The sequence below is a fragment of the Nicotiana tabacum genome, chromosome 4, assembly GCF_000715075.1.
Source record: "Nicotiana tabacum cultivar K326 chromosome 4, ASM71507v2, whole genome shotgun sequence".
Lineage (NCBI taxonomy): Eukaryota > Viridiplantae > Streptophyta > Magnoliopsida > Solanales > Solanaceae > Nicotiana > Nicotiana tabacum.
Window position 1 is genome coordinate 134,211,530 of NC_134083.1, and position 72,089 is coordinate 134,283,618.

At 36.6% G+C, this 72,089-nt stretch overlaps 5 protein-coding genes across 6 annotated transcripts; all 5 read left to right on the forward strand.

The window, feature by feature from the left end:
• Positions 1-8,139: 8,139 nt before the first annotated feature.
• LOC142180132 (uncharacterized) lies at positions 8,140-8,934 on the forward strand. Its single transcript, XM_075251059.1, has 2 exons — positions 8,140-8,716; positions 8,852-8,934. Exons 1-2 carry the CDS (start codon positions 8,140-8,142, stop codon positions 8,932-8,934), a joined length of 660 nt encoding a protein of 219 aa, XP_075107160.1.
• A 17-nt stretch (positions 8,935-8,951) lies between these two features.
• LOC142180133 (uncharacterized) lies at positions 8,952-9,389 on the forward strand. The gene has a single exon (XM_075251060.1). It carries the CDS (start codon positions 8,952-8,954, stop codon positions 9,387-9,389), a length of 438 nt encoding a protein of 145 aa, XP_075107161.1.
• Positions 9,390-23,180: 13,791 nt separating this feature from the next.
• Positions 23,181-24,074, forward strand: LOC142180134 (secreted RxLR effector protein 161-like). The gene is made up of 2 exons (XM_075251061.1): positions 23,181-23,895; positions 23,995-24,074. Exons 1-2 carry the CDS (start codon positions 23,181-23,183, stop codon positions 24,072-24,074), a joined length of 795 nt encoding a protein of 264 aa, XP_075107162.1.
• Positions 24,075-25,220: 1,146 nt separating this feature from the next.
• Positions 25,221-31,859, forward strand: LOC107791996 (putative polygalacturonase At3g15720). Of its 2 annotated transcripts, none has more exons than XM_075252460.1 (3): positions 25,221-28,647; positions 29,946-30,277; positions 31,082-31,859. In XM_075252460.1, exons 1-3 carry the CDS (start codon positions 28,052-28,054, stop codon positions 31,567-31,569), a joined length of 1,416 nt encoding a protein of 471 aa, XP_075108561.1. In that variant the 5' UTR covers positions 25,221-28,051; the 3' UTR covers positions 31,570-31,859. The 2 variants fall into 2 exon arrangements, with proteins under 2 accessions (XP_075108561.1, XP_016469652.1); XM_016614166.2 differs by having other exon boundaries at positions 25,240-25,950.
• Positions 31,860-32,111: 252 nt separating this feature from the next.
• On the forward strand, positions 32,112-40,212 carry LOC107791993 (putative pentatricopeptide repeat-containing protein At3g13770, mitochondrial). The gene is made up of 3 exons (XM_075252459.1): positions 32,112-32,723; positions 33,344-35,109; positions 39,599-40,212. Exons 1-2 carry the CDS (start codon positions 32,210-32,212, stop codon positions 34,486-34,488), a joined length of 1,659 nt encoding a protein of 552 aa, XP_075108560.1. The 5' UTR covers positions 32,112-32,209; the 3' UTR covers positions 34,489-35,109; positions 39,599-40,212.
• Positions 40,213-72,089: the final 31,877 nt, after the last annotated feature.

The window sequence follows — 72,089 nt, forward strand, 5'->3', positions numbered from 1 at the left end:
CCTTAGAGGGACCACCAGCTTCATGAGAAGAAACGTTGGGCAATGGTTCCGGAGTTGAAGGAGGGGGAGTCAGTTTCGGTAGGTTGGACCTCATATGCGGAACCACCAAAACCAACAGCAAACAAGGCTTCAACCGACTCGAAGGATGCATCGTTGGTATGCTCTTCTAAATTCCCTCCCTCATCATCCTCCAACATGAAGATAGGGAGGGGCATCATAGGAGGTGAAATTGAGTATCAGAGGGACTAGCTCAGGGAATGCTCCGGCTATCCTCCGATCCTTTAGTTTTCTTCTTGCTCGATCTAGTTCTCTTCTTGAGAGGACTAACGGGATCATGTGCCAGCACGAAACTTGATGATTCCTTGATGTTTCGCTTCTAAGCGGCCACTCTCCAAATTCATTCTTGACCTTCGTTGGCTGCATGCTTATCAATCGAATCACTAGATTGAGCTCTCCGTGACCCAAGTCCTATAATAGCGGATATTACATACAAAATTGTATACGAGAAAGCATACACCCATATCTCGAAAACTCATCGTGACTTTTAGCTTTCTATCCAAAAACGTCATCGATGTATTTCCAAGTCCTTTGCTCCAATTACAACTTTAACATTAGTTTGGTAGAACTAGTGTCGGTTATGAGGAATATTAAGGAAGTTAGGTTCCCAAAACCAATCTGATTGGATCCTAGCCAAAGAGATCTTAATCTATGGTGTGAGTTCCATGGAACTCACTGTCACGGGACTGGGGATTGTCGACATCTTCATGAAGGAGTAGCAACATTATTGAAGAATGGTCATCTTAAGTGATCGGGCCAAGAACAACTATGGGAAAAACTGAGATGTTGCAGAACCATCAAAACCGGCTGCAGGGTCACCTTATATGACGATAAACATGATCTTCAGTGGAGACGAAGTAAATAGGGTGAAATTTTTGGCAGGAAAGAAGACGAAGATATCGGTAACTCATGGCAAGAGGATCCGAGAATTCTCAAAAGATGACATCACATTTATAGAAGAGGATGTTGATGGACTTTTTCTACCACACAACGACGCTTTGGTATTTTCTCCAGTCTTTTTCTGTGTACAGTGACTTCAGATAATTGGCAATCTCCATCGACCTGAAAAGTATATGTCGCTCATTCAAAACTGTAAGGATGACGTTTCTTTTTCCATAAGGGTCTTGAGTGGGTGCCGAGTAAGTATTTCCTAAATTTTCATGGTCGGGTGGCCGTGGGGAAGGAACATCTTCCATTTGTTTGGATTGCGCTGGTGGAGAGGTAGCAACTGGTGTAGAAGGAGAGGCAGTTGTTATCGGCTCAGAAGTTGGTGGTGGAGGAAGATCAGGAATTGAACTCCTTTGACCGGAGGCGTCGCTAGGAGTCAAAAAATGAGAATCGATATTTTCAACCAAATCCATTTCGATAAAGAGCCTTTGAACTTCCCATGGTAGTGGTATTCAAAGCTCTCCCGCTAAGCATCTGGTTGAACTGATGAAGATCTTTTTCTTCTTTGAAGAGGATCCACTTCATCATCATTTCCTTCATCAACAAAGACCACTGTGGCAAGTCCGGTTGGTGTTTCTTTCACATTCTTCTCATGAGTCCCAGCCGATGAGGTACGTTTCCTCTTTGGTTTCTTGTTTTTGGGCTGGGGACTACGGGATGAGGTACCTTCACCAGAAGTGAGAGTAGATTCACGAGCTCTCCTCCGGTTAAGGGTATTTTGCAATACTCGTTCGACTTCCACTAGGTCACCGAGAGCCTCGATATCGGGGCAAACAACGAATCCCTTCGGAAGTCCTATGTTGTACAAAAAGATAGTTAATAAATAGATTCTAAGTTATGTTGAAAGATTGAAAGAAGGGAGGAAGAATATTTGTTTACCATGGTTTTTGGCTTTCCACCCATATTTGGGGGCCATTTCTTTTCACATTCGTGCTTCCGGTGTAGTAATATCCAGAATTTTTTGTACCCATTGTGCCAGATCCTGAACCCCTCGTGGTTCCCAATAAGTAGCTCGAATAAGAAAAGTGCAAGGTTAATAAAGCTGGAAAATCTTTTTAAATATGGAAAGGAAAAGATATCAGATGACTTACAAAGAAGATTCTATGATTTAGGAAAAGCAGGTGATGTAGTTGGGAGGATGTCTCCGGTAGTAATAACAACGAACTGTTTCATCCATCCACGGTCGTTGTCATCATCAACGCTAGTAAGGAGAGCATCATAACCGCATTTGTTAAGTTTTAGCACACCCCCCACGGAAGATATTTGAGGAGTAGAGATTCATCATGTGAGCAAGAGTTAGGGTTTCCCCGGTCTTAGAGCATAATTGGCAGAGGCAAGCCACCATACGCCATACTGATGGGCATGCTTGTGCGAAACAACTTTGGTACCGGTGACAAAATTTCAAAATTATTAGGTCGATTTCTTTAGCCACTCCTAAAGTTAAGGGGTATGTATAAATATACATGACCCTGGTTTGGAGAAGGTGAACCTTTCTATGTCACTAGGAGCGAAGATTTCAATATTATTCCATTCGCAGTCTTCCTTCACAACAGGGATGTTGGAAAGACGAATGGAAGAACGGTACCTACGAACGGGCCAGTGTCTGTCACTTTTGGGGTAAATGAGATCTTTTTTGTTCTTGAAGATCAGATTTGGTGTTAAGTTGAAGGGGTATGATGGAGTTCATGCTGGGAGGTTCAGACTCGACATCGACCTCTTTTGTTTTGTTCTTCTTTAGGCCTCCAACGAAGAGAAGGCCAGAATTTCCAAGGGCATCAGTGTTAGAAGACATAATGGTAAGAAATTTGTGAAGAAAGATTTTATTGAGAGAATTGAATTTTGCAAGTAGGGTTCTAAGGTAAATCGGAGAAGAGGAAGGAGTTGTAAAGGTGGAAAGTAAAAATTATGAGTGATGAAGAAGATTATAGACGACAAAAATCATGGTCATAATTACCTCAAAAAGTGAAAAAAATATTTGCCAAATCGTGGGATAACATCGTTAAATGCGAAGAGACGTGCGTCCTTACAAGTGTCAGAAACTATTCAGAAATTTGCCCGCTAAGGAAAGAGGTTTTCTCTACATTCCGGTAACACTAAAGGATTGTCACCAAAAAGTAGGGGGCGTGTTATATACGGTGAAATTGTTTTGTGACAGTTAGATGAATGAGGAGATGACACGTGGAGCTGAAGACATGTAAGATGTAAGTTAGAAAATAGTTGATAGCGGTTGCAAGCATGTGACTGATGCTGGATGAATTTCGAAGACAGGGTAACCGATAATAAAAATTTGAAGAATTTATATCGGATAGTATTCAATGAGCAGCCATTACAGAGAATATCTGCATTTATAGCCACCCATTATGCATCCATCAATGACTTTTTTATTCTCATTAAAGAGTAGCATGATTGGGGAGATCTTGTCTCCTTAAATACATTTATAAATAAGAGAATTTGTATCCATTGTTGGACACAACATTCTGTACACAAAAGCTTGAATTAGCTCTCATTCTACAACTAGTACCTTATTCTTAATATTGTTCATACTTCTATTACCGGAGAGACTAAGTTCATAGCCAGGCTTGTATTTGCTTAAAGTTTATTTTATAATCTTATTTCAGTTCTTATTTATTTTATAATTCTGGATCAAATTAATTCACGTGTCTATAAACCGCGTTATAAATTCAACTGTATCGTTTTACAGGCAAATACGTGTTTCAGGCATTAAATAGAAACGGTGCATGCCATTTTACTTCTGGAACACGTCACTGAGATTCTGGAACAAGGTTTCAGACACGCTTCTATTTCCCGCCAAAACTTCTTATCACTTCCCGAATAGTCATTAGTGATTATTGAAAAGTTTGGGGGAGAGGTAAAAATTGCATGGGGTGCCCTATTTGGTCGCCCCCATTTAACTTATACCCATATTTTTAAAATTATTTAACCTATACCCTAATTTTGACAACTTCAGATCCTGTGACCTATGTCCAAGAAAATCGGGTATTCAACTTCATTCATGCCAGAACCAGACGTGCAAGTTTCCCCGCATGCGCTCATTTTTTCCTCCTCTTCTTTTCCTCTTCTTTTTCTTTTCTCTCTCAAACATGTTATCTTGTAAGTTACACATGTTATCGTTTCTGAAAATTGGACAAAGAGACAAATCAAGAAGAAAGAAAGACTCGCCACTGCCTTTCAAACATTAATACATCCCAACACAAAGTACGTAAATAATAAAACAAGAATTTATTGTCAAAACTCAAAAAAGTATCAACTGAAGTTTGGGACTGCAGGGACAAACTTCAGATATTACCGGATTAAATTTTGTCTGAAGTTTACAACTATCATGTCAAGAAAAATTATCTGAAGTTCAAATATAATAAGCTGATTTTGTTTGAAGTTTGCACTACAAACTGAAGAACTTCAAACTAATTTGTCTGAAGTTTGCACTACAAACTGAAGAACTTCAAACTAATTTGTCTAAAGTTTGCACCCCAACACAAAGTACGTAAATAATAAAACAAGAGTTTATTGTCAAAACACGAAGAAGTATCAATTGAAGTTTGGGACTGCATGGCCAAATGTCAGACATTACCAAGTTAAATATTGTCTGAAGTTTGCAACTATCATGCCAGGAAAAATTATCTGAAGTTCAAATATGATAAGCTGATTTTGTCTGAAGTTTGCACTACAAACTGAAGTTTTTTTGATTGATTTTGCAAGTCAGGCCAAACTTCAGATGAAAATTTCTGAAGTTTTACTTTTGATAAGGTCACACTTCAGGTAAAAAATTTTGAAGTTCAAACTTCAGACATAAATTCGTGCTACTTCAGGTCCAGTATGTCTGAAGTTACTCGAAAAGTGGGTACGCTTGCAACTTTTTTTGCAAAGCGGGTTTAAGTTAAATCGTGACCCAAAAACTGGGTATAGATGCAAATCCCCCGGGGAGAGGGGACTATCTATATTTGTAAAAAGTGGGCCTACTACGTGGATAAATAAATCATTGGCACATGATGTACGATGCTAAATCGCATGCACGAAAATGACCAATAGGTTGGAAGGTTACTTGAAGAACGAATTCGAGATCAGTTGAAGTCAAAATTATTGATACCAGGTTCATTGATATTGATTCCGGTAAAGAGTCATATGTACGAAAAGAAATAAAAAAATACTCAATCCCAAATAAGAAGGGATTCGACATTAATTACGGAGCAATTACAAATTCTTTAAGCGTAATATGCGAAAACTGTGGAGTAATGAGGATAACAGGCAGACGAGATATCATGGAACGGTTATGAAAAATCTTATTATTTAAACTTGCACCTTTCTCACTTTGTAATCCATCGGAAGACTCTTGTACTTTCTATAATCATTATATTAAATTGTTACTAAGCTAGCCACATATCTTCGAGCAGAAGCAGGATCAATAAGAATTATCCTTTTCTTTTATTCACTTTTAATATTGTTCTTTAATTTTTGGTTAAAGATTAAAAGTTTATTAGCCAAAGTATCAATATACACAACCTGCTCATTAGCCAAAGTCAGGCTCTTTCAAAAATAATCAAAGAAAAACGACTATGAATTCCTATTGCCACACGGCTAGTTACTGTGCTTCACACCTTCTAGGAAGGGTCTAAGCATAGCAGCTGCCTCCAAAGCTAGATCATTCAGCAAGGATAACTATTTAGTCTTTCTAATGTGTGTTTGCTATTTGTGCAGTCATTGCCCTACACTGTGTAACTGTAGTGCTATTTCCTTGAGCCTATCACAGCTCTCGCTTGGTTTGCTGGAATCTCCTATTATTTCTTTCTACCCATATGTGATATACGACTGTTGTAAATAAGAACCTCAGTACTGCACCAGTGGAGCTTCTGTTTTTGACATTCTGATATAGCCGAGCTACTTCATTGTCCTATTGATTGTTCTATCTAGTAATGCTCATACTTCCTTAGAATATGAGCACTGGAAAAATAGGTAGCTATGAGTCTCATCAATACCAGAGTAGCCTTTTTCTCCTCAATTAGTTGTGGATTAAAGTCAAGGCGGACCTACCTTAGGGTTAGGGGGCCACCGGAATCCGTTAGCCTCGGAAAAAATACTGTAAATATATTTTATATATATTTATATATACACTGGGGACCACTTAAATAATTTATCAGGCCCCCTAAATAAACAAAAGCAAGTCAGACACGTTGGTTTTGTAGCTTGTTTATACACTTTAGTTACTTGAAGGTTCCAAGTTTGAAACTTGACTTCTGTACTTCTTCTGTTTTTTACTTTTTTTTTTTAATTCTTTAATACGTGTACTGTTGCACACAAATACACAATAGTCACCCTAAAGTCTTAACTTTTATCATTTTCCAAACTAAAGAACAAAACCTACCTCTCTTCTCCAAACAGACCGTTCCACCCTTTTGCTAAAAAACAAAACCTTTTTTTCAATTAACCCTATAACCTAAAGTCTTAACCTTTATGCTTTTCCAAACTAAAGAACAAAACCCACATCTCTTCTCGAAACAAACCGCTATACCCTTCTGTTAAAAAACAAAACCCTTTTTTTAATTAACCCTATTTAGCTTCTGCTCAAGCTCGAATCCGATAATCGGCAGTCCGAATCGGCGACGACTACTGGGTGTGAGGCTCTTCTTCAACTGAAATAGTAAGTTTATTTGAGTAAAATCTTGATTTTATTTGAGTAAAATCTTGATTTTATTGAGTAAGTTTTGTTTTCATTTGAAAATATTAACTTAGCAAAATAATTTGGTATCAAAAATTTACTTTCTGCAAAGAGTCTTAGAGCCAAAAAGTAAATGCCAAATTAATTTTGTAGGCATTTGAATATTGTGTGCTAATGTTATTTTGAAATATTCTTTCAGTGAAGTGTTTCTTTTCAAAAAAAAACTTTGAATTAGGGCTTTTTTTTTTATAGACTAGAGTGAAATTTCGAACTTGTTTAATTTAATTAATACTTGTTCTCATAGTAGTTATACTAAGCAGTAAGCCTTTATTATAACTTGAATATGGGAAATGTTTTATTCACAAAGTGTCGTAGTATAACTTTAATATTTTTGCAGGGTTTGCCGTTTGCATATTACAAGACAAGATCAATTATATTATATTTTGCTGAACTAAAAGCCTCTTTACTTCAAGGATAAAAAATTTCACAAATTGGTAAGTGTTCCTATTTTAAAGGGTGTAATTTCTCTATTTTAAATGTTGTGTTTTCTTTTTTCTTGATAGAAGGGGTGTGATTGAGTAATTCCCCTGTTATATTCTCTTAGTGTTGTTCTTGATAGAAGAGGTGCGATTCCACTATTGAAAGTTTGCTTTTATTCTTGATGGACACTTAAATTGAATTGAACCATTGTTTTGTAGGAAGTTCTTGTTCTTGTAACTTGATATGGACGTATTTTTTTACGTGGTTTAATTCTTCTCAACCAAGTTCTAGTTTTAGAGAGAATTCCTTCCGTCTAGTCGATGAATTTGATGTGGAATCACTAAATCCCGACCCCGGAGAGAGAATACCCATTGATAAATATAGCCTTAGAATATGAGATGAAGTGAGAAAATACTATATTAAACAAGGGCCTTGCCAACCGGTTGATTACAAATTCCCTAAAACTTTATTCGGAAAGAAAATGCGTTAATTTAGTCCGGGTTGGTTTAAAGATTCAAACTCTAGATGGTTGGAGTATAGTGTGAAGAAAGATACGGCATTTTTTTATGTTGCTATTTATTCAAGAATGATTATGTCCATGGAAGCACAGGTGACTCTTTCACAAAAACTGGCTTTAGGGCTTGGAATAAATCTTCGGAAAGACTTACTTTACATGTTGGTGAAGTAAATAATCTCCACCATAAGTATTTCAATAAGATGCTAGACTTGTCTAATCAATCTTAGTCAATTCAAGTTGTTTTTAACAAGCAATCCGAGAAACAAAGAAGTGATCACTGAATTCGTTTAAATACCTCAATTAATGTTGCAAGGTTCCTCTTGGAATTTGGATTGTCTTTTCGAGGTCACGATGAAAGTGAATCTTCCAAAAATAAAGCCTTTTTCTAGGGCTATTGGAATGGCTTGCAAAGAGGCTTCCGGATGTGGATAGAGTTATATTAAAACATGCTCCAAAAAATGATATGATGACTTCACCAAAAATTCAAAAGGATATTGTTAGCCCTTATGCACAAGAAACTGTGAAAGCTATAATTGATGACTTGGGAGGGGATTATTTTGGGATATTAGTTGATGAGTTCAAGAATATTTCATACCATGAACAAATGGCCCTTGCTTTGCGGTATGTTGACAAAAAAGGCCAAGTGAATGAGCCATTTATTGGTCTTGTTCGTGTTGGTGATACATCTGTAAAGTCATTGAGGGAAGCAATATATTCTTTACTGTTGAAACACTCATTAAGTCTATCTAAAATATGTGGACAAGGATATGATGGAGCTAGTAACATGCAAGGAAAGGTGAATGGTCTTAAAGCTTTAATTTTAGAACAAACTCCATCGGCATATTGTATTCATTATTTTGCGCATCAATTGCAATTGACACTTGTAGCTGTGGCTAAAAAATATAAGAAGGTGGAAACTTTCTTTGTTATAATTGCTAACGTGTTGAATGTAGTTGGAGAATCTTTTAAGCGTAGAGATCAACTTCGTGATCATCAAGCAGAATTGTTGGAGAAATTGCTAGAGAGTGGTGAACTTCAAAGTGGTAAATGATTAAATCAAGAGCGAGGGCTTCAAAGGCTAGGTGACACTCATTGGGGATCACATTGTAGAACGTTGGATAACTTTGTTGTTTTATTTTCATCTATTATTCATGTGCTTGAGGTGGTTGAATGTGAAGGTTCTGAGGCTGATGATAGATTACAAGCAGAAGCGTTTTTGAGTAAAATCAATGCATTTGACTTGTTTTCTTGCTTCACTTGATGTTGAAAGTGTTGATGATGTCGAACGAGTTGAGTAAAGCTTTGCTGAAGAAAGAGCAAGATATTGTTAATGCCATGGTATTTCTTGACCTCACAAAGGAAAGGTTGCAAGTAATGAGAGAAGATGGATGGGTGTCATTGATGGATGACGTTTCTTCATTTTGTGCTAAACATGATATTGTGGTACCCAATATGGAAGAATTCTATATTCCTGGAAAGTCAAAGCATAGACCTTCTACTGTTACGTATTCACATCACTTATGTGTTGATCTTTTTTATTCTGTGATTGATTTGCAGTTTCAGGAGCTTAACAGTCATTTTGATGTTGTGAGTAGTAACTTTCTTCTTGGTATGGCTAACTTGAATCCGGTTAATTCATTTGCTAATTTTGATAAGGAAAAAATAATGACATTGGCCAAGTATTATCCAGATGAGTTTGGCGAATTGAAGCTTTGAGATCTTAGTCACTAACTTGACACTTTCATATTGCACATGCGACGTGGTGACCTTAGGTTTTCTGATTTGAAAGGAATTGGTGATTTGGCAAAAGCCTTGGTTGAGGCAAATCTTGCAGAGAGTTATTCACTTATTTATTTACTTGTAAAGTTAACTCTAATTTTGCCTATCGCGACTGCAACGGTGGAAAGAGTATTTTTATCCATGAAGTACATCAAAGATGAATTACGTAGTAGTATTAGTGATACATTTTTAAATGATTATTTAGTTTGTTACTTTGAGAAGGAAGTATTTACAAATGTAAGTAATGATGCTATTATTGACCGTTTTCAAAATATGAAAGCGCGTCGAGTTCAAGTATGAACAAACGATATACTTTTGTTATATTAGTATCACATTGATGATATTCGATAATATTAAAGTTTGTATTTTGCTGATAAGTTATCATATATGTTTTCATATAGTTGCGCCGAACTTTATCACTAGTAATTGGCATGTTTAAGACAATGGTGCCCCCGTCCTGCTCAAATCTTAAGTCCGCCTCTGATTAAAGTAGTCTTCATTCAATGTTTCCTGGGTGTTTTTCAACTGCTCCCTTAACTTTTTCAGCTTAAGTTCTATAGAAGACATTGCTTTGTACATATCTCTGGTGGATTCCTCCACTAGCTTCAACTTCCTCCACATAGTATACATAGTGTTATCCCCGAATGTCATGCTCCCAAGTATTGTTTACTGCTTCCCTATAACCTTCTTGTTTTAGCAATACATTGAGGAGTCTATATGGTCGTTTTCCCTTTGTCTTTTTACCTATGTATTAAGGAGGATAGATGTCACGATCCAAACTGATGGGCCGCGACGAATACCCGATACCTTACTCAACTGGGTACCAACGCAACGTATCTTTCGTATCATACTATCATAGGTAATTGAGTCGGAGAGGCTGTCGTGAGATAAGTAGAACAAAACATGAGAAAATACTCAATATAGGGTTACCCAACTTGATATTCCGACTTATACATATTACGTACTGGCCTATAAGGCCATACCAGTATCCGTATATATGACATCTGTCTACAAGCCTCTAAGAGTACATAAATATCATAAAGGTCCGGACAGAGCCATGTCATACCAAACAATACATATTCAAATCATACTGACCAAATAGGCAACTTTGGAGCAAGTGTAGTGCACAAACACCTTCTGCTGAGTTGATAGCCTACTAAGAGAACTCTCAACCTATTTATCGGGACCTGCGGGCATGAAATACAGCGTCCCCAGGTAAAAGGGACGTCAGTAAAAATTAGGTACCGAGTATATAAGGCATGACAGTAGTATATAAAAGATATGAAAGAAACATGGAGTAAAGAACTCAACTTGTACTTCTGAATAGCTCTGTGAATCATGAAAAATTATAATGTCATGCATGTGTGTATAAATGCCATACCATACATAGGTATATGCGTACATAATATCATCAAGCCTCTGAGGGCATCCCATCATATCATCTCAGCCACTGTGGGCAAAATCATCAACGTATACCAGCTGATCAGGTGGTGGTGCGTATATAACGCCTTAACTTTTTTCCATATCCCATATACATATAATATATGCGTATATAACGCCTTCTGGTCATGGGTCAATGTACATATATAAATGCATGAAATGCATAAGAAATACGTTAATAAGATTTCTCGAATATCATAAAATTAATATTCCTTTCGGACAAACTTTATCAAATACATATTTTTCTGGGACCCATGAACAGATGATATAATAATAATTCACATGGGGAATCAAGAATATATACACCCCTAGTATTTCTATGAATAGAGTCATTTATGAAAGTTGAGTATTTTGCTCGTTTCGTTTGTATCATTTGGATCATGCCAAAAGAAAGAAGAGATAGCCTTAATATACCTGGAGTAGGGAAAAATTAGTATGATGTTCTAGAAAAAGGTTGCACCGTACTCCTTTAGAACCGCAAAATTTTACGTTGCTATTACGTAGTATAACTTTGTATGAAATCTCACGTTTTTGAATTCTTGAAGATCCATGAAATCTCACGTTACTGAATTATTTTGAAAGCTCACGTTACTGAATATGAAGCTCACGTCCAAAGCCTTGGAGTTCAAAATGAATTCTTTCAAGTTTCAAATGAGTTCTTTCAATGTCTTGCTTGGTAGGCCCCACTTGACTTTAATGCTTAGTAAGACCACTTATTTCAAAGTGTGACACCAATGTATAATACTTATTAGTCATACCAACCTTTAGTTGTCATGGTCCCACATGGACAAGACAATTATTACTCCTACCCACTTTTGCCACTTTCCTTAGTTCTAATTCACGTTTCTTGTGAATTGGACTTGAAGATTGTGAATTAATCATTCTTGTATGAAATTAGTTGAATTTAAGAAGTCTTTCTTTAGTGGGTGTGGGCCCCACTAGGTGATGACTTAGCTAGGAACCCCTCCAAAATTTGCCACTTTTTTTTGTGCGAGTTAATACTCATCATCAAGGCCCCTTTGGGCAGCCACGTTAAGGGGGGTTAGACTTATCCAAATATTGTAATTAATTAGCTAATCTCCCACCAAAAATTATTAATTAACTAGGTAATATCCCATTAATCAATAATTAACTAATTACTTACATAACTAAGAATTATCTCCACTTACTTAAAATACTACTCACTTTTAACATACCTTATACACTTTACTATCATGGCCATGTGGTACCTTGTATAGTACTAGTCCATAAATATCGGGTATTTTAGCTCGGCCGTATTTTATCCCAAAATGTCAAATTTCTACGAAATTTATTTTCTTCGATTTGCTTACCCTCTCACCTTTACGAATTTACTCATGACTTGTTTGAAATAGCATAAAATGCTTATAATCTTAAAATAATCCCATACCCGAACTTACGTCGATTAACTTACGATGAAACTTTAACGTACGAAAAATGCGAGATGTAATATCTCATTTTTGAGCTTTCATCAATTTACTTATGGAGTACTTTCACGTAGGAAAACATGGGGTGTAACATTATTCCCCCCTTTGGAACATTCGTCCTCGAATGTTGACTGGTGCACTTATTATTTTTATGTCTTCCGAATACTTTAGTACTCTCCTTGCCATCTAGGCAATTGTTCTGTGAATAAATCCAAGGTCCAGGGTATTCCCACCTGTAGGTCTCTTTCTCACACCACGACCTGTGGTTGGAATTCTTCTAATCTCGTAACTCTACCTTCTGTCATGTAGCATGTACGACTTTTTTCTTACATGTGCGCCTATGTGACTCTTCTCCCCCTTTTCCTCCAGTTTTTGGCCAATCTCTAGGCTTCACTTTGTAAACATATACAGAGTTTGACAGGATGTCCCTCTAGGCATCTATGGGTATACTGAAGTTCTTCCTTCAGTACTTTGTTGAACTCACGAATATTGCTATACCTTATTTTGTTAACTGAGGTCTGTTGCCAAAATCCTAGTTACCTTCGTTGCTTATCTCATATGTATAAATCCATGTCCTTTACTGTTTCCACATTACTGTTCATCTTAAGAATGACGGCCTAATCTCATCTCATACTTTATAACTTTTATCCATCCATTGTTGATTATATTGATCTATAATCTACCTCTGATAACTTAACCTTTTATGTAACATTGTCGCTAGGGTTCACGTTTCATCGGGGAACATCTGAAATGATTAGACTAATCCACCTGAGGCGATACCATGCTTTCATAACGGTATCTCATAGCATCCCAATGTGATTCACCTTACATGGGTATTTTAATCCTGTCCAATTCATGGGATCCCTTTCTTTTCTCCGTCAGATAATTACTCAATCGAAGGCCCAAACGTCATCATTTATCTATCACAATTACACCCTCATTCTATTACCAGGGTAGCATTCCATCTCTTCTAAATGCTATTAGTCTTAGACTCCTTTGAGTTCATTCAGGTTATAGTGAGCTATGTATAACTTTGAGAAACCATCTGCTCTTCTTGTTTTCATGGGCTTAATCCCGAGGACTTATCCATTCTCGTCACCTCCTCACTCACCCTTTCTTATCATTACTCCTGTCTTCCTAAAACCTTGTCGTTTTACCATACTTTAGCTTGCGACCTACACATATCTATTTATATTACTCGTAACCTTCCTTCAGCTTGCTTGCACCACAGATTTCCTTATGTGATTTTGGAACATCAAGCGAGACATCACATCGTCTCTAACTCTTCTTTACTCTCTTAACTAGATCTCTCGGTACCTAGAAATCATAGGCTGGAAAATATGCCACTGACGACGCCGTTATCATTCCTGGATATTGAATCCCCGCACTTCTAGACATCTATCCAAAGTATGGACTATTCACAATCTTCTGCATTTGAGTATCTCGTACATTGTCCACCTTTACCTTACTTGCATTAAAGTCTCGCATCACATCTTCTATCTCTTTCATGACCTCCCTTCCATATAGGTATAATTTACATCCACAACTTGAAGCTCTATTATAATACTTGCACCTCTGGTGCATACACAATCCGGTGGGAGCTTCATATTGACTTCTTATGAGGCTAGTACTCTTCTAACTGGCTTTATCGTAGAGCCGTTATAGAATATGGCTATTGTACTATCTCTCTTATACCTCTGATATTAAGAGTGATTTTTCACTGTTCTCAATCATAATGTCTATAGATTTCTGGGTCCAATAATCAGACTTCTGATTTACTCAGTTAATGTAACTCTTTAGTTTCCTCTTCCTTCTGATCAGCCTTTATGTAGGCTTGAGCTATCTTCCGATCTACGGCTCATGATATTAGTTATTACTTTAGCCTTCCATGGGTGCTATATAATATCTATGATACAATCTTCTAACAATGCAATCCTTTGTTTATACCCTAGGCTCAATTCTTTCTTTTAACTTATACCGGAGTCTTTCTACGGCTGTATGAATGTCAGTATATACGCTGCATGGATAATACTCTGAGCTCTTAAGTGCGTTCATAATGTAACTAACTCTGGATCATTGATCGAATAATTTTTTTTGTTCCTTTTCAACTTTCTTTAAATGTAAGCAATTACTTTTCGTGGTCGTTCTGCCACTTGTTGCATGAAGGCTTGGCTTATCTTAGTGCCCACACATATTGGAATTTCGTACAATCCATATGATCTTTAATATCACCTTTTGATTTTGATTTTTTTTCTTCCTGTTCATAGCCACGATAGGTGCCACTTTCTTATGGAGTGCATACAATGTTATTGTGAGACTGTTGTTATATGAGCATTTCCTCTTTAGGTCACTGTGCTTAGGTTGAAGCCTTCTTCCTTACTTCCTCAGCTAGTTTTTTCATTGTAGTACTTAGGGAGGACCCTCTGATTCTTGCAAGGCTGCGAGCTTATTACATCTTATACTCGATGGAATTTTTGATGTCCTTCCTCGCCTATAATTATCCGTAGTTACTTACCTTCACGCTCTTGTGCTCTTAGGATTGCTTCTGGACTGAAATTTTTGACTATTTTCCAGTGGCATTCTCTTTTATTTCCGTAATACTCATACGGTACCTTTAACTACCCCAACTCCTATCTGAATATTTCTCAAATGTTACAATGTCATTACTGCGAGGCTGAATTTGCCATATTGGGTTTTATTATGTTTATCTTGCACGATCTGCTGACTCGTCTGTAACCTCCTGTCTAGCTATAACTAGGCTCTTTCAGAATCAACTACCAACTACTCGTTGGCCCATTATCATATTAATGTTCCGCGTAATCTTTCTTGGGTTATTTCTTTTGTCTTAACTTACGTCTTGCTTTGGCTCCTTATCTATCAATAACATCCCAGGCCGGAACTCTTACTTCCTCTCCTTGCCGTCGTGCTAGCGTAATGTTCTAGAATCGTAGCATACCTGTAGGCTTTGAATAAGTGTTATCTTATCCTTTTCTCATTCTTATCGCATTCTTCTTTTATCATTCCATAGTTACTAGAACCATTTATTTCTGACTTAATGCTACATCACTCCATATTCCCCCCTTTAGGGGAGTACTAAGATTTAATGCTACGATGATCTACGTATAGATGATTTACCTTCTCATCTTTGGTATCTTTTCACATCATCGATGGTCCTTACTCGCCTCGCGGTAATCTTTCTGTACCAAGGATAACGAAATTCCTCACTCGCGAGGGTGACACTTAGTGTAACTGGCACATACAGTCCCTTAAACTTAACTTTGCTCACATTGCTTGCTTTAGGAAAGCGTCTTCCTAAATGACCATTCTCTGAATTTCTTATGAATCTTTTTCGGTTGTCCATTCTATTATCGCCGGAACGTAATCTGAAATTCTCATGATGTCGACCATTATCAAATCACTCAGTCCCTAATTCATGTTTAGTTTATCTTGTTCACTAGTCCATACTGATTTTTATTACTCTGGGGTCTAACTTTTCCTTCTGGTAGTCGCGTTGGAGCCATGAACTTACTTCTCGAAATGAGGATATGGCTTTATGGCCTATACTCTTTTGTTGTCTCAAGGCATGTCACCTCTCGTCTTTTCCTTCCCTTTACTATAGACTCTGTAATGCTGTCATCTTTTTGATCTACCGTTGTCATCCATGTATCACATCTTACTTATAATGCTTCATTAACTCTCTTTTTATTTCCCGCAAACATTTGTGTCTATCACTTTATTCTGAAAACTCGAACAGGATATTCTTTTGCTTTTAGCTCCCCTTGCTTCATCCCCTGGCTCTTCGGGTTGCCTAACATGCTCGCTCTACTAGGGACGGGAGCCACACTAAGATAATATTTATCCTTTCAGGGCTTCCAGTGCCTATCTTTGTAGTACTCATATCTAGCTGTACTATTTTAGAGTGCACCATCTGGGTATCTTACAAAGAGATCTATTGGCACATTTGTAATATCCTTCAGAAAGGTAAACTAACGCAAACAATCTATTTACCATTTTGGGTTACTCTAATCCCAACCGGATCCTAATATCATGTCCTTTTCTTAAACTACACATGATAGCCCCCAATAGGGGTATAACTGAGATGAGTGTGGCCAATTCTACATACATCTGTTACTGTTAAAGGTAAGTCACAATGCTTATACTTTTCTGCCTGAGTTGAAAATACCGATAATCTTCATTAACTGGGTACCTCGTACCCTTCTCATCTTGCTCCTTTTACTTGTTGAAGCTTGTATCTATCTTCTGAATCTCTCATTGCCTTTCACCATAGAGGTGGATAGATATTCTTACCTTAAGGCTCCTTATCAAGAAGCTTACACGTAAGGTACGTACATGTTCTGCTGAAGACCTCACATTTATCCATCTAGGAATGATGCAAATTCGAGTTCCTCTAACTTAACTCTTCCACAGCCACATTCAATATCTTACCAATTGTCTTTCTGGATATAGATGTCGTTGTATAACGAATAAAATAGAATTTAGGAATTTGAATTTTTCACAACTGAGCTCTACCACACGATCTAGAGTAAGAAGAAAGAGTGACAGTCCTAAATGCCCTGTAGCCTCCTGTTTATAAGTGTGGTGCACAACACACCCATAAACAAGACTCTACTAGACACGTCTTGTAGACTCCCTAGGACAGAGTTGCACAGTTCCAAAACCAAACGCCATAGGTATATTTTATTAGGGTTGTCTTCCACTTCTGGCGATCAAGTTCCTCTGAGTTGAGCTTCATAATTTTGATCCCGTCCCTAATTATTTCAACTGTATGCCTTGGTGTTGAGCTCGATCGATTTCGTGCTTCCTCCAGATAGAGTAGAGTATGTCAGTTTCCTTGCTGTTGTGGCAACCATAATCAATCTCTGGTCGCTTCACTGGTTCTCCCGTTGGTGGGTTTTGAAGTATTGTAGGCACACTTCCCACAATGTGATAATTGTATAAGGGGTAATTATTGAGTCACCCCTGTTTTTGGTGTTACCATTCTGCTATTAGTTCAACTGCGTGGTTATTTATCGGTAGTGGATCCTCTTGCCATTTTCGACATTGGCGAGTCATGGTGTATGTTAGCTATCGAGAGCTTTCGCCTAGTTTTGTAACATTATATTTCTTCTTTATCTTTTACAGTTAATTTCTTTGTTTATATTCTAGTTCTACAAAGTTTGCTTGAGGCCTCGATATATAAAGTTAATTGATTTGGCTTACAAACCACATTTTAGGTTAAACAATATTTTCTTTATTTTCCTATAAATTATGCAAAAAGATTATGTGAAAAGTCTGGATAGACTATGTGAAAAGTTTGTCTTTTTCTCACTTTCATGTTATTATAGGGCAAAATACAAAATTGACCGGTCGACTGAAACTAATTGCATTCCTTAGTTGAAAAATATATAAGATATGTATATTTATTATATATATCATACATATATATATATATATATATATATATATATATATAGAAAATATACATTTTATTGACTATTATTTTTTGGAGCGACAAAAAATATACATTTTCCATTATTATATTCCTTTTGGATATATAAAGTACTCGTTAATAGAACTTTGTTTTGAACAATATATCAATTATTTAAAGTTATCTTTATCCCTAGATATGAAGTAACTGTCATTTCTCAAAATATGAAAAATAAATAAATTTAATTACTATCTTCGTAATCGTGTTCAAACAAAACATAACACCTAATTCCGGAGAATAGATAGTCAAATAATAGCTAATCTTATCCATGAAAAATATAATTTTTTTAAAAGACAAAAATATTAAGTCCATTACTCAAATGACCATTCAACTATTCGAAATTACCTAGTACAATCATATTTCTTTTGTTTGTAACAAAAAAACTACTACTAAATTATGTCTATAACACTCATAAAATCACTCGACCAGATTTCTCAAGCTTCCGATAGCTAAATGCTATTTTACCCTATAAATTATCAAGCTTATTTTTTTAATATTCTAATATTTTTTCTCTTTTAATTTATATAATAAACTTACTTATAAAACAACTAAATTTTATTTATAAATTAAAAAATAATAAATAATTTTCAACCATATATAATATTAGAATACATTAAAATAAATGAGTACAATATAAAATTTAATTAAAATAGTTTGTGTGTAATTAATTTTAATAATAACAACAAAAACTCAAAATTTGTTTATAATTGAGAATGAAAGAGGACAAGAGCTTTTAATGTAAGATTTTTCTATGTTTATTGGTGGCCCAATAAGTTTAAGGCCCATAATAAATATTTAATTAATGAGCAAATCTCATCCGTCCGATCGGTTACTTGATGAACGTACCGGATTAAGTGAGAACCTCTATAAATTGGTTCTCTCCCCACCCATTAGGATTACCGTATTTTATTTTCTCTCTTCCATCACTAAAGTCGGCAATAACGAAAGCTAGGGCAAGGGGCGAGAAACCAATTTGAATTAACACTTCCGCTTCACGATGATGGCTTACGATTCAGGTATGTTTTTTGTACGATTTTGTGTAAGATTATCATGTTCAAGATTCTGGTATGCAATAAAGTTTATGCTAACATGTGGTATCAAAGCCTGGATTGTTTGAACTGATGATCTTCGATTATAAAAATATTAATTCATGACGTATGTGATGCACCATCAAACTGCATAAAGTTTTATGCTTACAGTATATATAAATTCTCTAATAAGGAATGTTATTTTCTAGAACCAGATTTTATAAAATTACATGGTCGTTGCGTCTTTGAGATTGCTCTTAAAAGAGCAAGTGACAATAGGGACATTTGTGCCTATGTGGTCAGTTTACTGACTTTGATCAACCCAAATAGATAGTATTAGCAGAAAATCCTCGACGGCTTGATTCTGTTAGGGTTGTTTATGATTATTTATTTAATAAATTAAATAAATAAACAATCAATGAAGAATGAATACATTAAATATACGTCGCTTTATATTCCTGTTTTATAAACGCCGCTGCATCTGGGATTGAAATATTAGGTATTGATGTTGTTACTAAGTTATCCCATTATGTCCCTTTTTTTATAATTGTGGTCATGGAATTATGTTTGTTTCTTTAGGCTCCTTTTTTAATATTCGGGCTATTGATTATTTATGTGTGTGTTTAAAGTTACATAGTTTGTTAGTTACCAAAGTGATCAAACTAGATTGTTTAAAGTATTCACATGCATAAAATCTTCAGATATTTATTTTATGTGTGCAATTATATTTATATAGTTTGTTAGTCACCAAAGTGGCCAAACTAGTATGTTCATGAAAATATGCATACATAAAATTATAATTTATCCATAAAATTAATAAAATGCCAATAATTAAAAATTAGTGGATAAATTAATTTTCACTATTGCTAGAACTTAAGGATTTACTCAAAGGCGAATCAATTATTCTATGAATAGTGAATATGAAGTGAATATGATGAGGTAAAATTAATATTCTTCAGTCAAATATATATTGTCTGTCCAAAGATGGCATATATATTTGGTTAAAAATATTTAATTACCCATTAAAGACTAAATGGTACTTAAATTATGATAGTGTGTCGTAGTATTTACCCAAAGGAGAATTGTGATATGCTTTAACTGTTTTGTTGAATCCATATTGATTTGTGAGCATGTATTATCTATTTTGTAGCTATTCCTTTTCATTCGCTTGCTTCGTCTGTTACTATTTTCAACGGATTGAACTTCTCTAAATGGCGTGAACAAGTCCAGTTCCACTTAGGTGTGATGGATCTTGACTTGGCTCTGCTGAATGATAAGCCCGCTGCCATTACTGATTCGAGCAGTGCGGATGAGAAGTCTTTCCATAAAGCATGGGAACGCTCTAACATGCTAAGCCTTATGTTTATGCGAATGAATATTGCTAACAACATTAAGAGTACTATTCCACAAACAGAAAGTGTCAGGGAATACCTGAAGTTTGTGGAAGAACAGTTTCGTTCTGCAGATAAGTCTCTCGCTGGTACACTAATGGCTGAACTCACGACCATGAAGTTTGATGGGTCGCGTAGTATACAAAACCATATCATCGAGATGACTAACATTGCAGCAAGACTTCAGACCTTGGGGATGAAAGTGGATGATGCCTTCTTGGTTCAGTTTATTCTGAACTCGTTACTTCCTGAGTATGGACCTTTTCAAATTAACTATAACACTATTAAGAATAAGTAAAATATTAGTGAATTGTCTAGTATGCTTACTCAGGAGGAGTCAAGACTTAAGAAATAATGGAGTCATTCAATTAACCTCATGGGTCAAGGAGCTGGTAAATGACTTAAAGTGAAGCCCAACAAGTTCAAGAAGAAGAAAGTACCTGCTAAAGCTCCACAGGATGCTAAGAAGGAACATAAGGTAGATACGTGTTGTTTCTGTAACAAGGAAGGACACTATCAGAAAGATTGCCTGAAACGTAAAGCTTGGTTCGAAAAGAAAGGTACAATTAGTGCTTTTGTATGTTTCGAATCAAATTTAATAGAAGTTACTAATAATACTTGGTGGCTTGATTCTGGTGCAACTGCTCATGTATCTACTACGTTGCAGGGATTCCTTACGATCCAAACTACAAATCCAAATAAGAATTTCTTGTTCATGAAAAATTGTATGAAGTCTCCAATTGAAGGCATATGGACTTATCGTTTGATCATGGAGACTAGACGTCACCTTGATCTATTACAAACTCTTTATGTACCTTCAGTTTCTAGGAATTTGATGTCTCTTTCAAGACTTGATGTTTCTGGATTTGATTTAAAGTTTGAAAATTGATGTTTTAATTTATATAAGAATGCTATTTTTTATGGTTCTGGTTTTCTTAGTGATGATTTATATAAATTGAAACTCGATATTGGTTTTTCTGAATCCCTTCTTAATGTTCAACATAATGTTGGAATTAAACGTAGTTCACTAGATGAAAGTTCTGCTTACTTGTGACATAAATGTTTGGGTCATATATCCAAAGAAAGGTTAGAAAGATCAGTAAAGAATGAGATTCTTCCGAATCTAAATTTTACTGATCTTACTATATGTTTGGATTGCATTAAGGGAAAGCAAACCAAGCATAGTAAGAAAGGTGCCACAAGAAGCACCAAACTTCTTGAAATTATACACATTGATATTTGTGGACCCTTTCATGTTCCATCTTTTGGTGGAGAGAAATATTTTATCACTTTTATCGATGATTTTTCACATTATGGATACATCTATTTGCTTAAAGAAAAATCTCAAGCAACAGATGCTCTCAAGGTGTTTGTTAATGAGGTTGAAAGGCAATTAGATAAAAAGGTAAAAATTATTAGGTCAAATAGAGGTGATGAATATTATGGAAAATATAATGAATCGGGACAATGTCCAGGTCCATTTGCAAAGTTCCTCGAGGAACATAGCATATATGCATAGTATACTATGCCGGGAATAACTCAACAAAATGGTGTTGCAGAAAGGCGTAATCGAACACTTATGGATATGGTTAGGAGCATGATGAGTAATTCCTCATTACATAAATCATTGTGGATGTATGCTCTTAAAATCGATGTATATTTATTAAACAGGGTTCCTTGTAAGGCAGTTCCAAAGACCCCTTTTGAACTGTGGACAGGAAGGAAACCTAGTTTAAGGCACCTGCATGTTTGGAGTTGCCCAACGGAAGCTAGATTTTATAATCTACAAGAAAAGAAATTAGATTCTTGAACAATAAGTGGTTACTTTATTTGTTACCCAGAAAAATCTAAAGGGTACGTGTTTTACTGTCCAAACCATAGTTCGAGAATTGTCGAAACCGGTAATGCAAGATTCATTTAGAATGGTGAAGTTAGTGGGAGTGTTGAAAAGCAAAGTGTGGAAATAAAAGAGATGAGGGTCAATATTCTATTACCCACGAATGTGCCTACTTCCACACAAATACCAAATATTGTTCCAGATATTGAAGAACACTTTGACAACACCGAGCAACATTTGGATGAAACACTTCATGAAAAAACTAACTCACAAATATCTGACACAAATGAACCACAAGAAATGCCATTAAGAAAATCTCAAAGAGTTAGAAAATCGGCTATTTCGGATGATTACGTGGTTTATTTGCAAGAGTCAGATTTAGACATTGGTCTTAATAAGGATCCGGTTTCATTTTCACAAGCCATAGAAAGTAATGAGTCTGACAAATGGAATGATGCCATGAATGAAGAGCTAAAATCCATGGAATGCAATAAAGTCTGGGATCTCGTTAAGACCAATCCATGGAATACAATTGCCAGAAAGTTCTAAAAGATTCGGGTGTAGATGGGTCTTTAAGACCAAACACGATTCAAACGGCAATATTGAATGATACAAAGCCAGACTTATTGCCAAAGGTTATACTCAGAATGGAGGCATTGATTATAAAGAGACATTTTCACCGGTCTCAAAGAAAGACTCGTTAAGAATTATTATGGCTTTGGTGGCTCATTATGATTTAGAGTTACACTAAATGGATGTGAAAACTGCCTTTCTTAATGGAAACATCGAGGAGGAAGTTTATATGGACTAATCAGAGGGTTTTGAAACTAAAGAAAAAGGTCAAATAGTGTGTAAACTGAAGAAGTCAATATATGGACTTAAACAAGCCTCACGACAATGGTATATAAAGTTTAATGATACCATAACATCTTTTGGATTTGTGAAAAATAGCGTTGATCGGTGTATATACCAAAAGATCTGTGGGAGCAAGTTTATATTTTTAGTCCAATATGTTGATGATATTCTACTTGTTGCTAATGATTTAGGCATATTGCGTGAGACTAAAGATTTTCTCTCTAAGAATTTTGAAATGAAAGATATGGGTGATGCATCCTATGTGATAGGAATAGAAATATTCTGTGATAGATCACAAGGATTATTGAGATTGTCTCAGAAAGGCTATATCGAAAGAATTCTAGAGAGATTTAATATGAACAATTATTCAGCAGGAATTGTTCCAATTCAAAAAAGGGACAAATTTAGTCTCATGCAATGCCCTAAAAATGATGTAGAAGGAAAGAAAATGGAATCAATTCATTACTCTTCAATTATTGGTAGTCTGATGTATGCTCAGACTTGCACAAGATCGGATATTAGTTTTGCGATCGGAATGCTAGGAAGATATCAGAGTAACCCAGGAATTGATCACCAGAAAGATGCAAAGAAAGTTTTGAGGTACTTGAAAGAAACGAAGGATTACATGCTCATGTATAGGAGATCTAAGCATTTGGAAGTTGTTGGATACTCAGATTCAGATTTCGCTGGATGTATTGACACTAGAAAGTCCACGTTTGGTTATTTGTTCCAATTGGCTGAAGGAGCAATATCATGGAAGAGTGCCAAACAATCTGTCATTGTTACATCCACGATGGAAGCAGAATTTGTGGCTTGTTTTGAAGCCACAATTCATGCATTATGGCTGCGAAACTTTATTTCAGGGCTTGGGGTTGTTGACACCATTACTAGGCCGCTAAAAATTTACTGTGATAATTCTGCAACAGTATTCTTCTCCAAGAACGATAAGTACTCCAAAGGTGCCAAGCATATGGAATAAAAATACTTTACCATAAAGAAAAAAGTTCAGAAATAAAGAGTGTCTCTTGAGCATATTAAAACTGATCTCATGATTGCAGATCCGTTAACGAAAGGTTTACAGCCAAAGACATTTAAGGAACATGTACATAGAATGGGTCTTGGCTGTATTTATGATTGATGTATTTATGATTTTTGACACTCTGAGCTCATTTACGTATTTTTGATATATATTAATGATTTCCTGTTTCTCATAATGGTGTACACATTATTGTTTTGAGATGTTGCAGGATAAGTCTCAATGAGACATTATTATGGACCATAATATTTTATAGCTTATGGACCTGGTACGATGAGCTGCTAATGTTGTAGTATATGGAAGGGAGTATGTAGACAAATTATATATAACCGCCATAACTCAAATTTAGTAGTTTATCGTGTTATGGAATTTATGATGGACATTATAGAAGAGATTTGTTTATGCGCAACTAATGTTTATATGATTAAATATTAATGTTATGTGATTATTGGGCCAAGTGGGAGAATGTAGGATTTTTCTACATTTATTGGTGGCCCAATAAGTTTAAGGCCCATAATTAATATTTAATTAATGAGCAAATCTCATCCGTCCGATCGGTTACTTGATGGACGTACCAGATTAAGTGAGAACCTCTATAAATTGGTCCTCTCCCCACCCATTAGGATTACCGTATTTTATTTTCTCTCTTCCATCACTAAAGTCGGCGGTAACGAAAACTAGGGCAAGGGACGAGAAACCAATTTGAATTAACGCTTCCGCTTCACGATGATGGCTTATGATTCAGGTATGTTTTCTGTACGATTTTGTGTAAGGTTATCATGTTCAAGATCCTAGTATGCAATAAAGTTTATGCTAACATTTAAAACACATTGCATACTTGTAAGGTTGTAGCACAAAAAAATAGTTTTTTAAAGTAGAGATGTATTTTTAATTACATTATATACGATCATCCTTTTATTATTAAAACATTGTATATGTTTGAAAATTATTTTTTTACTTTTTAAATTTGTAATAAAGATTTATATCTTCAATAGGGCATATGCAAGTCATTCCCACATATGAGAATATACTAAATATGTTGTTGTATAGGACATAAGCAAGTCCATAATATAGATTAAAAGGAGAAAAAAATATTATCATATTGAAAAAGTAAAAAATAATAAATATTGATAATTAGAGGGTAAAGTAAATATTTGCCATAAAATATATTGCAAAATCTGGTTGAATGGCATTTTAAGTGCTATAGTTATAATTAAATGACTTTTTTACATAAACAAAAAAACCATAACTTTATTCAATAATTTTATATAATTGTATAATTTGAATATTGAACTCAAAATACATATCGTAGTCAATCACTCCACTTTTTTATTCCATTTTCAGATCAAATCATTTCATTTTCATTCTCCGATAAACACAAAATGTTTCAACTTCAATTACTCCTCTCACTACTCACTTTATCTTTCAGTACCCAGTCATATTCTTCCACGTCAGGACTCTCCATCCTCCCATCAAAACCCAACTCCCTATCCATCTCCGTCACCAAATTCGGCGCCGCCGGCGACGGCATACACTACGACACCGTTCCAATCCAGAAAGCCATAAACGCATGCTCAGAAGCCGTTTCCAAAAACCGGCGTCAATGCCACGTTATCTTCCCGTCGGGGAAGTACTTAACGGCGACTATATTCCTGAAAACCGGCGTCTTACTGGATATTCACCGGAATGCGACAATTTTAGGAGGACCGAGATTAGAGGATTACCCGAAGGAGCGGAACAGGTGGTATGTAGTGCTGGCGGAGGATGCGGCGGATGTAGGGATTACCGGAGGTGGAGAAATCAACGGACAGGGATTGAAGTTTGTGCAGAGATTTGATGAGAAGAAAAATGTAATGGTGAGCTGGAACCACACCGGAGCTTGCCTTGGGGATGAGTGCAGGCCGAGGTTGGTAGGGTTCATAGGCTGCCGGAATATCGAAATCTCCGATGTCAGACTCATCGAGCCTGCTCTTTGGTGGTGCGTGCCTTTTACTTTCTTTCTTTCGTAGTACAGCGACTCATTAGTTTTTTGAAAGGGAACTTTTCCTTCTTTGCATCAATAATTGTTATAGCTTTCTAAGTGCTCAATTTTTTGTAGATTACAATCAACACTCCACTAATTTGTAGATACCTCATTATATTTTAAAACCAAATACTTACATTATCTTTATTATGAAAATCTCAAACAATATTAGTTTGAATGTGATTTTCATTTTATTAGAATGTTAAATGTTTGTTTTTGAAAAATATATGAATATCCATAACTATTAACTATTAAGTACTTCCTCCATTCTAATTTATGTGAACCTGTTTGAGTGGATACGGAGTTTAAGAAATAAATGAAGACTTTGGGAATTTGTGATCCTAAACAAGTTAAAAAGGGGCCCAGAGTATTTATGTGATTATAAAAGTTTTTCATTAAGGGTAGAATTGTAAATTTAAGCTTAATTGTTTTCAAATTTAGAAAGGGATCATTCTTTTTGAAATAGATCAAAAAGGAAATAGGTTCACATAAATTGCAACGGGATAGTATAAAAGTCGCAGTACTGATTTTTTAGGCTTACTCTATAGGTGGGAAGTGCATGGACAAATAATGGACATAAAATTACGGGAGGAGAGGATATTATGCACGGTTGAGTTTTTTTCCGGAACACATATCCTAAAGAAAAAAGAGAAAGGAAAAGAATAAATTTTACTATCATACATATGAGTCTAGGGATGTTTATAAAAACCCGAAAAATCGAACCAAATCGAAAACAAAACCAAACCGATCAAAAAACCGATACTTTTTGATTTGGTTTGGTTTTGGTTTTGAATTTTAAAAACTAATCAAATTTGGTTTGATTTTGGTTTTAATCAAAAAAGTTTTAAAAAAAATCGAACCAAACCGACTATAGAAGTAGTTATTTCAAATTTATTATTACACCTATATATATGTATATTTTTGTACAAAATTTCTAAAATTTTATCGTAAATGTTAATCGTTTGCACTTTTAGTACAATTTTTTATTTTTGCATTCTAGTTTGATTGGTAATTTTCTTCTGTTAAGTGTAAGAATTCATTTCATGTTAAAAATAATCTATTTTTAATTGAGTCCTTAAATTATTCATCAGATTCAATTATCATCAATATATCTTGGTAAACGATAGATTTCTCAAAGGACAATTGATTTGATAGTGTTACATTGAAAATGTAGTCGCCGGAATATGTGTTTGGTAGTGTATGTCTTATATTTAAAAAAAAAATCGACAAATAACCAAAAATCCGACATAATCCGAATCGAGAAAAAACTGACTTAGTTGGTTTGGTTTGGTTATAATATTTGAAAAACCGACTTACTTGGTTTGATATTTTTTTTATAGGAAAAAACCGATCCAACCTGAATCATGAACACCCTACATATGACCATAGTTAAAAGGCAAAAAAAAAAGAAATTGAAAAAAGAATAATAATGTGTCGTGTTTCTCTTCTACACGCCCCTTAAGAAATATTATTTAGGAAAGGGATTGGACTATTCTACCCTTATTTATGTCATAAGATATAATCACTCTTCATTGAATATTTATTTTATTTATGTGTTATTTCTATATTCAACAACAATTATTATTAAGGGTAAAAAAGGAAAAAAAATAATCAAATTTGTCTTAAACTTTTAAAATAATAAATAATTTGAGACAATTATTTTTAATAACCACGACTATTAATATGAGACGGAGGGATTAGTATATAATTAAGCTCTATCTCGATAGAATAAAGAGATCAGATCACACGGCACGCAAAAAGAAAATCCAAAACGGCAACATTGACTAACTTTCATTAAGGAATCATACAACATTAATAATCAACATTATAAATCTCATTCGAATAGACTCATGGGACTTGATGGTCATCAAACTATCAAATATTATATTATAATATCGTTAACAAATAATTAAATAGTCAAATCTTATCCAAGAAAATACTAATAGAAAAAAACAAGTAATCCTATTTCGTAGTCAATGGCTCAACACTAAAAATTTTCATTTCCTTTTCCATTTTCCGATCAAATCATTATTTTCATTCTCCAAAAAAAGCACAAATGTTTCAGGTTCAATTACTCCTCTCACTTCTCACTTTATCTTTCACTACCCAATCATACACTTACACGTCACAACTCTCCATCCTCCAATCAAACCCCAACCCCCTATCCATCTCCGTCACCAAATTCGGCGCCGCCGGCGACGGCATACACTATGACACCGTTCCAATCCAGAAAGCCATAAACGCATGCTCAGCCGCGGTTTCCAAACACCGTCGTCAATGCCACGTCATCTTCCCACCGGGAAATTACTTAACGGCCACAGTATTCCTGAAATCCGGCGTCGTATTGGATATACATAAGAAGGCGACGATTTTGGGAGGGCCGAAGTTGGAGGATTATCCGAAGGAGCAGAGCAAGTGGTACGTAGTACTGGCGGAGGATGCGGCGGATGTAGGGATCACCGGAGGTGGAGAAATCAACGGACAGGGATTGAAGTTTGTGCAGAGATTTGATAAGAAGAAAAATGTGATGGTGAGCTGGAATCACACCGGAGCTTGCCTTGGGGATGAGTGCAGGCCGAGGTTGGTAGGGTTCATCGGCTGCCGGAATATTGAAATCTCCGATGTCAGACTCATCGAACCTGCTTATTGGTGGTGCGTGCTCTTAACACTTTTGGTCTGGCTAAAGTTGCTTCCTAGTGAAAAAGTTTAGTAGTGTAATTTTTTTCTGGGGGAGGTAAATAGGAACTTTTCTCTTTTGGGTTAACTTTCTATAACTTTAAAATTTAATCAATTTTTGCTTTTAATGATAAATTTGACGAGGTTGCCACCGGACAGATAACTAAGAGGTTCATTTGACTGAAGGAATCAGGGAATATTATAAAAAATTAATATAATAATTTAAATCATTGTCATTTATATTTTACAAGCTTAGGGTCGTATCGGCTACTCTAGGTTTTTTTTTAATCTTTTAAGTGATGCACCCACTTTATCCCTTTTACAATTTTGAATTTAAGAAAATAAGTGTTAAATACAGATCTCTTACATGTAAAAATAAATTTTACATGTGTAAAAAAAAAAAAAGGTAGAGGCATAAAACTAAAAACAAGTTTGTAAAGAGTCAAAAAAACTAATTGACTCATGTAATTATCCAAAAATAAAACAGACGGTTTTCTATATAGTGTATAGCCAAAATTTAAGTTGCATTTTATTCCATCTCTTTCATTTTATGTAATTGTGTTTGACCATATATAGAGTTGAAGATATTAATTTGAATTTTATAATATAGTAATATTGATGGAAGAGAATATTAAAGTAGTAATTGAAAAGAGAGCAAATACTGCATCAAAGTTAAAACATGAATTTAAATTATTGAAAGTTATGAATGTTGTATAAAAATAAATTTGTGTCAATGTTTTAGAATTTCAAAATAGAAAGAAAAACGGTGCATTAAGCTCTCGCTATGCACGGGGTCCAGGGAAGTGCCGGACCACAAATGCCTATTGTATGCAGCATTACCCTGCAATTTTGCGAGAGGTTGTTTCTACGGTTCAAACTCGTGACCTCCTGGTCAATTGGAACTCACGAAATAGGAATCATTGAATATCTCAATTTTTATTTCAAAGATCCAGGGGCATGTGACATGTCCAGAATTATAAATTACTAGCTATTAATGAGAACAATCTGAAGATTTAGCTTGTTCTCACAAAAATGCAATTTGGTTTTTCGATTATCTACACCTTTAATATGTAGGAAAGTTCAAACCAATGACCAGTTTAGTCAAGGGTTGATGATGGATATAAGCTTATGTTGCATGAAATCAACCTTTAATCTTCTTTTTCTTCCCCTTAGAGGTCAATCTTTTAAAATTTGTTGTTTTCAAATTTCATTCTCTATCCCTTTCCCTGTTCTGAAATTATTTCAAGAATCCAACTAATGGTGTGATGTTGCAGTTTGCATCTTGTACGAAGCGATAACACGTCAATCAGTGATGTAACAATATATGGGGACTTCAATTCACCTAATAACGATGGTATAGACATAGAGGACTCTAACAATACGGTCATCACCAGATGCAACATAAACACAGGAGATGATGCTATCTGTCCAAAGTCATCAACTGGACCTGTCCACAACCTCACAGCAACAAACTGCTGGATTCGAACAAAATCTTCTGCCATCAAACTTGGAAGCGCTAGCTTTTACACGTTCAAGAATTTCTTATTTGACAACATTACAATTTTTGAATCTCATAGAGGCCTCGCTCTGCAAATTCGTGATGGAGGTATTCACCTTTGGTTCTTTTCTGCTAGAATGACAGTCGATATATTAATATACAAACTTTTACTTGTGTCTAACTTTGCTCCGTGTTTTACACTTGCATTTCATGAGTACATTTTTTTCATGCAGTAGAAGCAGAATTAAAACTTAAACCTTCTAGTGTTCTGATGCTTTAATCGTTCCATTTTGGTTTCTTAGGTACAAGCCTCGGTGTTGTGCCAACTTAATTCCTTGAAACCTTGTTATAGTTGCCAGGAACTAGTCATGGCTATACCAAACAGCTTAGTGCAACTAAAATCCTAAATTGCAATCAGAACTTAGATGATTTGACTGCTTAACTTTACTGAAAGTAGTCGATCAATTGGTTTGGTTTGTGTCTCAGGATATCAAATACAAGCCTAGTTCAGTTAAGCTCTTAGTTTTCTTGTATTTAGTTGTTTGTTTGACATACTTGAAATGATTCTCCTACCTACCTGAACATAAGCACTAGATTGTACAATGCTGTTAAACCTTTGCCTTTTACCTTTTTCTTTGCAACAACAATAACAACAAACTCAGTGTAATTCCACAACTGGGGTCTGGGGAAGGTAGTGTGTACGCGGCCTTACCTCCCCTACCTTGTGAAGGTAGAGAGACTGTTTCCGACAGACCCTCGGCTTGGGGTTTTTTACCCTTTTATTTGATCTTGCAAAACAAATTACCAACTCTTAATTGTTATGTTTCTCTCATGCATTTATACCTCTATTTCCCTATCTTGCTTTCTCAAATTTCAGTATTGCATTGTCTTAATTGATTATTTGCCGAGCAGGAAATGTTAGCGACATCACCTTCTCAAACATAAACATCAGCACAAGATATTACCACCCATCATGGTGGGGAAGAGCAGAGCCTATTTATGTGACAACCTGTCCAAGAGATGCAACTTCAAAAGCGGGTTCAATCTCCAATTTGCTATTTGTTAATATCACATCAACTTCTGAAAACGGCATCTTCTTATCGGGTTCAGGAGGTGGAGTCCTGAGCAATCTGAAGTTCATAAACATGAACCTAACATACAAGAGATGGACAAAATATCCAGATGGTTGGGTGGATTACAGGCCAGGATGCCAAGAACTTGTAAAACACCAAACTGCTGGAGTCATGATGGAGCATATCGATGGTTTGGTTTTCGAAAATGTAGTCATGAAATGGTCTAATGATGAATCGATGAGGTGGAATAATCCTTTGGATTTCAGGCCATCGACTGTAAATAACATTTCTATGCTCAATTTCTACTCCAGATCTTACCAACAATGAGGGATTAATAGGATGCAGCGAGTAAAATTTGTTCTTCTGAAAAATAAAGCTGCAAAACACCCCTCCATTTTCCAAAACATAAATGATTTATGTGCAAATGATGAATGCAAAGTGATGTTGATTTGGATTTGCCGCAGTTGAAGGGCTGCTCCTCGTTGTACCTCTTAGCATTTGCTTTCTCACATTCTATGTAGAATAGAGATGTTGGTGTTATATAAAAATATTAACTTGAGAATGTTATACTGATGTGACATAAAAATATTGGACCCAGGACACTCTGGATTTTGGTATGGAGTTCAAATTTTACAAAGTGGCATTAATGTTTAAGTTGATGTTGAAAAAAGACGAGTATTTAAAGTTGCATGCACGAGCACAACCCAAATCTTTTAACTTTGTGTTTTTGGATTACATTAAGCTGACCTCTACTATGTACTTATCTTTTCGTTTTTAAATTTCTGACATTTTAATTAAAAATAATAACCGAAGAGTACTTTTGTTTGAGAAAATGATTTATATGTCCGAGTACATAAAAAGACTAAAAACAAATAATATCACATATTTGGAGTACAATTTTCCCTACACACTTGTGTGGTAAAAACCATAATATATTATACATTAATATGCATAATAACAAAGTCTCATGGCTCCTACCTTCCCCAAAAACATGGTGAGAAAAACAACTCTATTTTTCTGTACAATGAAGCATGTATTTTCATCCATAATGAAAAAGTCATCTTTTTACCACCAGACGCCAACTTTCTTCTGCTCATGTCCGTCAAGTACTTCAACTCTTGTAGCTCTAAGCTCCGATGGTCTCCTATCAGAAGCCTTATTTGAAATGGCCAAACGAGGCCTTGAAGTGAAATTCAAGGAATACGATACTCTGTTAAACCAATGTATAAACCAAAGGGCTATAAGAGAAGGCCAAAGGGTACATACCCACATGATCAAAACCCATTATCAACCTCCAGTCTACCTCAGAACAAGGCTGATCGTTTTCTACATAAAATGTGAGCTTTTAGATGATGCTAGGTGGGTGTTTGATGAAATGCCTGAGAGAAATGTTGTTTCTTGGACTGCTCTTATTTCTGGGTATTCTCAGAAAGGGTATGTCTCTGAAGCTCTCCATCTTTTTGTTCAGATGTTGAGATCAGGTACATCTATTACTTTGAGAAGTACTTACAAATTTAGGCATATATCTTCATATCAAACACGCTTTTGCACATTTGAAACTACTTAGTTAATTAAGTAGAAAATGTATTTTGTACCATCTAGCTAAAAAGACAACTATGAACTGTTAACATGTTAATACTGGTAAGTACGAGGCTTGGTGTTGGTTGATTCAAAAGAAAAAGGAAGAGTGGATATGTAGGTATTGTCTCCTTTTGTGTTTACCATTTATTTTAGAAACTGGTGACAATATTGGTAATGAATGAGAGAGAGGCCAGCACTTAAATTTAAATGAAACTTGTGATGAGATAATAGGAAGAATTTGATTTTGTTATCCTCTTCAATTACAATAAGTTGAAGTCTATTAGTTGCCTAAATAACTTCAGAATTTCTTAGTAAAGGGGTCAAGTTTAAAAAAGTTCTTTCTTCCTTAGAATTATTCAGTTGGTCTTGTAAGATGATTTTAAACAATTACTTGCATTTTATTGTATTTCTTAAGGTTAGAAAGTAAGGTAAACCATTAGGTTCACTCTTTACAGCTTCATTTACTGAGTAACCTTTTTTTTTCCTCCTTTGAGTAGATTATAACCAGAAAAGTTTGCAGGTACTGAGCCAAATGAGTTTACATTTGCAACCGTGCTTACATCATGTATTGGTGCCGTTGGGTTTCATTTTGGGAGACAAGTCCATTGTCTTGTGGTCAAGAGCCCTTTTGAATTGCATATATATGTGGGAAGCTCACTCCTTGATATGTATGCCAAAGCTGGCAAAGTCCATGATGCTCGAGATGTTTTTGAACGCCTGCCAGAAAGAGATGTTGTCTCTTGTACTGCTATAATCTCAGGCTACGCTCAACAGGGACTAGATGAAGAGGCACTAGAGCTTTTCCGCAAGTTACAAGCAGAGGGAATGTCTTCCAACTATGTTACATATGCTAGTGTATTAACGGCCTTATCTGGACTTGCTGCAGTGGAACTAGGTAGACAATTGCATGCCCATATTATTCGATTGGAACTACCCTTCTACGCGGTGCTTCAGAATTCTCTCGTTGATATGTACTCGAAGTGTGGAAACCTCGCTTATTCAAGGAGGGTATTCAATCAAATGTCTGAAAAAACTGTGAGCTCCTGGAATGCCATGCTTGTTGGTTACAGTAAACATGGGATGGGAAAAGAGGTAGTTGAGCTCTTTGAAATGATGAGAGAAGAAAACAAGATCAAGCCTGATGGCATCACTCTTTTGGCTGTGTTATCTGGTTGCAGCCACGGAGGAATGGAGGATAAAGGTGTACAGATTTTCAATGAAATAAGTATTGGCAAAGACAGGGTCGAGGTTAACATTGAGCACTATGGTTGTGTGGTTGATTTGCTAAGTCGAGCTGGCCAAGTAGAAAGGGCCTTTCAATTCATCAGAGAGATGCCTTTTCCACCAACTGCTGCAATTCTGGGTTCACTTTTAGGTGCTTGCTGGGCTCACCTGTGTGTTGATATTGGTGAAATTGTAGCCAAACAACTTTTAAAGATAGAGCCAGAAAATTCTGGAACTTATGTGATCCTTTCGAACTTGTATGCATCGGCAGGAAGGTGGGAAGATGCAAGAAGTGTAAGAGAGATGATAAACGAACGGGCCATTGTAAAGGAATCCGGAAAAAGCTGGATTGGTCCTGATCTTATCCATGAAACAGAGAAGGTTATAGCAAAATGTAGTGGAATTAGCAGTAAGGATCAGGTAATGTACTTATATTCCTGATTTTTAGGTTGTGTGTCTTGTTTGACATGGATGAGAAGTGAAAAAAAGAAAGAAAATGCTGCTAGGACAACTAGCTTTGGCTTATGAACTACTCTGCACATCCTTAGAAAGCATATTCAAGTGAAAATCCATGGAACTCTGCTGGCTGTCAGAGCTGACCCATGTTCCCAAGGTTGAGCTGTGAAGGAGAATCAGTTGCAAGAGGCACAGCTCAGTTTGATGATTTATTGGGTATATCCATATGGAGACTACTGGTAAAAGAATTCCAGTCTTGCTGAATTTTCTGCCCAATGGGAGGATGGGATAAAACATATCGTTAGGGATGGCAATGGGGTGGTGCGGGTTAAATGAGGTGAAGTATGAATGCGGTGCGGTGCGGGGGCGGTGCGGGGGCAAACAATTTTCTTAAAATCAGAGAGGGCAAAGCGGTTGTGGGTTAAGACCCCTTTCTTTTGAACTACACATCTAGACCTACTACTTCCTTCTCTGTTTCTCTGGTCTCCGTAGATTTTTGCCTATTACAGCTGCACTGTTCTCGACTCTCACAGTCTCATTCTCTCTCTGCTCTCTGGTTTCTCCATCCCTCTTTGCCTTTGGTCTCGCCATCTCGCTGTCTTGCCGGTAATAGTCTAACTCTACTACTTCGTTCTTCTTTTTCCTATTATTACAGAAAATTTTCCGAATCTAACTTGTTTGAATCCACAATTGTTTCTGACGAGAGATGTTAGGCTTTCATCATCTAGGATCTCTTTTGTGCCCCTTTGATTGTTTGGGTTAAACCATTAAATTATTTATACATGCATTCACTATCATGAAAATACACAAAATGCAAACAACAAACATACAACCAACAAATTGTTGAGCAGAAGCTGAAGTTGGCTGCTAAAACCGTGAAGCTGATCTTGTATTTGTCTCAGGAACGAACTTGGAAGAAACCCTGCATTTTTTTATTTCTTGTTGACTGCCTTAACTCAAAGATTTTTAATTTTTTGGTTTCCAAGTAAGTAATATTTTTCTGGATTTGCATAGATTGTTGTTAATTTGATTGTCATTATTGAGTGTATTTGAATCAGAGGTTGTGTCGAAGTTCGTTATATGGTTGAATGGGGTTGTTAATTTGATTGTCATTATTAAATTCTCTTTTCTTGTGTTTATGTGATTATAGATAAGTATGGAGTCTCAAGATGAAGAAAATTCAATGGTTTCATCTTCTAGTACTTTTCCCATTGAAGATGAGAGCCAAAGACCGACTCAAGCTAACAAAGTTATTGGAACTAAAAATAAGAAATTGACTTTTAAAGCACAACATTTTAGATTGCTGATGATCAATGGTGTTTTCTTTGGTGATTGTTAGTATTGTAATACTCGTATCATGACAACTAGGAAAAGTGGGACAAGCTAGATATTAGACCATATTGCTAGATGTCCTAATAAGCGACAAAACTTGGATAGTAAGGGTAGTTGGGGGCTGATAATGGTAGCCAACAAAATTATTTTGATCAAGATGTTTCACGTAGAGAACATGTTCATGCCATCATTTTTTCTGAGTATCCATTGCCCATTGTTGATCATGTGGGATTTAGGAAGTTTGTTGCTAGTCTTTAGCCATTGTTCAAAACGGTTTGAACGAATACAATCATGATTGACATTCCGAATATTATTGACAATGTGAAATAAAAAACTTCTAAGTTACTGAAAAGCACCACTAGTAGAAGTGCAATAACAATTGATATGTGGACTGTATGTAACAACAAAAAGGGTTTGTGGCTATTATCTGACATTTTATTAAGGATTCATGGAGACGTCAAAGCCATTTTATGAGCTTTCATATTCCTTCTCCATACGGTAAGGCTACTTTGTGTTATGTATTGCTTAATTGTTTGTATTAGTGAATTCTTGAACCGGGAATATCAACCATTACAATTGATAATTTTAGCGGAAATGTCATGATGAGAATCTTATTAGATGAGAAACTTTGTAAAAAAGATTTATTATTGATGGGTTGAGTGTTTCATGTGCATTATGTTGCACATGTTTGAATTTGATTGTGCAAGAAGGGCTAAAGGTTATAGGAGATAGTATTAGTAACATGTGTGACCGTGTTTCATACTGGATAAGGTCATCAGGGAGAATTGAGGCGTTTGAAGAATTCGCATATTTACTACACAGTTACAACAAGCCCAGTATAATTCCACAAGTTGGGTCTGGGATTTACTATACAATTCTTGTAATAAAAAGTTGTTGTAGGAACTCAATATGTCTAATGTTGAGAACCATAGAATATAAAGAGGTGTTTCAAAAGTTAAGTCTAATTGACACCAATCATTAGTGTTTTCCAACCGATGGACAATGGAGTGAAGCAAAAGATGTTTGTAATAAGTTGAAGCTCTTTTACCATATCATTGAACAATTTTCATGACTCCAATATCCGATTTCAAGTCGGTACTTTTTAAAAACTTGTTAAGCGAGATTTATAAGCATGTGTGAAGAGCTTTAATTCTTTGATTTTTTTTGTAGATTTCTTGCAAGAAGAAAGGCTTCTTGTATGTATGTGTATATTTTTACATCCCATGAGAATAGATACCCATGCTTCTAATTCTAGCTTAACTCCACAATCTTTGAAAAGTATTGACTTGAAGTTGGATGGTTAACTCCCGAAAATTGTTCAATAATATGGTAAAAGAGCTTCAACTTGTCACAAACATCTTCGACTTCACTCTATTGCCCATTAGTTAGACTCAACTTCTGAATCTATGGTTGTTCTCAACACTAATATGTTGACTACCAACGAGTAGGGCAATTATATAACCCCTTCGTTTCAATTTAACTGTCTTAGTTTGACTAGGTATGAAGTTTGAGAAAATAAGAAATACTTGCACCCAAGGGTGTGGCCTAGTGGTCAATGAAGTGGGTGAGAACCATGAAGTTTCAGGTTCAAATCCCAGCGGAGGCAAATACTAGGTGATTTCTTCCCATCTATCCAAGCTTTGGTGGATAGAGTTACCTGGTACCTGTTGCTGGTGGGAGGTGGCAGGTATCCCGTGGAATTAGTCGAGGTGCGCGCAAGCTGGCCCGGACACCACGGTTATCAAAAAAAAATAAGGAATACTTTTGAATCGTGTGGTCTTAAACATGCCATGTAAAATGTTGGAATTGGAGAGTTACCAAATTTAAAAAGAGGCATTCTTTTTGAAACATGCTAAAAAGAAAGTAAGATACTTAAATTGAAATGAAACATGCTAAAAAATAAGTAAGATACTTAAATTGAAACGAGGGAGTAAAACTTTTGTTACAAGAATTGTGCAGAAAACATGTGGCTCCTTCAAACCTTTCAATTATGCCTGGTGACCTATGTTGCGCGGACTCTCCAAAAATGCTGGCACACCCATGTCGGATCCTCCAAAAATGCACTACTTTTGGAGGATCCGGCACGCACATTTTGGAGAGTCCAAGCAACATAGCTGGTGATTTTATCTAGTATTCATGCACGTTGCTAATATTATCTCCTATTACCTTAAGCCCTTGTTGTGCAATCAAAAATATGTTCAACACTATACACATGAAACAATCGACCCATCAACAACAAATTACTTTTACTAAGTTTCTCATCTAATAAAGGTTTTATCATAGCCTTTGTTGTGCTATAATGATCGGTTATAAGATATTCTGCGTTTAAGAATCCACTCAAGCAATTAAGTAGTGCATTACATGAAGTATCTCTATCATGTGGAGTAGGAACATATGCGAATCTCAGAATATGGCTCTGCAGTCTCCATGAATTATCTGATAATAGTCTCACACTTTTTGCTGTTATCTGAAGTCCATATATCAGTTGTTATAGCAATTCTGCTAGTGGTAGTTTTCAATAACTTAGACACTTTTTATTCTAATTGTCAAAATCTTCGTAATGTCGTTCTTGATTGTATTCCTTGAAATCATTTTGAACAACGAACTTCCTAAACCCCATATGATAAATAATGGACAGTAGATATTCTTGCAAAATGATGGCATGAGCAAATTCTCTACGTGAAACATCTTGATCAAAATAATTTTGTTGGATTCTATTATCACCTCCACGACACCCTCATTTTCCAAGTTCTTTGGCTTATCGGGACATCTAGCAATATGTTCTAACATAGAGCTTTTCCCCCATTTCTTAGTTGTTTTCTACGAGTATTACAATCACCAATCTAGAATATTGCCATGCTTTATTAGTCAACTTCCTCTTTTTAGTTTCAGCATCTTCATTAGTTTAAGTAGGCGTTTGACTCTCTCCTTCAATGAGAAAGTAACTGGTCTCATTTCCGGGTATTCTCAGAGAGGGCATGTCACTGAAGTTCTCCGTCTTTTTGTTGAGATGCTTTTATTTCTGTGGAAAGTACTTACCGTTTACCTATATATATCTTCATAGCAGTTCTGCATTGCAAGAGAGACAAACTCTTGCACCTTAGAAACATGTTAATTAAGTTGAGAAACTGGTTAATTTAGTTGAAACTGTATTTTATAGCATCTAGCTGAAAAGGAAACTTTATACTTTAACAAGTTAATACTGATAAGCGTGAGCTCTCTTGTGTTGGTTGTCTAAAGAAAAAGAAAGTGTGATTATGTAGGAACTGTCTCCTGTTGTCTTTACCATTTATTTTAAAAACTGGTAACAACATTGGCAATGAGGAAGAGAGCGAGACTAGCACTTACAATTTGATGAACTTGTTATGAGATAATAGGAAGAACTTGATTTTGTTTTCCCTTCAATGAACATAAGTTGAAGTATATTAGTGACCTAAATAAGTTAAGCATTTCTCAGCTAAGGAATCTTGTTTGAGAAATTCTTACTTCTTTTGAATCATTCAGTCGATTTTGTAAGATAATTGTAATGAATGGCATGAATTTAGTGGACCACTTAATGTTAAAAAAGTATGGTAATCAATTGGGTTCACTCCTGGAAGCTTTCATTTTTGGTCCTTTTAGTTAGATCATAACCAGAAAAATCCACTGTCTTTAGTGTCTTGTGGTCAAGAGTCCTTTTGAATCACATGTATATATTAAAGTTTACTCCTTGATATGTATGCCAAAGCTGGCAAAGTTCATGATGTTCGATGTGTTCTTGAAGGCCTGCCACAAAGAGTTGTTGTCTCCCGTACTGCTTTAATCTCAGGCTATGCTCAACAGCGATTAGATGAAGATGCACTAGAGCTTTTCCGCCAGTTACATGCAGAGTGAATGTCTTCCAGTGGAGGATGTTCCTTGAGAGCTTGATATTTGCATTGTGGCTCTTGCATATAATGGGGTAGAGTTTTCTAATGGACTCCTAAAGCAGCTGTCAGCCATTTAGTAGAAGGAAGGAAACAGTACCTACAGAAACCACATGTATCAGTTGTCAATGATTTACAAATTTAATAACCACAGCTCTCAGGATTTCTGCTTATTGTGAAGTGATCAGCTCTTCAAAGTGTTTGGTTATCAGGAATTTCGTTGATTGAAGATGCCTGTACTGGTAGCCTCAGACATATTAGTATCATCTACTGGAATTAGGATCACTTGAAATGCTGAGCTAATTTATCCAAACTAGGTTGCTTGGTTTCAGTGTGCAGATTTTCACAAACATAATAGAAGTTATCCTGCTTCTTTCTTGTTTGGAGAAATACTGATTGAATAAATACTTATTGGTGGCTCAAATAAGTGGAGATCATCCATGCACTTCTCCGACCCCATTTGTGGAATTTCCTTGTCCTTGTTGTTGTTATTGTCATCGCTTCCATGCACTATTTGGAACACCGTATATTCATGAACTAAATTAAACTCAAGTTCGTCAATTTCTAAGGTAAACATAAGTTTAGGATTCAACATATTATGAAATTAATTTGCATGATATAAGCTCTAATTTTCCATTACAAAAATAAAAGGTTTAATGTGAAGGGAAAAAATAACGAAGTATGCACAAACATAGTTAACTGCCAAAAAAAATGAAAGAAGTTATTTTGTATGCTTAGTAAATCTGCTTATTTTTCATGTTGAATTTCTTCACTTTGGAGATATGTAACTGTTATCTCTAAAACGTATTCTTTTCCTAGAATTTTTTTGAGATTCTGGCTCCTCATTCATGGTTAAATTTTAGGGACAATGTCTAAAACTGCCCCTCTACTATACTATATTGTTTACTTTTGTCGCTCGTTATATTATTTGTCTATTCTAGCCTCTACCGTTAATGAACTTAAAGTATTTACCCATATCTCTAATGGATCTACACCATGAATTATGATTCTTTTGATGAACCTTAGTGTTTAAGCAATGGTGGTATATTAATGGAGAAAAATAAATTTATGTTGGTGGCTAGATTTAAGTGGGTTTAGCATTGGGAAATATGAAGTCACTTGAATCCGATTTGGGATTGTTTGATTGTAATGGTGGTTGGAGTCTTGGAGGTGCTGGTGGATTTGAGTAGGGGTGGAAGAAGAAATGGTAGGGGAAGAGGATGGTGAGGTGGCAGAAACAATCTAATTTGGGATTGTTTGGTCGTGTGACTTGGCAACTGACATGAAAAAAATGGAGTGGGTCAGCTGGCACGGTGTAGATCCATTAGGGATATGGGTAAATACTTTTAAGTTCATTAACGGTAGAGGCTAGAATAGACAAATAATATAACGAGCGGCAAAAGTAAACAATATAGTATAATAGAGGGGCAATTTTAGACCTTTTCCCTAAATTTTAATTTGGTTTTCGTGTTATCTAACTAAGTTTGGTATAACACCTTTTTTCAGCATAATAAAAAGGGCAAGTTTCACACGATTAAGATATAGTAGAAATTTGTTTTAAAAACGCAAATATCTATCTTTTTTCTATTGTTTGATTGGTTGGAAGGATTGAAGAAAATAATTTCAACATAACATCTGCACAAAATAATAAAAATAATCCATACATAACTTATGTAGTGTTTGATTGGCCGCATAAGAAAAAATAATTCCCCCAAAATCTTATGTAGCTTTGGTTTGTGTTATTAAATAATACTCATGTTAAATTAATGCGGGAATCTATATTATCGAAATAGAATGTGAAATACGAATATGTGTATCGATAATAAAATTAAAACTCTTATGTTACGTGTATTAGTAATACATAAATCAAAATATCTAAAGAGAAGATGCACTTAATATAAGTAATCTCGACAAATCTCTCAACTATTAATCATTGCATAACATGTCCTATATGATTAATTATTGCATATCAATCTCTTAACTATTATTCATTACAACAACAACAATAAAAAAAAATTAGTGGATCCCACAAGTGGGGTTTGGAGAGGTTAGTGTGTATGCACACCTTACCCCTACCCTGGGAAGATAGAGATGATATTTCCGATAGACTCTCGGCTCAGGAAAGATGAAACAAAGCAGTAGCAAAACAAGCAACAACAATAGCAAGATACTGAAAAAATAGATAGAAGGAAGCAATAGCAATAAGCAGTAACAACAGCAGGATACCAAGAAACCGAAGCGAAAGATAATAAGAAAATAATAGGTAATAAATGCAATTTAAGAATAAGAAGAACTAACAGACCAACACTAATACCACCGGTACAAAAATGAAAAACACTCGACTATCTACTAGCCTTCTACCTTAATTCTCGACCTCCACACCCTCCTATCAAGGGCCACGTTCTCGGTAAGCTACAGTCGTGCCATGCCATGCTTGATCACCTCTCCCCAATATTTCTTTGGCCTCCCTCTACCTCTTCTCATACCCACCAAGAGCAATCGCTCACACCTCCTTACTGGGGCATCTATGTTTCTCTTCTTCACATGTACGAATTATTTTAGTCTCGCTTCCCGCATCTTGTCTTCTACTGAGGCCTTTCCCACCTTTACCCAAATATCATTATTTCTAATCTTATCCAACTTTATATGCCCGTACATCTAAATTATCCTCATCTCTGCTATTCTCATCTTCTGGATATGAAAGTTCTTGACTGGCCAACAGTACTCTACTCCATACAACATAGTCGATCTAACCATCACTCTGTAGGACTTACCTTTAAGTCTCGGTGGCACTTTCTTATTACACAAGACTCTAGATACTAGACTCAATTTCATCCGCGATGCTCCGATACGATGTGTGACATCGTTGTTAATCTCCACATTCTCTTAGATAACAGACCCAAAATATCTGAAACTTCCTATTTTTGGGGATGACTTGTGAATCAAGCCTCACGTCCATGTCCACTTCCTCGGTCGTGTCACTGAACTTGCACTTTAAGTATTCTGTCTTAGTACTACTCAACTTAAAACCTTTAAACTCCAGAGTCTGTCTCCAAACTTTCAGTCTCTCGTTGACGCCGCCTCGCGTCTCGTCAATCAGTACAATGTCATCTGCGAATGACATACACCATGGCACCTCCCCTTGAATATGGCGCGTCAATGCATCCATCACTTAGGCAAATAAGAACGGGATAAGAGCTGAGCCCTAGTGCAACCCCATCACAACAGAAAAATATTCGAGTCTTCTCCCACAGTCCTTACCCGAGTTTTAGCTCCACCGTACATGTCCTTAATCATCCTAATGTACGCTACAGGAACACCTTTAGTCTCCAAACATCTCCACAGAACCTCGCTTGGGACTTTGTCGTATGCTTTCTCTAGGTCAATGAATACCATGTACAAATACTTCTTCTCTCCCTATATTGTTCCACTAATCTCCTTACAAGATAAATGAATTTTGTAGTCGAACTTCCCGATATGAATCCAAACTGGTTCTCGTAAATAGACAATGTCCTCCTAACCATTACTTCAATCACTCTCTCTCTCTCTCTCTCTCTCAAACCTTCATAGTATGACTAAGCAGTTTGATACCCATATAGTTATTATTATTTTGGACATTATCTTTGTTCTTGTACAACGGAATCATCGTACTCTACCTCTATTCTTTCGGCATCTTCTTCATCCTAAAAATGAGTTAAACAACCCAGTGAGCCACTCCAATCCTGCCATACCTACGTGCTTTCAAAATCCACTGGGATTTCGTTTGGTCTGGTTGCTCTACCTTTGTTCATCTTACGCATAGCCCCCTCGGCCTCTTCAACTTTAATACGATTACAATACCGAAAATATCGATGACTCTCGGATAGCTCCAGATCACCCAGCACAATGTTCGTGTCTCCCTCTTCATTCAAGAGTTTATGAAAGTACGCCTGCTATCTTCGTCTAATATGTGCCTCTTCTATCAGAACTCTGCCTTCCTCGTCTTTGATGTACTTCACCTGGTCTAGATCACGGGCCTTCCTTTCTCTCACTTTGGCTAGCATGTACAGTCTCTAGTCGCCTCCTTTGACCCCAAGTTCTTCATACAAACAACCAAACGCTGTTGTCTTAGTCTCTGGTACTGCTAATTTTGTCTCCTTCCTAGTCTTCTTATACAACTCGTTGTTCGTCCTCTACTCCTCATCGTCTGCGCTATCCAGAGAACGATGCCGTTGAAGTCGTCTTCTTCAAGCAATCCTTAGAAAACAAATAATGTGCAATCGATTCACACTCTCTTCATTTTTCTCTCTCTATGTGCAAATATTTCTTCTCTCCCTATATTGTTCCACTAATCTCCTTACAAGATGAATGGATTATGTAGTCGAACTTTCCGACATGAATCCAAACTAGTTCTCCTAAATAGACACTGTCCTCCTAACTATTACTTCAATCACTCTCTCTCAAACCTTCATAGTATAACTAAGCAGTTTGATACTCATATAATTATTATTATTTTGGACATTATCTTTGTTCTTGTACAACGGAATCATCGTACTCCACCTCTATTCTTTCGGCATCTTCTTCGTCCTAAAAATGAGTTAAACAACCCAGTGAGCCACTCCAATCCTGCCATACCTGCGTGCTTTCAAAATCCACCGGGATTTCGTTTGGTGTGGTTGCTCTACCCCTGTTCATCTTACGCATAGCCCCCTCGACCTCTTCAACTTTAATACGCTTACAATACTGAAAATCTCGATGACTCTCGGATAGCTCCAGATCACCCAGCACAATGTTCGTGTCTCTCTCTTCATTCAAGAGTTTATGGAAGTGCGCCTGCTATCTTCGTCTAATATGTGCCTCTTCTATCAGAACTCTGCCTCCCTCATCTTTGATGTACTTCACCTGGTCTAGATCACGGGCCTTCCTTTCTCTCACCTTGGCTAGCATATATATAGTCTCTAGTCGCCTCCTTTGACCCCAAGTTCTTCATACAAACAACCAAACGTTGCTGTCTTAGTCTCTGCTACTTTTAATTTTGCCTCCTTCCTAGTCTTCTTATACAACTCTTTGTTCGTCCTTTGCTCCTCATCGTCTGCGCTATCCACTAACTTCAAATATGCCTTTTTCTTATATTATTCATTGCATAAATAATTTCTACACTATAATACCGTAGCTAACGTGTGAACCAAACGAATCACTTATATCACAAGTTTACTTGTTTTAATGATATATATGCAATGCAATTATCTTTTGCCAGCAAGTGTTTTTTCCTACTAAATAAGGTGCCTCTACGTGTAACGTTATTAACTTGATAAAAAGAGCCACCTGGACCAGAGAAGGACGCCGTTGAAGCCGTTTTCTTCAAGCAATCCTTAGAAAACAAATACTGTGCAATCGATTCACACTCTCTTCACTTTTCTCTCTGTTCTTCGTAACATAATGCCGTCCGCGACAGCCGCAGGCATGCTCCGGGCCCGTCTCAGTTCGGGCCTCCGAACAAGAGGAGGACACGGCCCGAACCCGTTCACTACTCCGGGCCACCAAGAACGGCCCAACGGTTACCTCTTCAACCGCCCACCACCTCCACCTGGTCAGTCCAGGAAATGGGAGGATTGGGAACTCCCTTGCTACGTCACCAGCTTTCTCACTATCGTCATCCTCGGTGTGGGCCTCAACGCCAAGCCCGATCTCACCCTCGAAACTTGGGCCCATCAAGAAGCCCTCAAACGACTCCAGCTTGAATCTGCTGATGCTGAGTGATCTCTCTTGATCTATATCCGTGTTGGTATGATTGTTAAAGCCGACCCCTTTTTGGGGTTTTCTAAATTAGGTTTTCGAAAGAAGGATGAGAATTCCTCTGTGGATAGTTTTTTTTTGGTTGATAATGCCGAAAATAAATGTTAACTATATGACTTTGAAAAATTGAGCCTTTACTTGTTTTCATCAGTTTACTGCAAAATCTTGACGACCAGTGCAGCAACTATGATGTTTTCTTGCAGGGACAATTGGCATTCTTTTCAATTTACATTTTTTATGGAGTTTGTGTCCCCTTGCTTTTATATTATGTTTAAGATTATGTTTGGATTGCATCATATTTAGAGGTTAAGAGCTTAGTTTAATTGTGCATTGTTGATAAAAACACATGCTTTTGTGAAATTTGTAGGATAGCGGGGAGCTATATTAGTATGCACCCGATCATACATGTGTGGTGTCTAATGATTAGCTTAGGCAAGAAAACTGTGAATATTCATGTGACTCCTATTGGTCAGGGGTGGATGTACGCTAAAAGTTACAGGTTCAGCCGAACCGGGTAGCTTTGGCTTAGACCCTGTATATGTTAAGAAATCTACTAAATATGTCCAAATATTAGATTTCAAACCCAGTAACTCAAATGGTCAGTGGCTTCAGTGGCATCCCGAACCCATAAAGTAAATTCTGGATCCACCTATTAGGGTGTCGCTTTAGAAGCTTTGTCACTTGTTCCCTAGTGTTATGGTTATGAATTCTAGCTACGTATTACTTGAGATGTGATGCTCTTAAGAATTGATTTTGCTTTCTTCACTCTCTTCTCTCGGATGGTTTTAAATAACTTTATTGATGATAGGAAGACTTCTTGTATACAGACGGTATACCAAGAAGTAGAGAACCTGCGAAAACATATTATTCTCTACGAAAGACACCATCTTTGTTATAAAAAGGAATGATCTTGCGTTCTTCACCAAGATTGTTGCTTGAATGCCTGGACTTAAAGTAGAGTCGCCTGTTTGATGGTTGAGCAGGGGCGTTCAAGCAGTGGGGACCAACGCACAAAGGGTAAGCTATGTGCCTCTGATTCTGCTTGCTCTTAAATTAGTTTTCATATATGGAGAAGGTCTAGGCAAAGAGTTGGAACTCCTGTATGATGTTGCAAGGGCTGCTTTTATGTCATTATTAGAGTTAATTGACCCTAAGAGGCTTGAACTTTCAAGTACTTGTGGTTTTGAAGAGGCTTGAGAATGGCCATGTTGGCTAGGATGTCCATGTTTGGTTGAAGTTCTTCTAAGATAGAAGATGCGCTAAGGCTTCAGCTGACACGATTGTTGGATGAAAAGGTCGAATGAAATGCGGTGCTTAGTCTCATTACATGCACTATTTGCTCACTATACTTACATTACGTGCATCCATCCCAATTAAGGTGAAGCTTTTCATGTCTACCTTGGTTGAAATTCTCCAAAATATTGATTATGGTAAACCATAAGTTGCAATAAGCATCTCATCCCTAATTTGGCTCATTTTTGAGATATTTTTTAATCATTTCATACAATTAGTTTGTGTTTAATTAGTTAAGTAGTTATACTTTATTGCAGCGTTGTTAAGGGCTCCCTTAAGACACACTTAAGATATGATGGTAAGTTGCATCCTAGATTATGCACTTCACCTCAGTTAGGTTGTGCTTTAATGCAGACGCCAAATGCGCTTCATGCCCATGAGCTCCCTCCTGAAGAGGTAGGTACTAAACAATAAATATAGTGGTCAAAGCAATTAAATTATTGTTAAGTATAATATGAGTGAATATGTTAGTAAATAGGAAGGGGATACTAGGAATTTAGTAAAAAAAGGGCAGTTATTAAATCTGATAGAAACGTAGAACTGCATTTTGCAAATCAAAGTAATTAAATAGTTCTTAAACTTGATTTACATGATGTTTATTTTTTCTTTATTTGCACTTTTCTTCACGAAATCTCATGTTTTATAGTTTTAGTAATCTAGTGCTTAAAACCATAGCAGACTATCGCTTTTTACAAGGTCTTGTTTGTTAAGAATGTATTGACTGCCATTGAATAGCTTTTGCTCTATGTTTTTACATTGTTTATTAAGGCAGATGGTGAAAATTTCATCTCCTGGAACTTCCATTCATGATAGCTAAGATCATCCTATTTCTTAAAACTCTTCCTAATCTTTTTTTTTTAATTTTGCTTCAATATAATTGAATTGATCTAAAATAAGATAACTTAATATGGTGCTTTTAATTAAATGTGGTGTTCTTTCTTGTTTTTAGGAGACTGCAATTTTGAATTAAAATCTCTTGATATGGTTGAAATTGTATTAGCTGGATCAATGCAATGAGCTAGCTTAACAGATTGTAGTGTTGAGGGTGGAGAAGTGTATGTTTTGAATTATCATGTTGGTAGTTGTTTATGCCTGTGGAATGTTTTGCTGCATTTTGTGTTCATTCTCTGAACATTTTCTTTTGGCTAGATAGACTGAGTCTCATTGTTGAAGTTGTGTGATTATGTTACATGGACATCCACTGTTAGCAACTTAAAGATCTTTGCTATGAAGGAGCTCTTTCCTGTATGAAGTACATTTTTATTTGGATTGAGGTGATTCATTTTTGGGTAAGCAATATGTCATCTTGGATCAATTTTGAGGACTAACAACTTATGAACTACGACTGTAATAAACTGTGTAAAGCTTTTGTGGCTTGAATAGTTAAACTTGGATTTTGTTGTTGTTTCTTAACAGAAAGGATATGTCTGATTCAGTAGATAGAATATTTGGTTTAACCTGTAGTGGCTGTATTATCCAAGCATATTGTCGTTTGTGCTACTGCTACTTGTAAAATTGTTAACTATTCATAGCTTGGCCTCCCCAGACCCCACTTATGGGACTACATTCGGTATGTTTTTGTATTCATAGCTTGGCCTAGGCAAGAAAAACAGATGCATTTAAGGGGATGTCATGTGAGAGAAACACATATTTACCTATCATTAGCTTGGAACATAAACCTGAGCAAGACGATGATCTTGCTTTTGGAGCAAATTGTTTTGGCTTATTCTGAATAGTTATTAAATAAAGGACATCAAACATGCACTTGTATAGTTTTATGAATATAGATGCATATCATGATAGAGCATTAAATGACGAGATCGAGAAGTTAGGAGGTTGGGCTTAGTGATAAACAGGTTACCGCATTACATAAAAGCTCCTTTTGATCATGGACCTGCACTGTGGGAAGAGATGGCATCCTTGCCTTTTTTGTGTTCGTTCTGCAACAGATTTGTGCTTTAGCCAAACATATGGTCTGTTACTGTGTCAATGTTCTTATTTTGAACTCGATGGTTCTTTGCAATATTCGTGTGAGAACGATGTGTAAAGTTTGGTTGTTATAATTGAGTGATTGAGTTCATAGCCTAACTTCTTGCTTGGGATAAACGTGGACTAAACTGCTGGATGGACGAGTGTAGTCATATGCTTGTCTGACTAGTATCTAGGATGAGACTCACTCACTTATCCAGTGGTTTTGTCCACATTAAAATTCGGCAGCGTATTCCAGTGAATAATGATACTTCCTTTGCATTTAGTGTGTTCCTCATTTGAAGAGTTGCAAGGAAAAAAACTGTAGGCAATGTGCCTAGTTTGGTGTTTATTAGAGTGTTCACTGAGCCAATGTCGCTCAATCTGTGCTGATAAACCTGAGATCCAGAAACATTGTTTGTTCTATGAGGTCTAGTTTCTTGAGGAGGAAATGTGTAGTATTATGCAGTCTTCCACTTTCAGATTGAAGGAAATAATTTTTTTGTGAAAACACTATAGCAACTTATTTGGTATGAATTGTCAACTCTTCCAGAAATTCTTGGAGCAGCCCTTCTGCCACTCACTTGTGTTGGCTTGCGCTGTATTATGTGTACCATAGCCGGTGATGATGTAATTGTAGGTTTGATCTCTGATAGGGCATGATGAGAAGGTGGAAATAGTTTAAAAATATACATAAGGTGTTGTAAAACTGTAAATATTACTTCCCAGGTAGAATTTTTTGCTGAGGCTATTTTGGTGGTTCTCTCAGCAGCAATTCTTATTTGCTTAATTGTTCCTTGCATTTGGTATCGTCTCATTTGGCATTTTAGGGCTAGTTAAGGGAATTCTATTTACAAGTATACTAAGAACGGCCCAGCATGCTTGGGGCACGGTTTTCATGCCCAGCATTTTTATATGAGTTAATATCCTAAAACCCCCCTTAAACTATTATATTTTTATCAGTTTCCTATTTAAACTATTTGGTATCCCCAAAATCTTCTTGAACTATATTGTCCTTCATATCTAAACTCCCTCGCTACTTACCTTGCATAACGTGTATACACATTCGCTTGGGAGCGTGTGACGGCTGAAAAAATCCATCAAAAAGGCCCACATGGTAGAATATAATGGCTAATTAGCTTAACCCCTTTTCAATTTTTAAAATATTTTTCTTATTTCCTTTATATCCATCATTCTTCCTTATTTTTCACCTTTCACCTTTTTTATTTTTTCACATTCTCCTTCGTATTTTTTACCCTTTTCCTTCAGTTTTCCGTACGGGTTCCTTCCGAAAAATTTCTCTCTTGTTTCCTCCAAAATAATTTATTTTCTTTCTTTTTTAGTCTTCTTTCATGTCTTTGATACATTGTTGAAAGAACACCCATTTAAGTCTTCTTATTAAACCAACACCTTGTTGTAGAGAATAAGTTGAATCTCTTAAACCTTGTTTGTGTAATTTAGAATAAGAGAATGTAGTTGTTGGACGATTAATTTCTTATTTGCAATTTTTTTTTTGTGTAATCTTGTTTATGTAATATAAGATGATTTTTCATAAATACAATATTATATGCCTTTATTTGTTTATTTTTTATTTTGATGCAAAAAGAAAGTCTAGTATAAAGAACAACCATAGTTAAACCTAAAATTAACACATTACATTAGATACTATTTTGGCCAAATTAAACTCCTAGAATTAATCAGTCATCCATGATGTCATCATGAGTAAATTACATAAAAAAAATTAGTACAAACTATAAGTTAATATAGTTAGACAGACGCACATATGAGAATTCAATATATGATTTTAATATATAGGGGAATATAGTTCAGGGGGTTTTGGGGGGCACTAGATAGTTTAAGTAGGTAACTGACAAACAAGTTATAATTTATGGGGTTTTTAGGCTGGGCTAAATAGCCATGTGTTGGTGCCACATGGCACGTTTTTTAGATAATTTGGAGCATGTACTAGAGGCACCTCTAAGAATGCAGTGAGGGAGTTTTAGTATGAAGGGAAATATAGTTCAGAGGAAGTTTTGGGGATACCAAATAATTTAAGTAGGAAACTGACAAAAATATGATAGTTTAGGAGGATTTTAGGATAATAACTCTTTTTATATTATAACAGTCATTATGTGGTGTACTTAAATTATTTTATCGGGCTATTGAGTAACTCTAATTAAGACTCAGATGAATCACTTTTTCCTATGTTAGGATTAAATTTTACAGACTTTTACTTCCACAGCTATGCTTAACGGACCAAACATGATGTAGAATGAGCTGGAGACTCAAATGATGGCTAGTCTGTTGAAATAAGTACGTACTGCTTTTAGTAAGCATGTTGACATGTGCATTACCAATCTCTAGAGTAGCTGCTTGCAGAAGCCATAATAATAACTGCAGTATTTCCTACTTTATCATAACTGTCTTTTTCATAGTGTGATTTATGCGATGCTAGGTTTAGTTCTTCAATACGTCAAAGATTTATTATATGGATCTTAACCAAGTTGAAGTCCGTTATATAGATCTTCACCCACTTAGGTGTTCTTTGCAATTTTGGCCAATTCATTTGCTTGCTGCTTTCACGATGGAGCATATATATAATAAGTGAAGTAATAATAGTTAAGTGTTTGCTAAAAAGATTGAGGCACACGTCTGACCAAGTGGTGACCATGTGATGGTTTCTTAATCCTTACTTGTGTTTTGCGATCAGTCAGCGTATCTTTGTAGTTTGCCCTATTTCTTTACACATATCTGTCTGTCCAATATTATATAGTATATTGTTTGGTCTCATAATTTATGTATACAAATTAAACTTTTTCCCTATATGTAATTGTATTCTCAAATTTATTGTCTGGTCTGATAATTTTATACTGTTAGTAATATAAGTGACCATCGTGTGCTTGGATAATCTTTAAGAAATTGTTTTATATTATTTTAAATCAACAATTTATTTTTAACAAACTTTTTTTCTGGGGGTTGAGAATGGAAATTGTTTTCTTGGACTTCTCATGTTATGACTTTTGGAAGCCAAAATCTATTTTTTAAGCTAAATTATTTGTTTTCTCATGTTATTTAATTCTATTGGGGTTAGTGGTGGAAGTTTCGTTAAAGACCTGACCTTATGGATTAGTCAGCTCCGAGAATCAGACATGAAATATGGTTCAGATTTGTTAAATCGAAAAAAATATCACAGATGCTGTCGGTGAAATAATAAAGACAAGCAAGCAAATGGCTTTATTGAAATTTGGATTAGTGTATTAATTATTCGTTAATCATGGGATTGAAATGCCCAAGAGTTGGCCAAAGCAATGATTAATGTCGCACTATTTTTAGACAGCCAAAATCCTGCTTTAAGAGAGCTTTTTACTACATTAGGTCCTCTAATTTGGATATAAATATAAATTTGACTCCACGTAATTTTGAATTATTTAGTAGAATGTGATAAGGGATTCAATTTTCAATAAGATTTAGGGCCATGACTATTACACTCTCAGTGTTTGGATGGAGGGTGAATAATATTATTTTGAAAAATAAATATTCATAAAGATTGAAAATAGTGTCAGCAAACTTTAATGAATTTTTTGAATATTAAAGATTGATACTAATGAGTATTAGTTAGAATAATGCTATGAAGTTAAAATTAAAATATATTTGAAGAAGACAGGAGTTATTTTCTCTCACTCGATGAAATTTTTCTACCAATGAAACATAAATATTAACTGAATCATCAAATGAGATTTTTTGTTATACCAAACACTCTAATTTATTAATTTGGCCCATTTTGACGGGCCAACTTTCATCCAAATACAATAGAACTTCTCTAAATTAATACTCGATAAATTAATAAACTCTCTAAGATAATATTTTTCTCCGATCCCGACTTGGGTCAGTGAAAAAAATTACCGTTTTTGATAAGATAATAAGATAATATATTTTCGGAAGACCCCTATATAAATATATGGTCCCATTAATATTATAAATTAATAATTCTTTAAAATTACAAAAATATCTAAGACAATTTAATGAAATATGATTCTAATATTTTTTTATTTTTTCTTAAAACTTAAATCTAGTTGAAGCTCATCTCTAACTTTTCTTATTGCATCAAAAATTCTCATACATTGAATATTTTTAGTAAAAATACAATGAATAATATTTGATTATTAAAAAATAATGAACATTACAATGATTTATTAATTATAATGAATAAACAATAAACATTACAATGAATCATTTAATAATAAAAAATATTACAATGAAGCATACATCATACATTGTACTTTATGTATAATCAATTTATTTTTTATATTAATTCAATAAATATGATACATAAATTAGTAAGATACAATGATTTTGATGTTCATTGAATCTCGAAAATACTATTTAAATTAATAAATATTAATTTATCTATTAAATAATACCTCTACAAAATAATAATAATATTCCATGGTCCCGACAATATTAATTTAGAGAGACTCTACAGTACACCAATTTGCCATCTTTAAGTTGAACTATTAGGTCAAATAATGGGATCCTGGAAAATGAAGTATACTATTTATTACATAATTCATTTCTTTTGGAGGTGATTATTTAATTGACTACTATTCAATTTCACAAGAGAGACAAGCAATTCTTTGTGCAGTACCACTCGTAATATTAAACAGGTGACTAAAACTTCAAAAATAAGAGCCGTGGAGATGCTCTTAATTTAACTCGTAAATCTTTTCATAATATTTTTCCAAGTAAATCTTTTTTGATATTTAGCTGGAGAGTAAACATTAATTTTTAAAGATTTGCCAGGTTGTGTTTTAATGAAAATTTTAAATACTAAAAATTGATAATAATGAGTATTGATTAGTTATATGAAGTTAACTAGAGTATGATCCGATGGTGGAAAAAGAAAATGGTTTTAAGGCTTAATAGTGTTGATGGAAGGAAAAATCTCCAGTTGGGATGGTGTCGTCAGTCCTATGTGGTTTGGGGTGATATGGGATCACCCGCGAGTATATGTATGTTGAGTTCATTCAGTGATTGATGACTTCATAATGGTTCTTGGCACGTTCGAGCACGAACGTTTGTTTAAGAGGGGGATTATGTAACGACCCGGCCGGTCGTTTTGAGAATTAGCATCCCGTTCGATGGTTTAAGGTCTCGAGCAACTTTGTATTACGTATTATGACTTGCGTAGGTGGTCGAGTTCGGATTTCGGATGATTCGGGATTGATTTGGAAGAGGAATTCTTGCTTTAGAAGTTTAAGTGAAAAGAGTTGACCGGAGTTTTGACTTTTATGTAGACGACTCTGGAATGTTGTTTTGATGATTCCAATAGCTTTGTATGGTGATTTTGGACTTAGGCGTGTGTCCGAATTTGGATTTGGAGGTCTGTAGTTTAATTTGATGCATTTCGGCGAAAATTGGAAAGTTGAAGGTTTGGAAGTCGAGAGGTTTGACCGAGAATTTACTTTGTTTATATCGGGTTCGGATTTCGATTCCGGGAGTTGGTATAGCCCTGTTGTGTCATTTGGAACTTTCATGCAAAATTCATTCCGGTTTGGTTTGATATGTTTCGATGCGAGTTGTAGAAGTTGAAAGTTCATTAAGTTTGATTTGAGGTGTGATTCATAGTTTTGATGTTGTTTGATATGATTTGTAGCCTCGAGCAGGTCCGCGTTATGTTATAGAACTTGTTGGTATATTTCGACGGGGTCCCGAGGGCCTCAGGTATGTTTCGGTTAGGCTACTGGCCATTTCGTCCTATTTTGGAAGGCTGTTTGCTGGTGTCTGATGTTCATCTCTGCGATCGCAAAGGGTCGACCGCGATCGCGATCGCGAAGGGTGTTTGGCAACTGGTCCTATTTCTTTCTTCGCGTTTTCATGGTATTATCCGCGATCGCGTAAGTGTAGATTCTTCTCCATCGCGTTCGCATTTATTGTTTCGCGATCATGTAGTGGTCGATCATACTAATAAGGCCAGGTTTAGTGTTCTTCGCGTTAGCGTCATATGGTTCATGATCGCGTAAGCGGAGGTCGCTGTGAACCGCGTTCGCGTTTCTTCTTCCGCCTTCGCGTAGTACTTGTTTTGTGGGGCAATGTCATTTCTTCTTCGCGATCGCATAAATTCTTTCGCGATCGTGTAGTGCATTTTTTGGGCAGTCATTGTTTCTTCTTCGCGATCGCATGTGTATTTTCGCGATCGCGATGTGCAAATACCTAGGAAGCAGATATTAATTCCCAAATCGAGGGTTTTGTTCCATTTATCATCTTTTGAGCTAGATACCTCGGATTTGAGCGATATTTGAGGGGTTCTTCGCGTGTTGGATTGGAGTAGGTGTTCTTCACCCAAAATTGATTATATTTTATGATTTTATCTTTATTTTTATCATTAAATTAGTGGTTTGAGTTGGGGAAAAATGAAAATTTCATGAAACTTTCAAAAATGTAAAATGACGATTTGGAGGACGAATTGATATCAAAATTGGATAATTTTGGTATGGTTGGACTCGTATTGGAACGAGTGTTCAGATTTTATAAATTTTATCGGGTTCCGAGGTGCGGCCCCGGGGTTGACTCTTTAGGTTGACTTTTTAGTTTTTGTTAAAGATTGAAGCTTTATTATCCGGATTTATTTCCTATGGTTTTTATTCATGAGACGAAATTATTTTGGCTAGATTTGAGCCGTCTTGAGGTTGTTTCACATGAGAATGTCATTTTAGAGTATCAGTCTAGCTTCTTTGAGGAAAGTATCTTGCCTAACTCTTTTTGGGAGAACTACCCCTTAGGGTTTGAGTTTTGTGCTAATTGTGTCATGTGAAGGCCGTATACGCGAGGTGACGAGTACGTATTCGGGCTTATTTGTGGGAATTTGACTGTTTTAGGCTATTAGGTTCTTATGTCCATCAAAAATGAAGTTGCCTTATCATGTTAAATCCTCCACCTACTAAATACACCCTTATGTCCTTTATTTGAAGTTGATCGATTCATATTCTACCCTTGTTGCCAAAAAACTCATATGTGTCTTAATTGAAGTTATCGCCTCTTTTATTGCCATGTTGTTTTTTCCGTAATATCTTAACTTTAATTGAAGTTATTGATGTCTTTTCTGTAATTGCTTATCCTTAATTGAAGTTATTGTTATTATCTCTCCCGTAATCGCTTAACCTTAATTGAAGTTTTGTTATCCCTTTCATTATTGGCTTATCTTTATTTGGAATCATTGACTTAGGCTATCTCTCTTATCGTCGAGTTGTGTTTATGTGAAATCGTTATGATACATTATCTCTTCCCATGTTGAGCTATTCTTGTTGAAACTATTATTCCCTATTGTGTCTTTCATTGTGAGCTCGTTCTTCTATTTCTTTGTATTCTATAGTTTTTGTGTTGATTTACTTATTGTATTCTCGTGTTATTGTTGTTGTTGTTGTTGTTGCACTCAGTGTTGTTGAGTCGCGGGCTATGCGTGGTTGTGGTATTGAAATTGTTTTGAGGAAACGTTGTGGCATATGGGCACATGCGGTGAAAGACCTTATTTTGAGTTGTTATGTTTTGGCACACATGGTATTGTTGAGAGGATTATCGGGGTATTCGCACGTGAGTAGTCCGTGCTTTTTTTACTATTGATATTTGCACATGCAGCGTGACAAGCCGGGCTATATATGTGTGAATTTGCGCATGTGGCAAGAGAATGTGAGAATATTATTATGCGCGTGTGGCGAGAAAAGACAGGCATTTACTTTATTGTTGCGCACGTGGCGAGACAAGGTGGGCTATATCGGAGATGATTTGTGATGACTTGTGATGGCCTGGGGGCATTGTTATTAATGATATTTGTGTAGTGGTTTACCTACCTGGTGTGACTTATGCATTTTACGTCTTGTTGTGTTGTTTACTATGTGCCATTTATTGTCTCTATTCTTACATGTTGACTCGAGTTGTGATAGAATACTTGCACAAGCATACACGTAATTAATCACTCATATCGATTTGAGAAAATGAACCCTAATGTCTATTGACCATTTACATATATTCTCGTATACTTGCCTTCTGTGTGAAAGTTATTCTTCTGGCACATGAGTTGTCTGTGCGGTCATGTTCATTATTATTGTTGGCACGTGAGTTGTCCGTGCGGATATGAGATATTATCACTCCCTTGGCATGTGAGTCATCCGTGCGATTATGAATTATAATGTGGGCACATGATGCCAAGTGATTAGGGTTCATGAGATGGGACTCGTGAAATGTGACTATGAGGTGAAGTACCTCGGGAAAGTTCTTGAACAAATCTTGTGAGAAAGTGGTTGCTCTTATTGAGTGTTACTTGGCTTTCCTTACTTAGTTTCATCGGACTTAAATTGTATTCAGCTTACTCCACGACGTTATTACCTGTTGTGTCTCATTGCTAATTGCTTCTTTTAGTTTCCTATTACCAACATTGTTTCATTAATGTTATCATGCTTAGCTTTATATTAATATTGTTCCTTGTTAGTTTCACGTTCATACTTGTACAGGTTATTAAGCCTAGTAGGTGTCTTGACTGTCCCTCGTCACTACTCCACCGAGGTTACACTTGATACTTACTGGGTACCGCCGTGGTGTATTCATGCTATGCTTCCTGCTTAGTTTTGTACAGATCCAGGTACTTTGGAGTTGTTGATCATTAGCTAGCTGATCGGGCATTGCTGTAGAGACTCAAGATATACCTACTGTCGCGTTCGAAGGCCTCAGAGTCACCTTCTAAAATTTTACTTTGTACTGTTTATTCCTATTCCGGAACAGTTATACTTAGCGATTTTCTGGTAAACTCAGCAGAGATTATGATTTGTACTACCGGTTATGGGATTGTAAGCTTTGTATAGAAATTTCTATTTCATATTTAACAGTTGTTCATTGAATTTTGCTATTAATTCAGTAAGTGTTAGGCTTACCTAATCTTAGAGACTAGGTGCCGTCACGACATCCTACAGAGAGAAATTAGGGTCATGACAATTTGAAAATCAAGAGGATTACATCCTCACTGCACTATCTGAGCGCTAATGGATAGGCAGAGTCAACCAATAAGAGGATTATCCAAAACCTCAAAAAGAGATTAGAAGCTGCTAAAGGCTATGGGCTTGACCGGCTTAACCCATCCCAACCCGTGATTTAATATGGTTGGGCTAAGATTTTTAGAACCCATTTAAAAATGAGACTTTTAAGCCCGGCCCAAGTAAGTCTGTGGCCCATGAGGCTTGATCGAGGCTGGGTTGGGTCGGCCCGTAGGCTTAATAATATATTTAATTAAAATTTTTAAAAAAATTAAGGAACTAAAAATAATAAGAAGAGTAGTCCAATCTCAATTTAGTAATATTTTATATGTGAATATATATATTTTTCATTTTTAAAATTTTAGTTGATTCTTAATGTTTAGCTAATTAACATTGCATATAATTATAGATTTAGATGAAGATGAAGATGACATATTTGTTTCACAAGAGGATTCAAATGTGCTTGATGAAGATGATTTATTGGTATATGCCACGAGCACCTTGAAAATATTTTTGAGTAGTTTATTTTGAGTATTGACTTTTAATGAATGAAATATTATCTTTTTTTTTTTTGTATTTTATAGTAATCTATTGGAACGATATTAAAAATTATTAAGTTTTGCAGAATTTTTCTATCCAACAAGTATGTTTTTTGGCTTGTAAATGTATATTTTGCATTTTTGGTTAAAATTTAAATTTTACAATAAAAAATAATTTCTAAAAATAGTGGGCCGGCCCGTGACCCATGCAGGGATGGGCTGGACTAACCATTTTAAGGTCCATCAAAATAGTGGAACGATCCAGCCCAACCCATCAAATGCCAAAACCTGTGTGGGTGGACTAGACTGGCCTGGGCCTCCCATATTGACAACTCTAAAGTTAACGATTGAGATACGTGTGTTATTTGGTTTGAATATTTCTTCTTTGAAAAGTATTTGTTCTCATACAACCAAATATGAAATTGATTTAGTATGTGTTTGATTATAAATTGGTTGAAGTTTGAAAAAAGAGAGTTTTTAAAGTTGTGTCGAAAAATAATTTTTGGAAGAAGGCCTAAACTAATTTTTGAAACTATTAAATTCTTTTACAATATTTTTCAAAAACTGATCAAGTTCATGTATTGGGTAAAGTCGGTTCATATTAAATACTCGAATAATATAATGATGCGTGGAATTAGAGACAGACGGAAAATGAAGCAAGTAGAAACCAAGACCGGGGATAGGCGAATATTTGCCACCCGACGATATTCAATGAAGGATATTCCTCATTATTAAATACATAATTCGTTATAGAGAATTTTGGCATTTATAGTCTGCCCTTATACATTTATCAATGGCCCCTATAATTATCATTTAAGAGGGGCTTGATCCTAGGACCTTGTTTCCTAGGTGTAGCTATAATTAGTGACTTTAACAACCATTATAAGACACGAAAATCTGATAAACTCATGCTACACATTATTCTAAGCTCAATGATACTTTATTTTTTGTCTATCAATATTCTTATTGCTATCTTCGGAAGCCTTGCTCCCCGAACCAAGTTGTTTGCTGTCTTACCTCGATTTCAACGCTAAGTCTTACATTTTATTTAATTTATTTATCATTTTGGGATCGAATTGATTCGCTTGTCTATAAACCACATTATAAATTCAACTCTACTGTTTTATAGGTAAACAGTTTGGCGCCCACCGTGGGGCTTGGACAGTTGCGTAATTAAGTTGATCCTTGCATCTATTACTAATATGTTTGATTTCTTGTTTCTTAGCAAAAATCGTAAAAGATAGCAGATAACGATGTCAACATCGCACACAACGTCGAGGCACAAGGAAATCCGCCTCAACATGGAGATTCGATCAGTGGTACCCACAACCAGGAAGATGTAACCACGCCGGTCCATGGCGGGCAATATCCACGACATGTACGTGAGACGACTTCTGATGATGCCGAAGACGAGCACGTTGCGGAAATGGTAAGGATTTTGAGAGAATAACAAAAGTCCATCATGGGCCATCTCTCACGAAAAGAGCAGGCCATGGCGGAATGATACAAGCGTTGTCCGGTGCTTCCAACAATACAAATGGAAGAGGTCTAGTTCCTCTTGGTGCTCCTGCAAATCAAACAGCGCAAAGGGTTGACAATAACACCTCGAAGGGTGAGGTTGGCTTCGATGGGGCCGGGGGGAACGACAGTGGATCTAGTAACAACAACGGGAATGATCATTTTCAAATCGAGCTCATGCAATTTATGAGGAAAATAAAAGCCTGAATGGATCAAATTCCGAGCACACCGCCAGTGTTGAAAGGACCGGACTCAAAGAAATACACCCAACTATCGTTCAAACCGAGCGCGACACAAGAGTTAATCCCGAAGCGGTTCAAAATGCCAGATGTACCAAAATATGATGGGACTTCGGATCCTCAGGAGCACATCACCACCTACACAATGGCGGTAAAGGGAAACGACTTAGATCCACACGAGATTGAGTCAGTCCTATTAAAGAAGTTGGGGGAAACCCTCACGAAGGGGGTCCTGGAATGGTATTCACTTTTACCCGAACACCCAATAGATTCCTTTGAGCTGCTCGCAGATTCTTTTATCAAGGCCCATGCCCGAAAGGCCGACATATTCAGAATTGTGCTAGGAGAGTCTGAATTGCTGCGAGAGTTCGTGACCAGGTTTCATAAGGAAAGGATGCTTCTACCGGTCGTGCAAAATGAATGGGCAGCTGAGCCATTTACTAAGGGGCTGAACCTGAGGAGTTCCAACTCTTCCTGAAAACTGAAAGAAAGCCTGCTCGAGTATCAGGCAACTACATGGGCAGATGTCCACAACCGCTATGAATCAAAGATAAGAATAGAGGATGACTAACTCGGTTTCCTGGCATCAACCAAGGGTCGGGATCGAGAAAAGAACAAAGAGAATGAGCAGCTAAGGCATTTACTAAGGGGCTGAACCCGAAGAGTTCCAACGCTTCCTGAAAACTGAAAGAAAGCCTTCTCAAATTTCAGGCAACTATATGGGCAGATGTCCACAACCGCTATGAATCAAAGATAAGAATAGAAGACGACTAACTCGGTTTCCTGGCATCAACCAAGAGTCAGGATCGAGAAAAGAACAAGGAGAAGTCGAAGGATGATTTTGACATAGATCGACGATCTTCTAAGGGTCGGTTTTTGCCCTACGAAAGGGCCGAAGGAAGTGGTAGAGGTTTCTAGTCAACAGACAGGTTCACTACCGATAGGAGAGTTGACCACAACTAGAATAACAGATCATTGCAGGACAAAGAGATGTCAGGCTCCTGGGATTCTGCCTACCCCAGACTGCCCGAGTATAATTTCAATTTCAGCGTGGAGCTGTTATCATCAATGAGGAACATTAAGGAAGCATGGTTCCTGAGGCCTATGAGATCCGATCCCAGTCAGAGGGATCCTAATATATGGTGTGAGTATCATGCGACTAACGGTCACCGGACTACGGACTGCCGACATCTGCGTGAGGAGGTGGCGACGTTGCTAAAAAATAGACATCTCAGTGAATTCTTAAGTGACCAGGCTAAAAATAACTACGGCCGCAACCAGGATAACACAGAACCCCGGAAGATAGGAAAAGATCCTCCTCGACTAACGATCAACATGATTTTCGAGGGCAACGAGATTAATGATGTAACCTTTTCAGCAGCAAAAAAAGACAAAGGTATCAGTGACTCATAGCAAAGACTCTGGGAAGTTGCCGAGGATGATATCACCTTCACAGAGGAGGACGTCGATGAACTCCTACTACCGCACAACGATGCCCTGGTAATTTCTCTTAATGTTTTAGATTTTAAAATTAAACATGTTTTGGTGGACCCAGGAAGTTTAGCCAATATCATTCAATAGAGAATGCTGGAACAAGGCAAGCTAACCGGAAGCATCATTCCAGCCACAATCCTGCTGCCCACAAACACTGAAGGATTCATGAAGACTACCTTGTTTGAAAGAGTAGACGGAGACATGGGCTACAACATTATTCTTGGCAGACTATGGCTACACGAGATGAAGGTTGTGCCATCAACATACCATCAACTTCTGAAATTCCCAACTCCAGAGGGAATTAAACAAATAAGAGGAGATCAACCAGCGGCAAGAGAGATGAACGTATTAATAATTGAATATTAAAGATTGAAAAAGGTGTCAGCAAACTTTAATGATTTTTTTGAATATTAAAGATTGATACTAATGACAGTAATGAGTATTAGTTAGAATAGTGCTATGAAGTTAAAGATTATAATATATTTGAAGAAGACAGGAGTTATTTTCTCACTCGATAAAATTTTTCTAACAATAATGAAACACAAATATTAACTTAATCATCAAATGATATTTTTCGTTATACCAAACACTCTAATTTATTAATTTGGCCCGTCAAAACGGGCCAACTTTCATCCAAATACAATAGAATTTCTCTAAATTAATACTCGATAAATTAATAAACTCTCTAAGATAATATTTTTCTTCGGTCCCGACTTGGGTCAGTGGAAACAATTACCGTTTTCGATAAGATAATATATTTTCGGAAGACCCCTATATAAATATATGATCCCATTAATATTATATATTAATAATTCTTTAAACTTACAAAAATATCTAAGACAATTTAGTGAAATATGATTCTAGTATTTTTTATTTTTTCTTAAAATTTAAATCTAGTTGAAGCTCATCTCTAACGTTTCTTATTGCATCCAAAAGTTCTCATACATTGAATATTTTTAGTAAAAATACAATGAATAGTATTTGATTACTAAAAAACAACGAACATTACAATGATTTATTATATATAATGAATAAATAATGAACATTACAATGAATCATTTAATAATAAAAAATACTACAATGAAGCATACATCATACATTGTACTTTATGTATAATGAATTTATTTTTTATATTAATTCAATAAATATGATACATAAATTAGTAAGATACAATGATTTTGATGTAATCAAAATTAATCTTCATTGAATCTCGAAAATACTATTTAAATTAATAAATATTAATTTATCTATTAAATAATACCTCTACAAAATAATAATAATATTCCATGGTCCCGACAATATTAATTTAGAGAGGTTCTAGTGTACACCACTTTGCCATCTTTAAGTTGAACTACTAGGTCAAATAATGGGATCCTGGAAAATGAAGTATACTAATTATTACATAATTAATTTCTTTTGGAGGTGATTATTTAATTGACTACTATTCAATTTCACAAGAGAGACAAGCAATTCTTGGTACTCGTAATATTAAACAGGTGACTAAAACTTCAAAAATAAGAGCTGTGGAGATGCTCTTAATTTAACTCGTAAATCTTTTCATTATATTTTTCCAAGTAAATCTTTTTTGATATTTAGCTGGAGAGTAAACATTAATTTTTAAAGATTTGCCAGGTTGTGTTTTAATGAATTTTTTAAATACTAAAAATTGATAATAATGAGTATTGATTAGTTATATAAAGTTAACTAGAGCCGTCAATATGGGCTTGGCCGGCCCAATTCAGCCCAACCCGTAATTTAATATGCGGGCTAAGATTTTTAGAACCCATTTAAAAATGAGGCTTTTAAGCCCGGCCCAAGTAAGTCGGTGGCCCATGAGGCTTGATCGAGGCTGGGCTGGGACGGCCCGTGGGCTTAATAATGTATTTAATTAAAAATTAAAAAAATTTAAAAAAAATAAGGAACTAAAAATAACAAGAAGAGTAGTCCAATCTCAAGTTAGTAATATTATTTTATGTGAATATATATATTTTTCGTTTTTAAAATTTTAGTTGATTCTTAATGTTTAACTAATTAACATTGCATATAATTATAGATTTAGACGAAGATGACTTTGTTTCACAAGAGGATTCAAATGTGCTTGATGAAAATAATTTATTAGTATATGCCACGAGCACCTTGAAAGTATTTTTGAGTAGTTTATTTTGTGTATTGACTTTTAATGAATGAAATATTATCTATTTTTTTTTGTATTTTATAGTAATCTATTGGAATAATGTCAAAAATTATTAAGTTTTGCAGAAGCTTTCTATCCAACAAGTATGTTTTTTGGCTTGCAAATATATTTATTTTGCATTTTTGGTTAAAATTTAAATTTTACAATAAAAAATAATTTCTAAAAATAGTGGGCCGGTCCGTGACTCATGTAGGGCTGGGTTAGGCTAACTATTTTAAGATCCATCAAAATAGTGGACCGATCTAGCCCAACCCGTCAAATGCCAAAGCCTGTGTGGGTGGACTAGACTGGCCTGGGCCAGCCCATATTGACAACTCTAAAGTTAACAATTGAGATACGTGTGTTATTTGGTTTGAATATTTCTTCTTTGAAAAGTATTTGTTCTCATACAACCAAATATCAATTTGATTTAGTATGTGTTTGGTTATAAATTTGGTTGAAGTTTGAAAAAAGAGAGTTTTTAAAGTTGTTCGAAAAAGTTTTTTTGGAAGAAGGCCTAAACTAATTTTTGAAACTATTAAATTCTTTTATAATTTTTTTCAAAAACTGATCAAGTTCATGTATAGAGTAAAGTCAGTTCATATTAAATACTCGAATTATATAGCGATGCGTGGAATTAGAGACAAATGAAAAATGAAGCAAGTGGAAATCAAGACCGGGGACAGACGAATATTTTTCACCCGACGACATTCAATGAAGGATATTCCTCATTATTAAATACACAATTCATTGAAGAGAATTATATATAACCTGCCCTTATACATTTATCAATGGTTCCCATAATTGTCATTTAAGAGGTGCTTGATCCTAGGACCTTGTTTCCTAGGTGTAGACACGAAAAATCTGACAAACTCATGCTACACATTATTCTAAGCTCAATAACACTTTATTTTTTGTCTATCAATATTCTTATTGCTATCTTCGGAAGCCTTGCTCCCCGAACCAAGTTGTTTGCTGTCTTACCTCGATTTCAACGCTAAGTCTTATATTTTATTTAATTTATTTATCATTTTGGGATCGCATTGATTCGCTTGTCTATAAACCATATTATAAATTCAACTCTACTGTTTTATGGATAAACAGTTTGGTGCCCATCGTGGGGCTTAGACAGTTGCGTAATTAAGTTGATCCTTGCATCTATTACTAATCTGTTTGATTTCTTGTTTCTGAGCAAAAATCGTAAAAGATGGCAGACAACGATGTCAACATTGCACATAACGTCGAGGCACAAGGAAATCCACCTCAACATAGAGATTCGATCAGTGATACCCACAATGAGGAGGACATAGCCACGTCGGTCCATAGCGGGCAATATCCACGACATGTACGTGAGACGACTCCTGATGATGCCGAAGATGAGCACGTTGCAAAAACGGTAAGGATTTTGAGAGAACAACAAAAGTCCATCACGTGACATCTCTCACGGAAAGACCATGCCATGAAGGAATTGAGGCAAACGTTGTCGGGTGCTTCCAACAACGCAAATGGAAGAGGTCTAGTTCCTCTTGGTGCTCCCGCGAATCAAACAGCGCAAAGGGTTGACAACAACACCTCGAAGGGTGAGGTCGGCTTCGATGGGGCCTGAGGGAATGACGGTGGATCTGGTAACAACAACGGGAATGATCATTTTAAAATCGAGCTCATGCGGTTTATGAGGAAAATAAATGCCCGAATGGATCAAATTTCGAGCGCACCGCTAGTGTTGAAAGGACCGGACTCAAAGAAATACACCCAACTGCCATTCAAACCGAGCGCGACACAAGAGTTAGTCCCGAAGTGGTTCAAAATTCCAGACGTACCAAAATATGATGGGACTTCGATCCTCAGGAGCACATCACCACCTACACAATAGAGGTAAAGGGAAACGACTTAGCTCCACACGAGATTGAGTCAGTCTTGTTGAAGAAGTTGGGGGAAACGCTCACGAAGGGGGCCCTGGAATGGTATTCACTTTTACCCGAACACTCAATAGATTCCTTTGAGCTGCTCGCAGATTCTTTCATCAAGGCCCATGTTGGGGCCAGGAAGGTACATACCCGAAAGGCTGACATATTCAGAATTGTGCAAGGAGAGTCTGAATTGCTCCGAGAGTTTGTGACCTGGTTTCATAAGGAAATGATGCTTCTACCGGTCGTGCAAGATGAATGGGCAGTTGAGGCATTTACTAATGGGCTGAACCTGAGGAGTTCTGACGCTTCCTGAAAACTAAAAGAAAGCCTGTTCGAGTTTCAGGCAACTACATGGGCAGATGTCCACAACCGTTATGAATCAAAGATAAGAATAGAAGATGAGTAACTCGGTTTACTGGCATCAACCAAGGGTCGGGATCAAGAAAAGGACAAGGAGAAGTCGAAGGATGATTTCGACACGGATCGACGATCTTCTAAGGGTCGGTTTTTGCCCTACGAAAGGGTCGAAGGAAGTGGCAGAGGTTTTTGGTCGGTGGACAGGTTCACTACTGATAGGAGAGTTAACCGCGACCGGAATAACAGATCATTGTAGGACAAAGAGTTATCAGGCTCCTAGGATTCCGCCTACCCCAGACTGTCCGAGTATAATTTCAATTTCAACGTGGAGCTGGTATCATCGATGAGGAACATTAAGGAATCATGGTTCCCGAGGCCTATGAGATTCGATCCCAGTCAGAGGGATCCTAATCTGTGGTGTGAGTATCAGGCGACTAACGGCCACCGGACTACGGACTGCCGACATCTGTGTGAGGAGGTGGCGAGGTTGCTAAAAAATAGACATCTCAAAGAATTCTTAAGTGACCGAGCTAAAATAACTACGGCCGCAACCGGGATAACACAAAACCCCTGAAGATAGGAGAAGATCCTCCTCGACTAACGATCAACATGATTTTCGGGGGCAACGAGATTAATGATGTAAACTTTTCAGCATCAAAAAAGACAAAGGTATTAGTGACTCATAGCAAAAACTCCGGGAAGTCGCCGAGGACGATATCACCTTCACAGAGGAGGACGTCGATGGACTCCTACTATCGCACAACGATGCCCTGGTAATTTCTCTTAGTATTTTAGATTTTAAAATTAAACATGTTTTGGTGGACCCGGGTTGTTCAACCAATATCATTCAATAGAGAATGCTGGAACAAGACAAGCTAACCAGAAGCATCATTCCAGCCACAAAGCTCTTCACCGGGTTCAGCTCAGCAAGTGTGACAACCCGATGGGAGATCCTGCTGCCCAAAAACACTTTAGGGGTCATGAAGACTACCTTGTTTGAATTAGTAGACGGCGACATGTGCTACAACATTATTCTTGGTAGACCATGGCTACACGAGATGAAGGTTATTCCATCAACATACCATCAACTTCTGAAATTCCCAACTCCAGAGGGAAGTAAAGAAATAAGAGAAGATCCACCAGTGGCAAGAGAGATGAACGCGATCTCAATTTCTAACAGTAAAGGGAATGAACATGCGACATACCAATTAAAGGAGCCGACGCCCTCTCCCGAACCAAACGAAGTCAACAAAGGGAGGAGTTGTCGGAATTCTATCAGGTACAAGGTATTTCCAGGTACCGAAAGAAACAGACACAACCAAATCCAGGCGGAATAACCCGAATAAATCACATTGTTCGAGAAGTTCTTAGAGAGGAAGTTCCACTTGGGAATAAGATTAAACCCCGAGCTCAGGTCAGAATTTATAGAATTTCTTATAAGTAATGTGGATTGTTTGCATGGTCACATGTGGATATGATAGGCATTCAGCAAGAGGTGGCCATGCATTTGGTAAGGCAAAAGAAGCGCCTGATTGCCGAAGTCAGAAACAGGTTTGTCAAAAAAGAGGTAACTCAATTGCTTGATATTGGTTCAATCCGGGAGGTAAAGTATCCCTACTGGTTAGCTAACATAATAGTAGTTCCGAAAAAGAATAATAAGTTTTGCATGTACGTAAATTATAAAGATATGAGTAAGGCATGCCCAAAAGACTCATTCCCATTGTCAAACATTGATCAAATGATTGATGCAACGGTCAGGCACGAGTTAATGAGTTTCCTCGATGCCTATTCCAGGTACAACCAAATCAAAATGAACGTGGAGTATCAGGAAAATACTTCGTTCATAATGAACTTTGTCACATATTACTATAATGTGATGCCTTTCGGGCTTAAAAACGTTGGAGCCACTTATCAAAGGCTCGTGACAAAATGTTTGAAAAGCGAATAAGGAAAACAATTGAAGTTTGCATAGATGATATGCTGGTTAAGTATTTGAACGCAGGTGACCATCTGAAACACCTCCAAGAAACCTTTGACATCCTAAGGAAGCACAACATGAAACTCAACCCCGAAAAGTGTGCATTCGGAGTCAACTCAAGTAAAATTTTGGGTTTCTTGGTGTCACAAATAGGGATCGAAGCCAATCCCAATAAAATTAAAGCCACTAAGGACATTCCCGACCAGCTGACAAATATGAAAGAAGTCCAAAGGTTAACTGGAAGACTGGCCGCTCTAAGCAGGTTCATTTCCCGGTTTTCGACAAAATACCATCATTTCTTCTCACTTCTGAATAAGAAGAACAACTTCAAATGGACTTCGGAATGCCAACAGGCCCTAAAAGACCTGAACAAGTATTTATCAGGCCCTCCGTTACTATCAAAATTGGAGGAAGGTGAACAATTGCTAATTTACTTAGCGGTCTTGGAGGTAGCGGTGACTGCCGTTCTAGTCCGAAAAGACGAAGGTATGCAATCTCCTATCTATTATATTAGCAAAATATTAACAGGAGCGAAAAATTGCTGCCCGCACCTCGAACAATTGGCCTTAACTCTCGTAGTCGCCGCTCGAAAGCTTAGGCCTTATTTTCAATGCCACCTGATAGCCGTGGTGACAACTTTTCCCGTGTGGAATATCCTTCTCAAACCTGAATTGTTAGGTCAACTGGCCAAGTGGGCAGTCGAAATAAGTGAATTTGATATCGAGTATAAACCAGGACTGCGATCAAATCACAAGTTTTGGTCGACTTCGTGGCCGATTTCAGTCCCGCACTGATACCTTTGAACATCAAAGAAGCATTGATGGTGTCGGAAACGATATCAAAAGTCTGGACCTTGTTCACAGACGGAACTTCCAACGTGAAAGGGTCCGTGCTCGGGGTAGTATTAATTACGCCCTCGGGAGAAACCCTGAGGCAAGCCATAAAAACTCTTTCATTGACTAAAAATGAAGCCGAGTATGAGGCTTTGATTGCAGGAATTGAACTGGCACGGGGGATATACTTCGAGGTTATTAAAATAAAATGTGATTCCCAACTGGTGGTAAATCAGGTATACGGGACCTTTGGCACCAAATAGGAACGCATGCAACAATATGTGGTGAAAGTTTGGACTCTGCTCGCACGGTTCAGGGATAAGTCAATCACCCACATTCCGAGAGAAGAAAATGCAAAAGCAGACGCACTGGCCAATATGGGCTCATCCATGGAAATAAAGGGATCAGATTTCGGTACGGTCGTATAGCTCATGCATTCAGTATTGGATGTGGATGGTTATTATAAATTAAATACGACCAACTTGGTCTGGGACTGGAGAAATGAAATCATCGACTACCTTGATCACGACAAACTGCCCGAGGACCCGAAGGCATCCCGAGCACTCTGCACCAAAGCAACTCGCTACAGCCTTTAGGGAGGCTAGTTGTATAAAAAGTCATTCCAAGGCCCGTTGGCCTGATGTTTAGGAGCCTTCGAGGCTAATTACGTCATGAGAGAGGTTCACAAAGGAATTTGTGGAAATCATTCAGGTGCAGACTCGTTGGTGTTAAAATTATTAGGGCAGGATACTACTGGCCCCGGATGGAACAAGACGCTAAGGCGTTCATTCAGAAATGCGACAAGTGCCAATGCCATCCGCGCCGTTAGTACACCAACACGTAGAACTATTGTATTCGATATTATCGCCATGACCATTCATAAAATAGAGGATGGACATAGTAGGCCCGCTGCCGCCGACTCCCGTTAAGGTAAGGTTTCTTTTGATTTTAGCTAACTACTTCTCTAAGTGGGTTGAAGTAGGTCCTTACCAGAAAATCGGCGAGCGCAAAGTGATCGATTTCTAGTGGGAGAACATAATTTGCAGATTCGGAATACCAAAGGAGATAGCCTGCGACAACGGGCCACAGTTTGTAGGTACAAAGGTCACAAAATTCCTTGAGGATTTGAGAATCAAAAGGATCACATCTTCACCATACAATCCAAGCGAAAATGGCCCAATGGATTCGACAAACAAGGCGATTATTCAAAACCTCAAAAAGAGATTGGAAGAAGCCAAAGAAAAATGACCCGAAGAGTTACCGGGAGTGCTATGGGCATACCGGACAACGGCCAAGTCAAGCACGAGAGATACACCTTTTTCTCTAGTATATGGAGTATAAGCCCTGATTCCGATGGAAGTGGGAGAGCCTACCATGAGATACATCAGGGCGGACGAAGAAACGAATAACGAACCATTTCTAGTTAAATTGGAGCTACTTGAATGAACGTAGGGACTTGGCGCACATAAGGATGTTGTCCCGGAAACAATGAATGGAAAGATACTATAAAGAGACAATCTCCATTATTTCAAAGTGGGAGACTTGGTTTTAAGAAAAGTGACTCAAAACACCCGAGAGCTCAACGCAGGGAAGTTGGGTCAGACGTGAGAAGACTCCTACCGGGTTTCAGCTGTCATCGGGAAAGGATCGTATGAATTGGAAAACCAAGACAAAGTAAAATTAGCGAGCAACTGGAATGTGGCACACCTCAAAAGGTATTATTGCTGATGAGCGCCGCCTGTACTGAAAGTATGTGCTGCACTCTTTTTTCCTTTGTCCAGTTTTTATCCCAAATAGATTTTTCTGGCAAGGTTTTTAACGAGGCAGCAACAGAAAGCATACTACGAAGGAAACGTCATTAGCAGAAATAAGACCTTTAAATGACAAGGCTTGGAAACAACAAACCATTGCGGGATGGTTAGATAGTCTTTGGCTCGATAGCAAAGTTCCTAACGGGAAATAAAGCTTGCTATCAGATCAAAAGTTATTCGACCGTTCACGAGTGCTTCTTCATTACAAGGCACGAGGGGGTGGTTAGATAATCTTTGGCTCGGTAGCAAAGTTTCTAACTAGAAATGAAGCTTTCTATAAGACCAAAGATTATCCAACCATTCACTAGTGGAATCCTCAAAGGAGCAAGACTTCCAGTGTTCCAATTCGCTTTCGAACACTGGGGGGGATGAAATGAGCATACAACAACTTGATTGACTCAGAAATCGGGACTACGAAATCCGGGAAAAGAATGTCTCATCGGGACCGGGGACTGGGCATCCAGCCCCGTAGAAACAAGTTGTACAAATTAGCCACAGGTAATGGCAATTTCATTTTTCAACAAAACGAATGCTTATGTACTTTTGAAGATAGAAGGATTAAAACAAAGTCCTTTAATTTTATATCTTGTTTCTTGTCCAAACGATGAATTAATTTTTTCATTTAAAATTTAATCAAGTACTTCAAATGCTAGTCCCGGAATGAACAGGAGACTTCCTCTTCAAGAGCACCGTAAACATAATAGGGCTTTTTTTTATGAAACCCTCACAGTAAAGGGTTGGTTCCGGAAGAGCTTATGCCCAGAACCCAAATGCTAACAGGGAAAAATGCACCCGAAGCCTTGATTATTTTGACATAAGAAAAACTTTGCGCAATGCTTAAATGAAAAATCACTATTATATATCAAGCGTGCCAAGTTGCACAAGTATAAAAGTATGAAAAGAAAACAATAAAGGAAAAAGAAAGCAAAAAAACTAAACTACTGCTTCTTTAGAACTCGGGGAAAGAGAAACATATGCGCCCCCAGCAAAAGTAGGCGGATTTGTCGTTGGCTCGGGATCTTGGTCTTCATCATTATCCTCTTCAAGTTCCTCCTAGGTTACCGAGAACTCAGAACCGGAACCAGAAGAGTTAGCTTCATCGGGCCGAGACGGGAGGCGCTTTCGGGCGGTTAATTCCAGCTCTCGGGCCTTGGCAATTTTGACATCAAAATCAGTGATCTGCCTTGGCCTCTTCCAAGATTTTTCTCCTCATTCTATACATAGAGTATATTTTCTTAATAGTGAGGGAATTCGCTCGGTGCTGGAGTTCTGATGTAAGTCGATCAACCTCAGTCGAAAGGCCATCCCGCTCGGATCTCGTGGCCTTAAGTCTGAGATCAAGGTCTTATATGAATATTGTTGTGTTCCGTGACCCGCTTATACTTCTCCTCCATCTGGACACGCTTCTCCTCTACAGCAACAACCTCTTCAGCTTTGGAGT

Excerpts from the sequence above, each read along its gene's own strand:
- LOC142180134 (XM_075251061.1), top strand. The coding sequence starts at position 23,181 with ATGGGTGATGCATCCTATGTGATAGGAATAGAAATATTCTGTGATAGA. Across the intron at positions 23,896-23,994 it reads GAACGATAAGTACTCCAAAG|ATCCGTTAACGAAAGGTTTA; the intron begins GTGCCAAGCATA and ends TCATGATTGCAG.
- LOC142180133 (XM_075251060.1), top strand. The coding sequence starts at position 8,952 with ATGTCGAACGAGTTGAGTAAAGCTTTGCTGAAGAAAGAGCAAGATATT.
- LOC142180132 (XM_075251059.1), top strand. The coding sequence starts at position 8,140 with ATGACTTCACCAAAAATTCAAAAGGATATTGTTAGCCCTTATGCACAA. Across the intron at positions 8,717-8,851 it reads GAGTGGTGAACTTCAAAGTG|GTTCTGAGGCTGATGATAGA; the intron begins GTAAATGATTAA and ends TTGAATGTGAAG.
- LOC107791993 (XM_075252459.1), top strand. The coding sequence starts at position 32,210 with ATGGCTCCTACCTTCCCCAAAAACATGGTGAGAAAAACAACTCTATTT. Across the intron at positions 32,724-33,343 it reads TGTTCAGATGTTGAGATCAG|GTACTGAGCCAAATGAGTTT; the intron begins GTACATCTATTA and ends AAAAGTTTGCAG.
- LOC107791996 (XM_075252460.1), top strand. The coding sequence starts at position 28,052 with ATGTTTCAGGTTCAATTACTCCTCTCACTTCTCACTTTATCTTTCACT. Across the intron at positions 28,648-29,945 it reads ATCGAACCTGCTTATTGGTG|TTTGCATCTTGTACGAAGCG; the intron begins GTGCGTGCTCTT and ends GTGATGTTGCAG. Across the intron at positions 30,278-31,081 it reads TCTGCAAATTCGTGATGGAG|GAAATGTTAGCGACATCACC; the intron begins GTATTCACCTTT and ends TTTGCCGAGCAG.